At 40.9% G+C, this 68,820-nt stretch overlaps 8 protein-coding genes across 10 annotated transcripts in view; 3 read left to right on the forward strand and 5 right to left on the reverse strand.

Annotated features, from left to right (window-relative positions):
* The first annotated feature begins 443 nt into the window (after positions 1-443).
* LOC114867164 (MAM domain-containing protein 2-like) lies at positions 444-9,098 on the forward strand. The gene is made up of 14 exons (XM_029169594.3): positions 444-665; positions 799-909; positions 2,999-3,282; positions 4,471-4,555; positions 4,746-4,883; positions 5,143-5,411; positions 5,636-5,729; positions 5,894-6,040; positions 6,284-6,543; positions 6,805-6,901; positions 7,060-7,227; positions 7,817-8,070; positions 8,594-8,678; positions 8,802-9,098. The coding sequence occupies exons 1-14, from the start codon at positions 635-637 to the stop codon at positions 8,846-8,848; spliced, it is 2,070 nt and encodes a 689-aa protein (XP_029025427.1). The 5' UTR covers positions 444-634; the 3' UTR covers positions 8,849-9,098.
* A 307-nt stretch (positions 9,099-9,405) lies between these two features.
* Positions 9,406-15,199, reverse strand: slc30a5 (solute carrier family 30 member 5). The gene is made up of 16 exons (XM_029169593.3): positions 14,681-15,199; positions 14,247-14,369; positions 14,041-14,107; positions 13,868-13,953; positions 13,651-13,738; positions 13,479-13,566; positions 13,297-13,373; positions 13,010-13,180; positions 12,599-12,887; positions 12,052-12,260; positions 11,559-11,716; positions 11,337-11,466; positions 10,744-10,993; positions 10,443-10,669; positions 9,928-10,056; positions 9,406-9,666 (listed from the first exon to the last, which is right to left on the reverse strand). Exons 1-16 carry the CDS (start codon positions 14,749-14,751, stop codon positions 9,496-9,498), a joined length of 2,334 nt encoding a protein of 777 aa, XP_029025426.1. The 5' UTR covers positions 14,752-15,199; the 3' UTR covers positions 9,406-9,495.
* Positions 15,200-16,251: 1,052 nt separating this feature from the next.
* On the reverse strand, positions 16,252-20,274 carry LOC114867362 (annexin A1-like). The gene is made up of 11 exons (XM_029169981.3): positions 19,934-20,274; positions 19,630-19,738; positions 19,451-19,545; positions 19,127-19,240; positions 18,955-19,045; positions 18,608-18,744; positions 18,359-18,452; positions 17,810-17,905; positions 17,402-17,460; positions 16,770-16,892; positions 16,252-16,664 (listed from the first exon to the last, which is right to left on the reverse strand). Exons 1-11 carry the CDS (start codon positions 20,000-20,002, stop codon positions 16,608-16,610), a joined length of 1,044 nt encoding a protein of 347 aa, XP_029025814.1. The 5' UTR covers positions 20,003-20,274; the 3' UTR covers positions 16,252-16,607.
* Positions 20,275-20,541: 267 nt separating this feature from the next.
* On the reverse strand, positions 20,542-27,258 carry tmc2a (transmembrane channel-like 2a). The gene is made up of 19 exons (XM_029170052.3): positions 27,222-27,258; positions 26,723-26,761; positions 26,180-26,612; positions 25,858-26,104; positions 25,687-25,768; positions 25,506-25,612; positions 25,335-25,433; positions 25,101-25,243; positions 24,845-24,992; positions 24,412-24,600; positions 24,131-24,310; positions 23,877-24,035; positions 23,542-23,670; positions 23,076-23,143; positions 22,337-22,576; positions 22,116-22,241; positions 21,929-22,007; positions 21,552-21,672; positions 20,542-21,474 (listed from the first exon to the last, which is right to left on the reverse strand). The coding sequence occupies exons 1-19, from the start codon at positions 27,256-27,258 to the stop codon at positions 21,278-21,280; spliced, it is 2,823 nt and encodes a 940-aa protein (XP_029025885.1). The 3' UTR covers positions 20,542-21,277.
* An 8,276-nt stretch (positions 27,259-35,534) lies between these two features.
* On the reverse strand, positions 35,535-41,306 carry LOC114867067 (AN1-type zinc finger protein 5-like). Of its 2 annotated transcripts, none has more exons than XM_029169382.3 (6): positions 41,211-41,306; positions 38,919-39,103; positions 38,653-38,797; positions 38,307-38,410; positions 37,736-37,864; positions 35,535-36,975 (listed from the first exon to the last, which is right to left on the reverse strand). In XM_029169382.3, exons 1-6 carry the CDS (start codon positions 41,228-41,230, stop codon positions 36,827-36,829), a joined length of 732 nt encoding a protein of 243 aa, XP_029025215.1. In that variant the 5' UTR covers positions 41,231-41,306; the 3' UTR covers positions 35,535-36,826. The 2 variants fall into 2 exon arrangements, with proteins under 2 accessions (XP_029025215.1, XP_029025216.1); XM_029169383.3 differs by lacking the exon at positions 41,211-41,306 and adding an exon at positions 40,648-40,846 and having other exon boundaries at positions 38,919-39,105.
* A 556-nt stretch (positions 41,307-41,862) lies between these two features.
* Positions 41,863-44,819, forward strand: ccnb1 (cyclin B1). Its single transcript, XM_029169380.2, has 9 exons — positions 41,863-42,023; positions 42,250-42,372; positions 42,660-42,764; positions 42,843-43,031; positions 43,113-43,271; positions 43,347-43,583; positions 43,668-43,808; positions 43,917-44,027; positions 44,110-44,819. The coding sequence occupies exons 1-9, from the start codon at positions 41,865-41,867 to the stop codon at positions 44,212-44,214; spliced, it is 1,329 nt and encodes a 442-aa protein (XP_029025213.2). The 5' UTR covers positions 41,863-41,864; the 3' UTR covers positions 44,215-44,819.
* A 14,179-nt stretch (positions 44,820-58,998) lies between these two features.
* On the reverse strand, positions 58,999-59,643 carry pmchl (pro-melanin-concentrating hormone, like). The gene has a single exon (XM_029169138.3). It carries the CDS (start codon positions 59,565-59,567, stop codon positions 59,166-59,168), a length of 402 nt encoding a protein of 133 aa, XP_029024971.1. The 5' UTR covers positions 59,568-59,643; the 3' UTR covers positions 58,999-59,165.
* Positions 59,644-62,989: 3,346 nt separating this feature from the next.
* Positions 62,990-68,820, forward strand: part of spag8 (sperm associated antigen 8) — an 8,675-nt gene continuing 2,844 nt past the window's right edge. The window contains exon 1 of one of the 2 annotated variants that reach the window (XM_029169984.3): positions 62,990-63,115. Coding sequence is in view for 1 of the 2 variants with exons in the window: in XM_029169983.3 (XP_029025816.1) it covers positions 68,631-68,693 (63 nt within the window). In the remaining variant the exon portion in view is untranslated. Of the gene's footprint in view, positions 63,116-68,476; positions 68,694-68,820 lie in introns of those variants that run through there. The other variant, XM_029169983.3, reaches the window with a different exon arrangement.

Below are 68,820 nucleotides of genomic sequence, written 5' to 3' on the forward strand. Positions count from 1 at the left end.
GTACTTATTGCTTTTTGATCTCATAGCAAACACTCAGTACTTCAACTTGAATATGCGTGTCACCTCTGATTACACAACCATAGTGAGTAAGCAGCCTCCCTTCTGTTGGACCTACGCACATGCAGGCAAGTCAGGTCTTCCAACAGTCTTATTTACAGGACAGAAACAGAAAAGTCCCTTCAACAAACTGTTGGCTGTTGTTTTTAAAAGAGAACGTAATAGAATTTAATTGCATTAAAATTCTCATCTCTAAAACATGTCTTTGCAATATTTATGAAAAAGTTTAGGCAATTACAATAACATAACTCCTCAGCTCCCCTCTATTTGTCTTTGTTCACACTTTTATTGTACTGTGTTTCTTCTGACATGTCTCCTGTTTCAGCTCATCAATCACCACCTTTCTCCTCCTCCTCCTCCTCCTCTCTCTCTGTTGCTCTCGGACTTTCTCCACCTCCCCGCTCTGTTGTCCAGGCGCACTTCCCAGTGGAGAATCTGCAGTGTGCTGCCAGTTTGTGAGCTGGAGAGACACTGAGGCAGATCACATTGGAAGAGTTTTTAAAACAAGCAGCGTCTTGTACTTTTCAAACTTTGGGTGAGAAGTTTGCGCTTGCTTTCTCTGAGGTCCAGAGCTGCAATGCTTCCATTCTACCTCTTGACTCTTGCTGGTAAGTACAATCCTTCTTAGCACTTGTGCCAGTACTGGTGAATGAGGGCATGTTTCCATTAATGCCAGCTGCTATGATTCATTCTTGCCCTCGTTCTAACGTCTCCTCTCTTTTTCCCTCTCTGCATTCAAAGGCATCATCCAAGCGCACAATCAGATGTTGCCAGGTTCCTGCACCTTTGAGTCCAGCACCTGTGGATACACTTCAGATGCAGACTATACACGCTGGACTCTACATGAGGATGGTACTTGACACTGTTGATCTGAGCATAGATAGCAGTTTGACTCATTTGAAGGAAGGTATTACAGGTTTAGCACTGATGTTGTGGTCCTACACTGACAAAAAGATACTGTACCCATCTGGTCTGCATTGATGTCAGCATATTCATCTGAACATCTGGAGTCAGTGAAATAACACATTCAGGCATTCTCATTGGTTTGGTACTGTCGCTGATGTGGGTTGAGTGGTGCACAAACCAGTATCCAAGTTCTCCCCATGTCCATTCATGGCGAAGTCAGCAAAGGAATGAAGTTGGTCACTTAGTCTTTATTGCATGTCTAACACTCCTGTGCTGGGTGCGGTGATCTAATAAACAATTAAGAACACACAAAAGCTGAGTAAGTTTGACAGATGTGCTTACACTTAGCCAGGATTATGTGTGAACGTCCAGAAGGTGTCACTGTGTTCAGACCAGGGTTCTTCCCTGAGACAAGTCGCCGCTTAACCTGGATCATAATGTTGATATTGAGAAGAATGCACTTGTTGTACTATACAAGAAGAATAACCCATTATCTTAAACATAAACACCTTTAATCTAATACCTGTACTGAGTTAAATTGAATTGCCATATCTGAGCAATAAACAGAAATCAGAAGAGAAAGAATGTCCGATTTTCCACAGTAGTTACTGTTTCCATGCAGACCCCTAAACCGGGTTCTTGTCTGTAGCAACTTGTCTCACTGTCTCTTTTCCTTCTGAGATACGTCAACTACTTTTTATTTTCCTGTTTCTAGTCCTTGCTGGAGTTAGTGAGATCAGTGTAGCTGTTGCTGGTGTACTGGTGGTCTGTGCTCACAGCTGAAACTCTGACAAAAACAAAATCATGTCAAAAATATTTGTATTTTTGGACCATATTAGCAGAATTTCAACATTATTGATTTAAGAGCATTTTAGTGTGAATGTGTACCGCTCTGTGTACACACCATAAACGTTTGCAGGTGAGGTGAATCTGTGTGTGTTTGAATGAGAATGAGTCAGGCAATAACAGCCCTGAGGCAGCAGGACATTCCATAGGGACAAATAATAAATGACAGCCGGGGTGGAGAAGGCACAGGCCCTCGAAGCAGAACAGAAGCTGGGACTTACTGTCATGGTTGCATTTAACTGTATGTGGCACCAAATCAGAGGAATTTCATTCTGGCACAGAACCGGATGCAGTGTCTGACTTCATTCATTTTTAGTGGTCGAGCCAGAGGAGGACGCTTTGTTTTATAATTTATAACCAAGTATAATAAGTTAAAAAAAAAACACACAATGACAACGTAACTGAAGATTGTTCGCAATTAATCCCTTCTGTCTTGCCGTACATCGGTTTTATATATTTGACATTTCCCTGCTCTCCGGTTGTCTCTGCCTGGCCCTCCCTGAAACTGGCTTCTATCTGGCTCCCAAACCAAGGCCGAGGAGCTGTTTCCCTCTTTGTGTTTTGGCTTTCATTGCTCCTTCTAGCGTACAGATGGTAGTGGAAAACATTGTTATGGCTTCTGAGGTGACGTGGTGATATGCAATTTGATTGGACCAGAGTGAGACATTCCACCCTGTCAATAGAAAAGACAAAAGGTAGAAGCAGCTTGAGGATTGTGTGATCTCTTGACACCTTCATGGTGTATGTTCGGATCTCCGCAGCTGGGTTTGGTTTGTTGATGTGCATGATAAACATCAATCTTTTCATTTGCTCTCCCCATTATTATTTATTGGGAAATTTCTACAACAACAATCATTAGAGCTGCTCTTAAAGGTTTCCACTACCAGGACATGTTAAGTGTTCAGTAATGATTCACCAGTGGACAAAGCCTGGTCAAAATGATACTTTTCCTCTTCTATACAACCACATTTCCGAAAACTGACTTGTTTACTTCAACTATTCTCCAGTTAATAAATATTTGCTGCAAACATTGACAATTAGGATGAAATTAGGACCAAAGTTTTATACTGTATTAAATAAGTGAAAACCAATGGCTAAATATAAAAACAATTCAATAATTAGGTGAGTGAACCTAAACTTCTTTATTTGTTGTTCAGTATTTAAGTTTTCTAAATGACCTTTGTTTCAGGCCGATTTGTTATGGTGGAATCAGCATCAACCGATAACCAGACTGATGACATGCATGATGAGTCACAGAGAGAAGTCACAGGGGTTCTGCTGAGTTCAGTACTGGAGCAAAGTGAGTGGAGCTGCCTCAGGCTCGTCTATCAGATCACTGGGTCAGGAAGTTTGGACATCCTGCAGCGCACAGAGGCGAAGAGCGTCGACAAGCCACTGTGGAGCAGCCAAACACCCTCCGAAAGCTGGGTCATCTCAAGCATGGACCTGCCCAACAACACGGAGCCTTACAGGGTAAAATACCTTCTAAGAATGTACATATTTTTAAAATGTGTAGAACAGTTACATTAGGCTGGACAGAATAAATGATTTGGACCAATGCAGAATGAATTTATGGTAAATCAGAAACAGACCAAACAGAAACACAAACAAAGAAGATAACGTCACTAGGATTAACTACTTAAAATGTTTGCAGAAACAAAATGATATTGTTATGAGAGAAAAGAAAATGAATTAGCAAAATCATCAGAGACTTGGGAAGGTTTCATGGTGACCAAGACTGAATCCATAATTTCTTAATTATTGTAAACTTGTTTTGGTACTTTCTGTGAATTATGGTGCAGACAATTTGACTAATTTTACAAAGTAATCAAAGTTTATGAGTAGCTAATGCAGCTGCTGAGTCCAGTAGTTAAAAACAGCAGAGTTGCAGAAAACAGTCCATGCTGTTAATTAAAAGGGAGACGGATATAGGTTAAGAAGACACATAAAGATCTAAAACACACACACACACACGCACGCACGCACGCACGCACGCACGCACACACGCACGCACGCACGCATGCACGCACGCAGGCACACGCCACACATGCACCATACATACATGCACTGTGTAGGGGAGAGAGCAGAGTAGGCTTATATTTTGTACAGAGGCAGAATTGAGGCTGACAGAGCTGAGACCTACATGATACTGTAAGTCTGGTCTGTGCTCTGTCTGGGCCCCTCATCACATAAATGTTTAAGTCCAGACCAGGAAAGAAAAATAAATGAGGGTCGGGTAGGGAGGTATGGCTGCTCAGCTAATAATGCCTGATGTTTCAGTCCACTTTACCTCACCTCCCCACAATTAAACATAACATTAACATAACATAACATTAACAATAGCTGGAGAAGAACAAAAATATCTATAATATAGATATTATAAAATAAAAAAGCTGACCTAAGAATGACCTTTTAATTTCTGGTACTCCTTGTTCATAAAACATACAGACATCACACTAGTTCCAACACACACATACTGACACATTCAAACCCTGACCTCAAGTGTTTCTTCATCTGTACAGCACAGCTGCACAGAAAAGCTTTTCACTTTCATGCCTGCACTCAACCTGACCCTTCATTCGATCGCCTCCAGTGATGTCATCGTTTTGGCGCTTTAAAGCACTGATTGCGGGGTGTTACTGAACATGTGCTGTTGATTAGATTGTACTCGAAGGTAAACCTGGACGGAGGGCCGGGAGCAGTGTGGCCATTTTTGAGATCCACATCAGCCCTGGATACTGCCTTGGTGGGTGACTTCATGTGTATGTCATTCACACATCTACCTTATCACAGGGTAAAATTAATCCACACATGCACCCTTGGATGAAGAACATTAGGTGCTACATATTTTGTACATTACAAATTTACAAGTCTGCTCAATTGCACCCAAACCCACACTGGTGGGGCTTTAGCTGATCTCTAACTTCTGTGTCCAGAGTGTGATTTTGAGGAGTCGCACCTGTGTGCATACAGCAACCAGTGGAATGCCAATGTAAACTGGTACGTGGGGGGAGGAGGGCTCCAGTTCCTGCAGAACGACATAGTACATGATCACAGAGTCAGCAACAAGACTGGTGAGGGAGGATTTCTTCATAATATTACACAATAATGAGATTATATCCATACAAAAGCTTCTTTATCTGCTTCTTTATCTAGTCTCGTCGCTGTTGCCTACATTGTTTACTACCAGATAGAAGTAAACAGTTCATAGAGTTAACGAATATGACCTGCACCAAATCGGTGCTTGCTGAATCCAGACATAAAGACTAATCTGATTTCATAAAGCCAGTGTCACTGAACCACAGCCTGGCTCATATCTGAGCTCTCGCTCAGGTCACTTCATGTACGTGGACTCCATCTATGCCAGGACGTTCAAAGAGGTGGCCAAGTTGGTGTCTCCCATGACAACGGTACCCATATCCGGCTGCCTGAGTTTTCAGTACAAACGAAGTGAGGAAGAAGGGAACATGTTCACTGTTTTCGCTCGGGACAGTTTGGGTCAGTACCAGGAGCTGTGGAAGGCAGGCTCGGAAAGCCACAGTCAGACGCCCGCAGACTGGACACCTGTGCAGGTGGACCTGAAGGCACCATACTCTGTACAGGTTGGTGCGAACAACACAAGTCAGTATTGAATGGATCCTCTGTGCTGATGCTACTGTAATTTTAATTTACTTTTATCATCCGTCAATCACTTTCAATCATCACTTTGTGCAATGGAAAATATAAAGAGAATAATTTTAAAAAAAGTCTAAGTTTGTTTTTCTTTGTTTTTACATGAAGCTTTGCCAGGACAGGTCTGTTTGGTCTGTTGTCTGTTTCTTCGCAGGTTGTCTTTGAAGTGGCATTTAACAGTCAAAGAGGAGGACAAGTTGTCCTTGATGACATTTCGTTCTCTCCAGAGTTTTGCAGCAGAGACACGGGTGAGCTGCAGCTAGTCTTCCATTGTTTGTCTTAAAAAAAAAAACAGAAACTGAACTAAGACCTACAGTATTAACAGCTAAAACAGCCATCAAATTCAAAATCAACAACCTGACCTGAAAGTTTTTATTCACTTTAACCTCGTTTCCATATGCTTGTTTCTCAGAGCCGATCTTTGACCCCTCCATTGCCAACTGCGACTTTGAGTCAGGCCTCTGCCTCTACACTCAAGACCAGGTGACAGGCTCCTCATGGAGGAGAGTGTCTGTGAGGCCCAACATTTTCAGAAATGGAGACCACACCACAGGTTCAGGTGGGAATCTTTTTTTCTGCTAAAACATTCTTAAGACATAGAACATTAGATGATTCTGCATATTTCATCATGTTACACCCACTGTTTACTACCTGTCTAGCTCCAAAATGCACACTGAGAAAAGTCTGATAAGCCTTTAGCCAGAGCTAGCAGTGCACTGTTAAAATGTAGATTTTGCTGGTAGTGATGGATAATGGGGAGAAAAGCTTTTCCTAGAACCTTAAAGCTGCCTTGTGCCTACAGGATCTTTCCTGATGGCTAACTCTCAGCTGAGACCACACTCCGGCTACGTTAGTCGCCTGATCGGTCCAACTCTGTCTGGAAACATGAAGTACTGCCTGAGATTTTACTTCTCCTTGAGGGGTTTCAACCAGAAGGACCAGGCTCTGTCTGTGTATCTGCAGCAGAGCAGCAGCCAGGAGAAGATCTGGACTCAGGGGGAGAAGTCCAGAGGAATCTGGATTGCAGAAGACGTCACCTTTCAAACATCACAACCTGCCAAGGTCATAAAGGCTAAAGCACGATTATGAACGTCAGTGATCATCAGTGTTAGTGTGGAGGAAAAAAAGGTGGTATCAGTGGTCTCATTTGGTCTGTGTTTGTTGATCCAGATGCCAGGAGGTCCAGTCTTTCCTTACAGTGGACCTTTTTTTCTCACTTTACACATGAGCTAATTCAAAACAACCTTTCTCAGAATTTGACAGGCTCAGAAACAGTGGAACTGGTGAGGACGCTGCAGCTCACACTTCGCTTTTATTGTGCAGGTGGTTTTTGTCAGCAGCTGCAGGAGCTTCTGGGAATGTGGCTCTGTAGCTCTGGATGACATCACTGTGAACCTTGGAGACTGCCAGCTGACAGCAGGTAACAGCTTTTATTTGATAAATCTGTGAAATATATAAGGTTGAAACTCAACTGTCATGTGACAAGAGCATGTTATTAGATACAAAATGATTCAGTTAAAATGAAGTGGTGCTGATTCCAATTTAATTTTCGAGTCACAGACAGTATGTTTTTTTTAGCTGTTGCAGGTGTACTGTCATCATCTCTCTCGGGACACTGTGACTTTGAAACAGGCCTGTGTGGGTATATTCAGGACAAAGAGAGAGATGATGTAGACTGGGAAAGGAGGAGAGGACCCACCCCAACCTCCTACACAGGGCCCACAGGAGACCACACCATTGGACTTGGTGAGGGTCTCCCACTTCAGCACAAGGAAGTGTCCTTAATAAATACTCTGCTTGCATGTTTTGATGCACACCAGCATTTGAAAATTATTAAAATCCAGGTGCTTTTTAGGCAACATGTGAGAAGCCTACTCTACTTCCTCCTACTGTCCAAACACATGCAGTCAGATTCAATGGAGGCTCTAAATTGTCCATAGGTGTGAATATAAAAGTGTTACACAATGTAAAAGAGGAAGAAAGACAGCGGCTAATAATGTAAAAGACAAACACAAACAAGGTGAAACTAACAGTAGCTACGTAGGGAATGTAGAATAATATTAACAGACAAAAACACACTGCGGTGCAGGAATATGGCAGCAGGTGTAGGTGAAACCAGAAAGAAAACAAGGATGTGACATCACACAAAGCAGACAAGACAAACAGAAGGACAAAACTGCCACAGAAAGTGGTCTTTTGTTTGTATATGATCCTGTGAGGGACTGGTGACCTGTTCAGGGTGAACCCAACCTCTCACCTCATAGGACAGTGAGTGAGTATGGAAATGTGAATTTGACAGATGTGCACAGACAAACCTGATGACTTTGACTGACAGGCTACTACCTGCACATGGAAGCATCACCTCTGCTGCCCGGTCAGAGCATCCGGCTGCTGTCCCGCCCCCTGAGAGGCTCCAGGGGACCTCGGTGTCTGGGCTTCTACTACCACATGTACGGTTCAGGCACAGGCCAACTTAGCGTTCACCTCGACAAGGACAAAGAGGACACGTTGCTGTGGCAACAGAGTGGCGAGCAGAGCATCGCATGGCTAAGGGCCAGAGTGGAGTATCAGTGTGACAGCCAGCATCAGGCAAGAGCACAACTCAGACACTCAGACACAATCCTAGCTACTGGCCTATACCTCAGAGACAAGACAATGTAACTTTTATTGCTGCAAAACTGCAATTTATGGTTAATACTAATCTAAATATGAAAGTTCTTACCTTAGTCTCAGTAGAGACTGGCATTAAGACCTATACATGTAGGTCTTGCTCAGTTTAAGCACAAGACATGTAGGTCATATTCAAGAAACACTGCAAAAATGTATACACTGCACCCTCTAGTGCCACCTACAGATGAAACATAACACATACAGGTGTGTCTCAATAAATTAGCCAGCTTCTTTAGCATCTGTCTATCTTTGTGGCTTGCCCTCATCATGGAGGGTGTTATTGGTATTGTTGATATTCTAATTTAAGTAGATGCACCTGTATTCTAAAATTTATTAAAGCCAGTAGCAAATAATACGATCAAGATTATATCTTGTTTAAGCAAAATAACTTAACAAACAAGGTATTTTGCACCCATTATTTGTCTTTCTTTCACTGACCTAGATTGTGTTTAAAGCAACAAGGGGTTCATCCATAAGGAGTGACATAGCCATTGATGATATTACCCTGGAAAGTGGACAATGTCCAGGTGAACTATGAAATTAATTTAAAATGCATTCAGTTTTATCTGTGCGTATCCAACATACAGAGACACAAAGGACATTATAAATGTTTTTATATGCAACAGCTACCAATTTTGTTTCTTTCTCAGAAATGGAGATCAGGGCCACTGTGGGAACCTCCAACGAGATTGAGTAGAACACAAGAGCTGAGAACGATGCATGAAACTCAATTTTTGCACATTTTAGACGCTCAAACTGCTGTCAACTCTTGACTCCTGTATAGAGTAAAATATGTAGAAATGGGTAAAGTTCCCATGGAGCATTGCATATCCTTTATAGTAAGCACTTCTCTCAGCTCTGTAGCACCAGAGATAAACTGTTTTTCTTTGTTTATATGCATTAGATTAATGCTCATTTCTTAAATAAAGCAAGATTATTTAGAGTAATTGCTTTGTTTATTTCCCATCCTAACATTTCAATACCTCGAGGTAACAATAATGCAAAAGTTTGAGACTGACAGAATGAACTGCCATGAATCTTACTTGGGCCACCTCAGACATTCCAGAGTTCCAGCCACACTCTCCTGACACTCTTTTGTAAAGGACTTCACAGTAGTAGGCGACTTTTTCTTTTAAGTTGTCCTTCCTGCTTAAAGTCCCACCAGGCTGGTGCCCTCACTTCCATAATTCAGTATAAAAAAGAAAAACCTTTGTTTTGTTCTGCCCAAAAGCCAAAACATTAAAAAAGGCCATGAAACAATATATTCAGATTTATTCAAACCACATAGTGTGCATTTCAATTAAAAACAATTACTGAAGTTACGTGGTATCCCACCAGTGGGCGTTACATGATACATGTCCCGTCGTTCAGATATTTCATTGACTCCATTTGTTGCGTCATGGCTAAAACTTCATTAAATCCGGTGCTGAGTCCAGACATGTGCTGGAAGTACGCTTCCTTCTCCACTTGGACTGACAGATTATTCACCCCGGCATCTTTCAAAATGGACGTTACCTACAAATTAGAGGAATAATAGTCACTCACTAATAGAAAATGTCTGTTTGTGCAGCAAAGCTGAAATTGAGAATACAATAAGTTTGTTTATTGATGGCTGTTTCGTAAAATGCCAGTGCAATCTCTGACTTTTAAATTTTGTAGATTAGAAAACCTGCTATTGAACAGAATTTTATGTCTGTTATGAATATATATACTTGTTGTCAGCTGGTAAAATCATGTTAAGTCCAGAGATACAGACCCTGCAGTAAAAGTACAAACCTGCTGTATAATCCTCTGCTCCACCATATCAGACATAATCTGAAGATGGATCGTCCCTGCAATCATGTTGGCTGAATGTCTCCAGAAATGAGGATCTCGATAGGACAACACTCCCTCAATCTTCTCAATCTGAAACAAAAATTATACTAGATAAAAACTAGTTTTTAACCATGCAACAATAGTGACAGTAAATGCTGCAACAGACATTAAGGTAACATCAGTTTTTTGATTGTTTTAAGAGATTTGACTGTCATGTGAAGTGAAATATAATTGGAAAAAGACCTGCAAAACTGTTAAAACATCCAATAGCAAATCTGCAAAAAAAACTACAAAGGTATTTTTTGAGTGATCTTGCAAAGAGGCTAATCTGAATTAAAAATAATTTCCATGGTGGATGTAAAATGCATCACATACTGAAATGAAAGCTGTAAATGTGTATTTAACAAATTGTACACAATCATAGATATGGAACCCAGATTTTCTAGTGGCTCTTCATTGCCAAGTGGCCATCTAACCTTCTCCAGGGCTCTGTTCAGGTTCTTTTCATGTTCTGGGGGAGTCCGTAGCAGAAGCACCTCACAGGCATCCTTCAGCAAAGGGATGACGCTGAGAAAAATGAGTGTAGCAATAAAAAGGGAGCAAATGGGGTCAGCAATCAACCAGCCGAACTGACGAATGAGGATAGTGGAAATGATCACGCCTACGCTGCCCAACGTGTCAGCCAGGACATGGAGGAAAACACCTGGAAGGGAAACAGAGACATGAGCATATATTGCTACCAGTTCCTTTTTACTCTGTATTTCCCCAACCACGCACCTCTCATGTTAGCGTTCATGCCGCCACCCCCTGAGCTGTGGGAGTGCCCGTGAGAGCTATGCCCATGTCCTCCATGTGCATGACTCCCGTGGGAGTGGCCATGACCTCCGTGGCTGTGCTCGCTGTGAGAATGGCCATGATGTGAGTGGCCATGATCATGTGATGAGCAGCTTTTGCCACCATGTGAGTGTGCGTGACTAAAAGCACAGATACCCACCAGGTTGACCAGTAATCCTCCCACAGACACCGGCTGGAACACAAGGAAGACAAAATGTGGAGTTCATATGAACATATATCTAGGCAGTGGATAAATAATCTTTAAATAAAATATGAGTTTTCTAAAAATTAAAAAGGAAATGTTATTATTTAGACATTTAAAAAAAATATATTAGTTCAGTTTGACTCTGGCTTTAACACATTTAAGTGCTGTGCGTCATAAGGCAATTTGTGTCTAATATGCTACTTTCAAGAATCTATTTTCACTTTGTACAAATGTCTTCACATCATAATTTTTATTGCTAAATCAAACCAAGATGGGGCAAATTCACTTTCAGTATCACAACCTCCAAAAATGGAAGAAGCAGTTTACTCACAGTCAGCATGTCTGTGTTTATGTTAGGAGGATCTACCAGACGGGTGACCGACTCCACAAAGACAAAGAACGCTATCACCATTAAGAACAGGCCATTGATGAATCCAGAAAGTATTTCAACACGGCCAAACCTGCAAAAAAAAAAAAAATCTAAATTTCTAAATCTATTTAATGCCAGTAATTCAGACTAGTATTTTAAAAAGTATTTTATTAGACACTCTACCCGTATGAAAAGATCCTGGTTGCTTTCCAGCGAGTCATGAGGGCAGCAAACAGGCCAAGGACTAAAGCAGAGCAGTCAAACAGCATGTGGAACCCGTCAGAGATCAGACCAAGACTGTTGGTCCAAACCCCATAAAACAACTCCACAAAGGTAAAAGCCTAAAACAAGAACAAAAAAAAACTTCTTACAAAACAAACAAAATATGCTGTTCTTCAATCTAACTAACAAACTAGATACAACTAGCAGTTTCAAAACCTCCTCCTCACAATGTTGTAGCCTGCACTATGTTTAAACCTGTGCTCGACTGCCCAGTCAGGTTCTTTCTCTGCATGCTTCCTAGTTCACATGCTTACTCTGAAATAATAACTTTAGTCTGTACAAAGTCTGTACAAAGAAAAGAAACATTAGGTATTGTTCTTTCACTGAGCTAGTCCCTAAATTAAATTCATTACCTTGAGTAGTTTTGTTTTTTGATTACTCGCATAGGACTTACCAGATTAAGACACAGAAAATAGAAGATTTGTCTGGAGTCATATTCCTCAAGAATCTGTTTTAGCGATTCTTTAATGAACCGTGGGAGTGACTGTGACGTGTGCTGCAGGGCATCCCCCATGAAGTTGTAAAGAGGAGTCCCTTCAGGTGAGTAGCCAACCAAAGTACCCTTCTGACCTTTCTTTAAGGGAGACGAAAGAATACTGGACGCTACAAAGGGAGAAAGAGTAGAGAAACCATGAGAAATCAGTGATAAAAAATAAATGCCTTTGAGTTAACCTAATGAGGTTTAATTAATTGTTACTAAGGCTAATATCATGGTTTAATTTCTTCAAATGTTGTATACTACAATAGCAAACTTACAACATACAATAGCATTTTTTCATCTCTTTCTGGTTTTTGGTTAAATACTAACTCGCACTGGACCCAAATCCCAGTGTAATAATGTGCATGTGTTTATGTGATTACCTCATCCAAACCTTTTTTTTATTTTAGTTTGATAGTGCATTCACATTTAACTTCTCCTGTGTCTTCCATCTTTTACTTACACATCATAAAGAAGACAGCACTGACTAGCACCCCTCCAGAGAGCACGTGCTCCGTGCTGACCTGCTGGGGCGGTTTGCTCATGGAGCGCAGCTGGTCAGTCAGTGGATGTGTCCAGAAGTTAGCCAGCAGCAGGGCGCTGAGGAAGAGAGCAATGGCTCCATACCAGGCACACCTTGGTGCCTCCATCTTTGTGGTACATATGGCGTCAACATAAAATTCCAGGATCATCACAGAAAAGATGATCATTCCAAAAGGAAGGATGAGTGATGACCAAGATTCAACTTTGCTCTGGTGTGGAGACAGATAAAACAGAAGTCAGCAAAGAGGTTGTGGAGAGTTACACAAAAAAATTAGCACAACACTTGTAATTGTACTGTACATTTTCATTGTTACATGATGTAGGCACTTACTTCTGTGGTTGCAGACAACACTATGACCCAGGGCAGAAGTACTACAGCAGAAACCAAGTTGTCAAGGGCATACAGGCGTTTAGCACCACCAATTTCAACTGATAACTTTCTGGAGGCTGTGTGAAAGCCAACTTTCAGACAAAGGGAGGCCACGAGCAATACCACGCCACCCTGAAAAGAAGAATGTAAAATGGCAAGTGCTCAAAAGTACTTGGAAAACAAACAGGTGGTTCACAGTGCTTTATTTAAGGCAAATATAAACACAAGAGGTTACAGAATCTACTTACTTTGTGGTCTGCAACTCCTAAAAATGCAATGGTAGTGTGAATACAATGAGTAAGGGCACTGTCATGATGTCCCTCAGCTGGTAAGAAGTCAAGGAAATAACAAGTAAACAGACAAACAGATACTATGAGGAAAATCAAACATTGAAAACAAAAGTGCTGTTCTATAATGGAATTAAGGATACGGTGCTCTGCCATCTTTGCCATTAGATCATCGTTGTCAAATAGGAGCAAGCAGATCACAGCAATGATAAAGAATGCAGCCCCTCTGGTCTGTGCAGAGAATAAAAAAAATCAAAACACAGGACACAGAAGTGCCAGACTTTAAAGTAATTATGTGAATGACTGGCCTCTTACCTTAGAGGGCCCCCCGCCTGAACTCGTGAACAGGACACCAAGGAGAGCAATGACCACCATATCACTGTGTTCAAAAAGCAACAACGTCCTGTGAAAGACACAAGGGAATTCTTAATTATACGCTGCTCAGAACACTGCAACCTACACAGATTTACAAATACCCACACTTAATTCATAGGACTAACTTACTAAGTGATTAATAACAAACTTGGATTACCTGAGAGGCCCACAGAGAGTAAGACCAAAAAAACCCAGAAGTGATATGACACAGCTGAAAGCAGCATGCTTTAGTAACTTTATCCACTGCAAAAACAAAAACAAATGACAAATTATTCTTAAGGCAGTGACACTTGATGAACTACTTACAAACTGAAAAAAACTCCAACAAACCTGTCTTTTTGAGATGACTTTGCCAGAGGAAAAAGGCTTTTGAAAGAAAAGTAGAATCACTGCACTCCTAAAAGACAAATAATCTTTAGCATGTTCTTGCCCTCAACATAAACAAATATTGAAAGTTATAATGACACATACATTGGAAAGTTCAACATTATGTTTGCAATTAAACCTCAGCAAATAAGAAGATGAATGGAACTCACCCAAATTTTAATATGAAGATAAACTGAACAATGTGAACAACTTTTAGGATATCGTATGATTCAAAGATCCCCAGAGCCTTCAGGATTTTTGAGATGACCAGAAAAACTATGTATCTGGTTAACCTAAAGGAAAAAAAGACAATGAACAATATCTTAGAACTCAAGGAGGGTACAGAAACAAGTCTAACACCAACAATACAATTTACACATCCTTTGGTAGTTTTTGCATTTGTTGTTTTGTCTAACTAAACAACAATGCAAACTAACTATCACAATAATAAAGCTGCTATTGCATTAGATTAAGACAAAGCACAAATTAATTCTGTTCTCCTGTGATCTTAATAAAATACTTTGTAGCTGTGACCTGTCTGGATTGAGTAAACCGAAATCATGGCAAAATATAAACAACAATAAGCTAAACAACAAAACCTCACCTGGAATTGGGCACTTCGACCATGCCCAGCTGTCTCCCTGAGAGGACGTTGCTGCTGTATTTATCTTCCATTTTTAAGACTTGAATGTGACCAGTTAGAGTCCAGTTATACTACTTATGTGTCCCATGACTCCGACATCAATGCTGCTGTATGTAGAAATTAAACTGTAGACCATTCACCACCGAATGGTTTGAACAGATTTCATTTGAGCCTTAGTCATTTTTCTTTCATATAGACAAACTGTAAACGTATAGACCTACATACACAAGGCAAACTGGTTAGCCTGTTAGCTAGCTAGCATTCTACATAGTATTTTTTTTCCAGTTTCTAGCTGCGACACGTCCTTCGTTTAGGTTATACGACAAAAAGTACACGTATTTGTGTCGTTAAAGCTACATTATTAACGTTATTTTGCTAAAGCTGTAGAAAAATAACAACAAGACCCTTTAGAGGAAAGGTAACCTAAACCAAGATTCACAAAAAAGCCACAGTACTTCCGGACACGATAAATATTCCACGTCACGTGCGTGTATTCGTGAGTATTGCTGCTGCGCAGAGGAAAGTTCTGCGCAGCCCACGACAATTGCTAGGAAACTTCGCAAAGGTTTTCTAATATACAGCCGCATTGTGAACACGTTCTGCAAATAAGAAAGCATAAATAAAGGCTACTATAACTATATGTGTAATATAGGAATCACAGAATATCTTAATATAAACCCTATGTGTAGTGTCATTACTTAAGTTACTACAGATGACGTGACTCTAGTCAGTGAATCTAGACTGTAATCATTTTAATTACTATGTGCAAAAAAAAAAAAAATTCAAACTTGTTTATTATTCAAATTTATCTCTGTCCCCCCCAGGCATCCATTAAAAAATAAGTGATATATTTCTCACTAAGTCTTAAGTGAATGTGGAATAATAATGCTCTAGAAATGTTTTGTGTACTGCAAAAAATAGACTCACTGAACCAAGTCTGGCAGTTTCATTTGAACAAATAAAATATGATTTAATAATGTGGCATTCTATGTATATATGTATATATGTATATACGTTCGTATATACAGTACAGACCAAAAGTCTGGACACACCATCTTATTCAAAGAGTTGTTTTTTTTATTTTTATGACTATGAAAATTGTTCAAGAGGTTCAAGAGAATGCCAAGAGTGTGCAAAGCAGTAATCAAAGCAAAAGGGGGCTAGAATTTGACATATTTTCAATTGTTTCACACTTTTGTTATGTATTTAATTCTACGTGTGTTAATTCATAATCTTGGTGCCCTCAGTGTGAATCTACAATTTTCATAATCATTAAAATAAAGAAAAAATGTGTCCAAACTTTTGGTCTGTACTGCATGTTCTCAATAGAAGATAAAGTGCATTACTAGGAGAGACGACAACTAGCATCTCAGTCAATAACCACACAGTAAGACAAAACTAATTACCGGTAGTGATGAATTAGTAAATATGATTCAATTATAAAGAGAAAAGGGTAAGAGGATGGACCCTGGGAATTGGATGAATGGCAGGTTTGAAACAGAGGCTGGTGAAGAAGACAAAGCTTAGAGACCTTGTATGGAGGAGAGTTGTTTATTAGCACAAGGTGAAAAGCAGAAGTCAATCAATGACAATCCCATGAATTACTGGAGTTAACTGATGGCTTAAATATAAATGGGAGAAAGTGGCACAGGTAAAAAAAAAACACAGGAAAACAATGTCCAAATATAGGGGCAAAGACAAATAGAAAATTAACTTTTCAAAATAAAATGCCCAAATCGAAACTCAAACTACAAATGTGACACAATAAAGACACAAATCAAAGAATAAGGGTTTTGAGGTATAGTCTATATTCTCCCTTTATCTTTTTGTCCTTAAGCCTAATGCCTGTATATCTTTTAAACTTTTGCCAAAAAATCTCCAAAGAATTTCAGTTGCTTCCAAGCAGTGCAAGCAGAATCTTCCCATAATGTCCACTAGTCTCTTTCTGTAAAACAAGATGAAGTTGTGATTTGCTGTAATTCAGTTTTGGATTTCTAGGCAGGTAGTGAAAAACATATACTACTGGAAAACACAAGCCTTGTCATCTTACCTTTATGTGATCATGCAGGCTAATACTAAACATGCCTTGATATTCGTCTATGATTTTCTTCAGGTCGACCTCTGAGCGGCTCACCAACACTCTGGTCAGTGTGTCCTCATTTGTTCCCAGACGCTGGCAGGTTAGAAGAAATAAACACTATAAATATAAATACCCATTGACACTATAAAAAATAGTGTCAATGGGTTTTTTTGTTTGTATAACGAACTCGTCATCCAGAGTCTTTCTAAACTCAACCATGTCTTAAAAGTATTAAGTAAAGTGTTTATATATGTACACTTTAAAAGTGTCACTAGATGTACAGTAGATATTTTCTGTGAGGAAATTGGTATAAAAAATAATTTTTGAGTATGGATGTGAATAAATATTGTTACAATATTACAAAATTAATATTATACAGTAAAATATTTATTGTGTTGTTGCTCAGGTCACCATTTGTAATGAATTGCATGTACAGATTTAGGGGAGACAGGGGATCATTTTCAAACCTAGACTGCTAGACAGCACTATAAAATGCAAATCTTTAAAATATTTAAACATTCCGGTTAATGATTAAGTTATAGCCAAGTTATTTAAGGACAATGAAAAATGATTTTAGAGTGGTAGAAGTAAAAGCTCGTCACCTTCATGGCATGGTGGAGCTTTTCAGCAAAGAAGGCTGGTGTATTCCAGGCACATTTCACTGAACATGGAAGAAACAAACGCACAAGCATAATAAAAAATGTAAACATCAGGCAGAGTCCAGATGCTCTTGTCTTGTATTCATGTTGTAGAATGGTTTGCCAACAAAACTATAGTTATGTAAGTAAAACAAACTTTCAGCATTATAGACTTAAACATTGTTTTCTAAAATATTTCATATTCACGAGTTGAAATGTTATAAAAAACTGTAAATAATCTAATCTAGATCAATTTTATTCACATGATTTAAACTTGATGATTGCATTTACTGTACTCCAAATATGCAAAGAACTCTGTTTCACTGCTTCATAGAAATCATACTATAGTTTATGAGGTGACATCACTCTTACCAATGTCAATGAGACAATCTTCAATATCGCCCTTCAGCTCCAGTTGCAAGGCTTTAGGTAACGTGTTGTTTCCTATCCTGGCATATTCCTGGAATGCTAGTAGGCAGGCAGACAGCAGTATTTAAAGGTAAATATGATGTTATAGTTTTAACACAAACCCTTAGAAGAACAAAAAAACTCTTGTATGTTGCAAAAGGAACTTTTGCAACAACCATAATTTGTAAGTAGCTGAGCTTAAAGTCAGCCGCTTTATCAAGACAACATGAGTAAAAATAAATTTAAATATATATAGTGGATGCTGTTTCACACATTTTGTAAGGTTGTTAGTACATGTGCTTTTTTTATTTATATATAGATATTAGCTTACAATGAGCAGATCATTGGTGCAACTTTCCTTTAAGTCACTCCTACATTGTTGTGTGTTCCACACCTGACAAATGTATGTAGTACCTGTTTGTCCACTTTAAAATACAGGTTTTGGCTGTTTTGGGTTAGATGAGTCAAACCCACTGTAACAACATGAAAAATTTCCACTTTTTAATCACTCACTCTTAGACAGCTGAGGCTTGCTCCGTGTAGTCAGGATGTCGATGAAGGCTTCCACGTTCGTTCCTTTGCAATGCTCCCCTGCCTCAAACAGAGTCTACAGAGAGACAATATAGGAGCACTATGTTAACAGTATATAAGCTGCATTGCTCAGATGTCAAACCTGATGTTTTGTTTCTGATTTGGTGACAATAATAAACATATGAATAGATTTAAGTTTCAGTTTTTACGAGTTAATTCTCCTGCATTGACCTTTGCGTCCTTTTGAGCCAGAGCCATGTCAACATCAGTGCTCTCATCTCTGTTTGCTTTCAACATGGCTAGAAGAGCTTTGGTGAAGTCACCACTGGTCTCACTTTTGATAACATCCTCCAGGTCCTTTTTGTATTCTGAGGGAGCGAGGAAGAGAAGAATAGCTCACGGGAGTGTAAAGAAAGAATGAATGACTGCAGTGGCTGTACAGCAGTTGGGTGACTACAATACAAACTAGTGGTTATGCTGCTTAGCTGGAGATCAATCAGTGTCAGCTACATACAGTACTTTAGCTTTTAAGGAAGTCAGAACAAGCAAAAGAACAACTGCACTGAAACAGGCCCAACCTTCTTTGAAAACCCTTTTCATTTCTTGAATCTCCTGGTTTGATCTGGTGGCCAAAATCTCCACCAGGATATGCTCATGTGTGCCCAAACCCTGGGGAAAGGGATTGGTTCATCAGGTGGTACAACAAAGGATGAAACCTGCGCTGACGTTTGGATACTTAGTGATATTTACATGTGTAGCTTTCCTGAACAGGTGGGCATCGAACTGAGCTGGTGTCATGAGCAGACCTAGACAGATGTCTTCATAGTGGGACTTGAGAGCTTTCTTTAGAGCTGCCTCTAGTGTCTGCAACACAAAAAGTCAGACTGGTTACTGTTGATCTATATAGTGAGCAGTAAATAATGAGGCACTGGATGATCATTGTCATATTGAGACATCAATGATAACTATCTGGGAAGTGCAACAGTAATTTTTCTTATGTCAAAAATGGCAAGCAGTGCATTGTGGGAGTGTTAGAAGACAATAAGAGAAAATGGACCTTTTTTAAATACTCACCTTCCCAGCTGATGCTTCATAAACCACTTTGATCTTCTGCCTCTGATCATTGCTCCTCTTCACCAGGATGGCGCTGATCACGTCCTCGTCCACTCCTGCGACAGATAACCAGCAGATTACTAGACATGCGACTTTTCCATAACAAATGTATGAAGATGGTGAGTTTTAAGCAGACACACCTTTACTTTCAATCGCACTCTTAAGAACAGATGCATCACTGCTGGCATTGAAGTTTGGATATGGAGTAACTGTTCCATAATATGGAGGCTTCTGCTTCACAACCGTAACCTGTGATTACACATGTCAACAGACGTTGGCTTCTGACAATCAAACCACGAGGACTGTAGACAGTTTTCTTTTTAATAATTTGACACTTGGAGTGACAGGAAGTAGAGCTGCCAGGATCCACACAGAGGTGAACTCTGAAAACCAAAACACAGCAGCCTACAGTGTGACTGACTCCACAGGTTACTTGGTACTCACTTGGGGGGTGTCATCTTTGGCATCTCTGTTACGGATGATGTTGTTGAAGAACTTTCCAAAGAAAGACATTTTCACACAGATGGAAAAAAATAACGTCAGAAATAAAATTGAGAAACTGGAAAAAGGTAAAAAAAAAAGAAAAAGTTTAAAAAGAAAAAAAAAATCTAAGTTTAAAAACCCACAGCAGACAGAACTCACACCCAGTCTGTGTCTATGGCTGAGCTGGTATTTAACTCACTGTGCAGAGCCTCCACCCATTTGATTCTACAGAGGATCAGCCAATTGTGCACCATCTCTCCAAACGACATTCCTGCAAGGACCCAGTGAGGTTTTTTTTCTAACTGGATTGGTGAGTTAAGACTTGCAACACACCTAACTACTCACCTGAAACAATGTGTGGTTGTTTTATTTCACTTCCAGCTCGAGCTGATATTCCACACGTTGCTTTGAGTCATCTACATATCAACATCAAATTTAAAATATGCTGCAGCTATTAATAAACTTTTTTCATGGTACGTGTTTTCTATCTTCTAGTTTAATTACATTACATTACATTTAACTACATTACAATTACAAAATTACATTTCACACTCTTTTTAGGGGCTGTGTGAGGATTTATACATTTCCCTAAGGGACATCAGGTTACTGAATGTTTGGAGCTGCAGAAAGATTTAAAAATGAGTGAAATCTTGTCAAGATGTGTTTAGAACAAAGGCTTTTACTTTCTTTTCTACATTCAGAAGTATAGATAATAGAGGAAACAAACAGGCAGGTTCCATAAATACAGTAGGCAATTTTTGTTTAACAGCATTAAAATGTTGCTTATCTGACATTTTAATGTTGACATTACTTTTAAAACAATCTCCTCGTGCCTTTAACTGGCAGTGTGTCATGTCAGTGAGTCAGCCACAGTCAGAACAGCTAGGTATTGTAGAACAGTTTATATGGGTGGTAAAGCTGTGATATGAGGTTTGGCAGGTTAGCTGTGGCTAAGTAGGTGGGTATTAACGAAGTTCTAGTCCAGGGGTGTCCAACCCTGGTCCTCGAGAATCCAACTCTCCCTGCCCCAGCTAATACTGAGTGATTACATTGACCAGGTGTGTTCAGCCAATCAGCTGACTAACACACCTGATCAAGGTAATCAGCAGGGAGAGTTGGAAAACCAGTAGGACTGTAGCTCTCAAGGACCAGGGTTGGCCACTCCTGGTCTGGTCAGTTTTCTCCTGTTGAATCACCTATTTGAAAAGCTAAAGATGTACGTCACTTCATTCTTAATAGTGCATAGCTTGATTTTGATTTAAATGCTGTTTATGTTTCAGTGGTGAAAATAATCCAGCAACAATGTCATCTAGAAGGGGGACCTCTCCCACGGCCTCGACCTGGACCCGGTCCAGGTCCTCTTGGCCCCGGGGGACGGTTCACAGGTCCGCGAGCGTTAGGATTGGACGATGCCAATGACACATCCCTCTCCAGGTTAACGCCTTTACCAGCTGACCCTGGTTTCACCTTGGCTGCCTTTGTCTCCTGCTCTGGTCTTTTTTCTGTGTAGACATGAAATGCAAGTTCCACAACACGTTTACAGCATCACTCAATCAGTAATACATCAATAATGATGTACCAGGTTCTGGTGGAGGAGCGGCGGGGATGAGGGATTTGTTTGGCAGCAGATCCTCAAGGTCTTGCATGACCTGGTTGGTACTATTTGCATTGTTCCTTCGGTTTTTCTCTTCATCCCGAGCCTAAAAACAGTCATAGAGAGAGGCAGCACACAGATAAAGACAGTGAGAAAGGTGAGAAACAAATTCACAGAGAATCAGGAAGCAGGAGTGAGCATAACCACATAACAAATGGTGTAATTTATTCTAAGGGTTTTTTTGTCTGTTGTGACTGTTCTGACTCCTAAAACAGCTCCACACTGGAGTAGTGCCAGTGTTTAATAGGAGGTTGTTTGGCACAGTCTACAGTACATTACTTTTGTTTGCATGCTCCACATACCATCTGCATCTTCTTCTTAAGTTCCATGTTGGAATTCTTGTATGCCTCAGATACTGAGTTCAGATAGTAGATGGCCAACCTGTGAAGGAGCGATGGTGCAAATCAACAATGTGATTGGCACATAAATGGCCAAAGCCACTGGTTAACATAACAGTACTGACAAGAAGCTAAGGTGATCCACACTCACACCATGAGCAGAACAGCTGGTATAATGAGGCCTGGGTTGGCTGCATAGCTGAAGAGTGTGCCCATAAATGCTGGCAGGTCCAGGTCAATCGTCTCCATGATCACATCAAACATCTTTGCCTTCCCGCTGCAATAAGCAGAACGTATGTGGGAGGAAATACAACATAGCTGAGCTGCTCTTTTACCGATGCTCGTTTAGGTTTTCCTTTTATGAGTTGTTACCTGAAGGGTCCACAGTCAAAGGAAGGAGGCAGGGTCATGATGGTGTACACAACCGGCAGCAGACTCAGGAAGAGAATGAGGAGCAGCAGGCCCATGTAGAAGTTATTGGACTTGGAGGCCTTGAAAACTCTCTCGTGGGGGACATTGGTCGCCATCACAGCCCAACACTGATAGTACATGGAGCTGAGAAGGCGAAGCACGTTGATGCCGACCAGCCCAGGCGCATAAAATGCTCCCATCCTAATGACATGTAACAATATATATCATCATCAAGATCATACAATCCCATGTAGCTTTATTTACTGGTCTAAAACGACATCCAAAATCTATTTTAATTGGGTTTGTGATGTTAGCAAACAAAGAATACAGATAATGTTTCATTGTATTGACTCTCAAAACTTAATAACTTATTAACACAGTGTCACTGTTCAAATACTAGCTGACAGTATCCACATAACGTGCAACCCCACGTAACACATAGCCGGTGAGAGACGTTTCTATTTACAGCTGATGCTGATGGGTCATGCAGAGCAGCTCCTCTGTAACGTGAAGCCCAAACACTGGCACCATCATGGATATTAGCTTTTCAGTCAGGGACACAAGATACTGGAAACATGTGGCAACACACTTCATGCATGTAAACTTTACCACTCTCTCTTCGTCACACACACACACACACACACACACACTCACACTCACCTACACTAGTGTAATGTGTGTATGAAGGTTAGACTTATACCAGATCATCCCTTGATTGAAGACCAAGCCAAGCACGTTACCGCTGATGTCAAATTCTCCATATGACGGCTAAACATGAACACAGTATAATATATATATTTTTTTAATTATTAGATATATAGCTAAAGCAAATAAGAATACACATACTTAAAACACATTTATTTACTTTTCATCTCGAGTGTTATATTGTGTTCAATCACCAAACCTTGAACACTTGACATAGACAATCAGACATAAATAATACACCAAACAGCTCTATTCAGCGGCTCAGTGTCAGGGTCTTGGATTTGTGCTAAGTCATTGTTACATTGTCACAGTTTACTGTGACACTGAGACGCGGTGAAACCATAACACAATTATTTGAACTTAGTGCTATGTACTGTAGAACTGGGATAAAGATTGTTTACTGCCCTCTTAACCTTTCAGTATTTTTAGATACAAACAGTTGAGGTTAATTTTGAACTTACAAATCCAGCCTCCAAGTCCCAGCACCAGCAGTAGTTGAGAAACCGGACAATCACAGCCCTGGCAAAGTCTCCGATGAGAATAGTCAGATAAGACACCTGGATGTCTGACACAGTCAGCTTTACAAACTCCTAGGACACGGACAACATAAAATAACATTTTAAAATCAGATTAGGCTTAAATAAACAGACAATATAATTAAATGTGGAATTTAAAACAGTTAAAAACAAACTGTCAAATAAGATTATGTTAGACAGACGTTTATGTTGATAAAATTGTCTTGTGCCAGAATTTATTGCAAATTGTTCAGTGTAGAAGATATTAAATTTGTTATTACTATTCCCACTGCAGTTTCCCAGCAAGGTCCTCTGATGACATCAGAGGGGTCCATGGGGGGCGGGGTAGCCTCAGAGTCGTTGAGCATGCGTGAGTAGTTGGCGTAGTACTCCTTTAAAGCCCACATGGAGGCGTTTTTAATAGACTCCTCTTCTTCCAGCTGTTCACAATAATGTAGTCAGTCAATCAACAGGTTTCAATTCAGTGTCTGCCTGAATAAAATGTGAGGTTACAACAGTGTCACAGTTCCTGTACCTTGCTGTTGACCTCGTCGAATAGGGCAAACAAAAACGTGTACAGGTTTCCCAGGAACAGGGCAAAGATGCGTCCCAGCTGCCACTTCAGCGCAATTCTAGGATGGTAATCCTCCAACTCGGCGATGGTCTCAAACAGAGGAGGACACACCAGACCCAGCAGAGACATGATGATCTCCAACTGCAACAAAACAGTCATGATCACAACGCAGTTGCACCGTTGTGCTGTGAAACCATCAGCAGACACACCAGGCTGATCTGGAGCCACTAAACCCTCATTACCTCATTCTTCTCATACCAGCTGAGGTCGTCCCTGTTGGCAAACTCCTGAGAGCGCTTCACCACGAAGTAGATGAGGTATCCACTGCCCCCAAGGCTGCAGGTGATCAGGAAGTTAGCCAGGACCCGCAGGAAGCGCCGCAGGTGAATGTTCTCATCCTTCTGGTTCTCCTGCTCATCTACAATGGACTCCTGTTCTTGGCAAAATAAGTGAGGCACTGACAGTAGTAGTAGTAGAATTAATCTGGAGTCAGGAGTCAGTCAAGATGCAGGTTTTCTACATTTCAAACTGCACTGTAAAAATTAAAATTCAACTTTGTATATTTGTTAATAAAACAGAAACATATGTACACCTTAATATTGTCATACAATCTAATTGTATGTGGCCTATTAATATATTTTACCATCTGATGATCTGCATGGTTGCTATGGTTACCTTGAAGCTGGTCGTGATGGAAGCATACTTGTTGTCCGCAGTCTCTGCATTACCAATGAGATAATCCCAGCTGGTGAACATCTTCCAGGCGAAGGTGAACTCTCCCTCATCCCCGTCTCCGCCACCAACATCAGCATTCTTAGCCATTCTGAAGAACAATACAATATTTCTTGTTGTGGGCATATAGATTGGTTCATTTAGACATTATCCCTTATGTGATAAATAAAAGCGTCAGCTCATTATGCAGCAAACTCACGTGCGGATCACGACCATCAGACTGTAACCAAAGGTGCCGATGCCGACCATGAGGTATGATAGAGGCAGCCTGAACTTCAGCAGGCCGATGGTCCTCTGGTCGTTGTAATAGCCATAGAACAGGACAGAATATTTGCAGTATCCCTAACAAAGGTGGAGATGCTGCATTAATGTTTTACATTGTTTATCGTTCACTTTGTTTCTTGTCTCGATCGACATCCAAGATAAGACTCACATTGAAATCCATGAGGACTGAGTAGTCCATGGCGTTTGCCTGCTCTGGTCTGGGTACAGTTTTCCTGGGGATAGAGCCATAGGGAAGGCCCATCAGAACCTAGAGAGAGACTGGTTACAGTTTGTATATATTAATATTAAATATAAAAGTACCTATATTAACACGCTTCACCTCGGGGATGACCACCAGTCCAAATGTAAACCCAAACAGAACCAGGTTCATGCCATACATCCAGCGCAGGAAGATGAAGTAAGACGCCACAGATGAGCCGAAGTGACCTGAGGAGATAGAGAAGATTATTTTGGTAGATACATTGTTGCTGTGCTGCTGAAGTGCAATAAACAAATCTTACTTTCCACCTCTTTGATCCTGCTCTCCCAGGGAATACAGGCTGTTTTAAAGTTCTCAAAATCCCTTTGAAACTTGATCCATTTCTGAGATTACAAAAGTAAAAAATTACCCAAAAACCACAGAAAGAATCAGACAACCCCCCACATACAGTAAATAATGTGCCTTCGTGTACCTTCGTCATCATCACTTTGTAGGCGTACCACTTCCTGCCTTTGCCTTTTCCCAAAGCTCCTTCAAATTTATCCACAAACTCTTGAGCCTCTTTGAGAAGCGTGAGCCTCCGTTTCATCCTCCACGGCTTGTTCCTGATGGTGGCGATCAGCTTCTTCTTCTCCTCCACCTGCTCCATCAACTGGGCCATCTCGCCCTCCGACATGGATTCCTCCTCCTCATCTGAATCTGAGTTGGAGTCAGAGGAACTGAAGGCCAGAAGGAGAGGAATGTGAAGGCTAAATATGACAGCACTACACTGACTCTTCATTCTTGTGGCCTACCTGTCACCCTTCTTCTTTTTCTTCTTGTCGTTGTCTTTCCCCTTGTCCTTTCCTTTGGTGTCACCCTTTTTGCCCTTTGTGTCCGGCTCCTCCTTCCCTCCCTTCTTTCCACCTCCCTTCTTTCCATTCTTCCCTTTTCCTACGTCGCTGTTCTCCTCATCGCTGTCCTGGGCTTTACCTCCCTTCTTCTTGTTGGCCGCTCCTCCTCGTTTTCTTTTGGGAGCTTCGTCCTCACTCTCGTCCTCATCGTCATCACCACCGCCACGTTTCTTGGCGGGCTGCCTTTTGTTCGCCCCCCTGCGGCCCCTAGGAGCTTTGTCCTCATCCTCATCATCTTCGTCCTCACTAGCTGGTGGTTTTCCTCTGCCCCTTGCCCTTGCACCCCCTCTTCCGGCTGCCTGACGCCTGTTCCCTTTTCTTTTAGCCACATCGTCTAAGTTTAGATCAAATAAAGGGCAGAAATATTTATGATCATTGCTGTATGAATAATACAGTATGTTGCAATTTTCACAAATTTTGGCCCATGTCGTTTTGCTCACGTACCATCACTGTCACTCACATCTCCATCTATCTCTATGCCAACTGAGAAAGACCACAAACAACAACAGTTATAATCAATAACAGCTAAGCTTTTAGTTTTATGAAGTCTCAGGTTTAAACTCTGATCACTGACTTGTGTCATTCTGAGCATGTCATGTGTTTAAATACAGACTGTACATATTACAATTACAGTAAAAAGGTAACTTCTTTTCAGCTTCATCCCATCAGAGGCCACAGTGAGTGATTCGCTTGGCAAGATTTGGCAAGTTTATACACTGAATACCCTTTCTGATGCAACAACTATCTGAGGGGATTGAACCCACAACCTCGGCGACAGGAGCACAACGTACGCCACATATTACAGTAAATGCTAATAATTGCTGTTACATATGTCTTTAGTTGCAAACAGTAAGGACTTCTCAAAATCCCTAACTGAGTCTCAAATATCCATGCAATGTAAATTTAAAAAATGAACCATTCATTCATTTGATCTTGAACTCACCCTCTTCCATTGCAGCTACATCACGTTTTCTTGGCATGATGGCATGAAAAGTAGAAAGCTTCTGTCCTGTGTGTCCTCTGCAGCGTTTTACCAGGCTCAGGTATCTGAACGGACCATCACTATGACGACTGCTGCATGTGACCTGCTCTCCACAGGTGATTCAGTATGTATGCAGTGCATATATCACCTCTGGTGATTTAGTATATATGCAGTAAACAGTGGAAACCAAGCACACAGACTTATTCTTAGGGTGCAAATGAAAAGTTTTGTTTTTAGGCAGATCAGTTCAGGTGTTGATGTCACACCATTGATTCATATCAGGACTGCGTTGATAAGAGGTGTGGCAGTATTTACTGCAGCTCTGGAGGGCTTTTACTTGTCCTGCTTTTGTGTCTTAAGTGGCCAGTAGACCGTTTTATCTAAACTATATAGACACACTTTCATCCGTCTTGTTATTGGAAACCACACGCACAGGAGATCAGACAGCTTAAAGATTTAATGAAGGTATAGGTTTCCTTCTGTGAGGCTCATTAAACAAGTAATTACCTCGAGACGACCTTGACGCTGCTTTATTTTACTTTCTGAAGAAACAGAGCAGGCTGGAGAGTTGGAGCTAACCTGCTAACACCCAGAGACTGACAGCAGGTACCTGTGTGCACAGGACTAGAAACATTAATCAGCAGAGCACCCAACATGAATTCATTATGCGGTTGTCTGTTCCCATGGCTCAGACATGTTGCGCTCTTTTAGACCTGAGCAGTTGTGCGTGAACTTAACTCTCACCTAATGGGAAAGAAAATACAGTTCTTCCAGTTGATCGTATTTAGATGTCCACTGTTAGATAAGATAAGATATATATATATATATATATATATATATATACACACTCTATTCTCACCCTCCGCGGGTGGTCTCATCCACTTTCCAAGCTCGGGTCCTCTACCAGAGGCCAGGGAGCTTGAGGGTTCTGCGCAGTATCCTTGCTGTTCCTAGGACTGCACCTTTCTAGACTGGGATTTCGGATGTTTTTCCAGGAATCTGTCGTAGCCACTCCTCCAGTTTGGGGGTCACAGCCCCTAGTGCTCCGATCACCACAGGCACCACTGTGGCCTTCACCTTCCAAGCCTTCTCCAGTTCTTCTCTGAGCCCTTGGTATTTCTCTAGTTTCTCATGTTCCTTTTTCCTGATGTTGCCATCGCTTGGTATTGCCACATCCACCACTACGGCTTTCCTCTGCTCTTTATCCACCACCACAATGTCTGGTTGGTTCGCCATTACCATTCTGTCAGTCTGGATCTGGAAGTCCCACAGGATCTTGGCTCGCTCGTTCTCTACCACCTTGGGAGGTGTTTCCCACTTTGACCTTGGGGTTTCCAGTCCATACTCCGCGCAGATGTTCCTGTATACTATGCCAGCCACTTGGTTATGGCGTTCCATGTATGCTTTGCCTGCCAGCATCTTACACCCTGCAGTTATATGCTGGACCGTCTCTGGGGCCTCTTTGCACAGTCTACACCTTGGGTCTTGTCTGGTGTGGTAGATCTGGGCCTCTATGGCTCTGGTGCTCAGGGCCTGCTCCTGTGCAGCCAGGATGAGTGCCTCTGTGCTGTCCTTCAGCCCAGCCCTTTCAAGCCATTGGTAGGATTTGTTGAGATCAGCCACTTCAGTTATGTTCCGGTGGTACATCCCGTGCAAGGGCTTGTCCTCCCATGATGGTCCCTCTTCCAGCATCTCATCCTTTGTTCTCCACTGCCTGAGACATTCACTCAGCACGTCATCTGTTGGGGCCTTATCCTTGATGTACTTATGGATCTTGGATGTTTCATCCTGGATAGTGGCTCTCACGCTCACTAGTCCTCGGCCTCCTTCCTTGCGGCTAGCGTACAGTCTCAGGGTGCTGGATTTGGGGTGGAACCCTCCATGCATGGTGAGGAGCTTTTGTGTCTTAACATCTGTGGTCTGTATCTCTTCCTTTGGCCACCTTATTATTCCTGCAGGGTATCTGATCACTGGCAGAGCGTAGCTGTTTATTGCCCGGGATTTGTTCTTGCCATTGAGCTGGCTTCTTAGGACTTGCCTTACTCGTTGGAGGTATTTGGCTGTTGCCGCATTCCTTGTTGCCTGTTCAAGGTTGCCGTTTGCCTGTGGTATTCCAAGGTACTTGTAATTGTCCTCAATGTCTGCTATTCTTCCTTCTGGGAGTGAGACCCCTTCTGTGTGGATTACCTTGCCTCTCTTTGTCACCATCCTCCCACATTTCTCGAGTCCGAATGACATCCCGATGTCCGAGCTGTAGATCCTGGTGGTGTGGATCAGCGAGTCGATGTCTCGCTCACTCTTGGCGTACAGCTTGATGTCATCCATGTAGAGGAGGTGACTTATGGTGGCCCCGTTCCGGAGTCGGTATCATTAGCCAGTCTTGTTTATTATTTGGCTGAGGGGGTTCAGACCTATGCAGAACAGCAGTGGGGACAGTGCATCTCCTTGGTATATGCCACATTTGATGGATACTTGGGCAAGTGGCTTCCCATTGGCTTCAAGGGTGGTTCTCCACAACCTCATCGAGTTTGCAATGAAGGCCCTTAGAGTTCTGTTGATGTTGTACAGCTCCAAGCATTCAGTGATCCATGTGTGTGGCATTGAGTCATAGGCTTTCTTGTAGTCGATCCAGGCTGTGCACAGGTTGGTGTGTCGCATTCTGCAGTCTTGGGCGACTGTTCTGTCTACCAGGAGTTGGTGTTTGGCTCCTCTGGTATCCTTACCAATGCCCTTCTGTGCTTCGCTCATGTATTGACTCATGTGCCCACTTATCTTAGCTGCGATGATGCCTGACATGAGCTTCCATGTTGTGGAGAGACAGGTTATTGGCCGGTAGTTGGATGGGACTGTGCCCTTTGAGGGATCTTTCATTATCAGGATCGTTCGCCCTTCGGTTAGCCATTCAGGGTGAGTCCCATCCCTTAGCAGCTGGTTCATTTGTGCTGCCAGGCGCTCATGGATTGCAGTGAGCTTCTTTAGCCAGTAGGCGTGGATCATGTCAGGGCCAGGTGCTGTCCAGTTTTTCATACCTGAGACTCTTTGTTGGATGTCTGCCACTGTGATAGTCACTGGATTCTCTTCAGCGAGGTTGCTGTGGTCTTCCCTCAGATCCACCAGCCACTGTGCATCACTGTTGTGTGATGCCTCCCTTTCCCATATACCCTTCCAGTACTGTTCAGTTTCCAGCCTTGGTGGGTCTGCTCTGTTGTTATTACCCTGCCATTGAGAGTACACTTTCGCAGGTTGTGTTGCGAACAGCCGGTTTATTCGTCTGGCTTTGTTATCTTTGGTGTATCTCTTTAGGCGGCTGGCCAAGGCTTGTAGCCTTTGCTTGGCAGTTTCGAGTGCTTCAGGTATGGGCATCTGACTGTACCTCTTGGGCATCGGTCTTTTCATTGCACCTCTATGGGCCTCTGTCATTTGGCTCACTTCCCTCCGAGCTGCCTTGATTTTTGCCTCCAACCTTCGTTTCCATGGTGGGTATTGTTTCTCATGGCTCCCATGGTTGCTCTTATAGCCAAGCACCTCTAGGATCACTGATGCTGAAGCGTATATCAGCTCATTGGTTTCTGTGATTGTTGTGGTAGGGATCGCTCTCAATGCTGCATTCACATCTTCCATGAGACTTTCTGATGGTACTTCACTTAGCCGTTGTAGTGTGGTTCGGGGTTGCCTGTTCAATCTCGCCATGATCTTATCTTTCAGGTCAGTCGCTGCCTCGCTCAGCGTATCTGTGCTTATTGGGGCTTCGTACCCAATTTCCGGTTGGGGAGATGGTGAAACCTCCCCTCTGAACTGGCGTCCTGGCTCCCCCTTGCCGTAGCATTTGTGTTGTATCTCATCAATCTCAAGTTGTGATAGCAGTTGCCGTTTGTGGATGTTGGAACACTGAGCTACTAGTTTCTTCGCCGTCAGCCTTGAATGTGGGTTTCTCCGTTCCCATTCACCGCACATTCTTTGCATATAGCCCCTCTGACTAGGGTTACTTGAGTAGTAGCATTCCAACAGAGCCTTGTTCTCGCATCTCAGCCATTTCTTTCTTGTTCCAGTAGCCCACTTCTCGCCAAGGTGCTCTGGTTCCCCAACACCTGACGCAGACTTTGTTAGACCGGGCGACGTCTGAGCCAGTATCTCATGTGGTTCATTCTCTTTCATGATATGAGGTAGGCGGTAGCTTGAAGGGTCTTGCCCAAGGACCCACACTGGATGCCTATTCGCCCTAACGGGGATTCGAACATATATATGTTCGAATCCCCGAATATATATATATATATATATATATATATATATATATATATATATATATATATATATATATATATATATATATATATATATATATATATATATATATATATATATATATATATATATATATATATATATATGGGAAGCCACTTGCCCAAGTATCCATCAAATGTGGAATATACCAAGGAGATGCACTGTCCCCACTGCTGTTCTGCATAGGTCTGAACCCCCTCTGCCAAATAATAAACAAGACTGGCTATGGATACCGACTCCGGAACGGGGCCACCATAAGTCACCTCCTCTACATGGATGACATCAAGCTGTACGCCAAGAGTGAGCGAGACATCGACTCGCTGATCCACACCACCAGGATCTACAGCTCGGACATCGGGATGTCATTCGGACTCGAGAAATGTGGGAGGATGGTGACAAAGAGAGGCAAGGTAATCCACACAGAAGGGGTCTCACTCCCAGAAGGAAGAATAGCAGACATTGAGGACAATTACAAGTACCTTGGAATACCACAGGCTAACGGCAACCTTGAACAGGCAACAAGGAATGCGGCAACAGCCAAATACCTCCAACGAGTAAGGCAAGTCCTAAGAAGCCAGCTCAATGGCAAGAACAAATCCCGGGCAATAAACAGCTACGCTCTGCCAGTGATCAGATACCCTGCGGGATTAATAAGGTGGCCAAAGGAAGAGATACAGACCACAGATGTTAAGACACGAAAGCTCCTCACCATGCATGGAGGGTTCCACCCCAAATCCAGCACCCTGAGACTGTACGCTAGCCGCAAGGAAGGGGGCCGAGGACTAGTGAGCGTGAGAGCCACTATCCAGGATGAAACATCCAAGATCCATAAGTACATCAAGGATAAGGCCCCAACAGATGACGTGCTGAGTGAATGTCTCAGGCAGTGGAGAACAGAGGATGAGATGCTGGAAGAGGGACCATCATGGGAGGACAAGCCCTTGCACGGGATGTACCACCGGAACATAACTGAAGTGGCTGATCTCAACAAATCCTACCAATGGCTTGAAAGGGCTGGGCTGAAGGACAGCACAGAGGCACTCATCCTGGCTGCACAGGAGCAGGCCCTGAGCACCAGAGCCATAGAGGCCCAGATCTACCACACCAGACAAGACTCAAGGAAGCAACTTGCCAAAGTTAAAGGCATAGCAATTCACAGACTATTCACAATGGCTCCCAGCTTCACTGTCATTTGATCAGTAGTGGTTGTGTAAAATATAAGATACAGCCGGTTTAGGTGCATTTTTGGTATCAACTGATGGCTATTAGCTTTGTTTGAGTTGTGGATTGTTTGCTCCACATGTCAGTAAATGCACCAGGCCCATCATTATAAGCACTTGCACAATATTGTGTATTTGCCCTCCTTTGATGCCATAACAGTCCTGATGTATCTGGCATTGAGTCCTCTGTGTGCTGTGGTATCTGGGACCAGCAGTCCATAGTCCTGTAAGTTGGGAGGTGGGGGGGTTGGGGGGCACCTTTGTCAACATTCTCAGTGTTTAAAATTCTAAATAAATAAATAAATAAATAAATAAATAAATAAATAAATAAATAAATAAATAAATAAATAAATAAATAAATAAATAAATAAATAAATAAATAAATAATAAAATTCAGAAGCCATTTAATGGTTTAATTTGTACATCGGTACTAAAGAGTTTCATAATCTCATACTAACAGTATAATACATTAAGCTGTGTCAACTTAAGTAAAGTTACTGTAAATGTCATTGGATATAACTTTTATGCCATCTAGTGGGGCGGCACGGTGGTGCGGTGGGTAGCACTGTCGCCTCACAGCAAAGGTTCGATTCCCGGAGGCTTTCAGTGTTTGCGTGGGTTCTCTCCGGGTTCTCCGGCTTCCTCCCACAGTCCAAAGACGTGCATTAGGTTGATTGGCTTCTCTCCATTGCCCGTAGGTGTGAGTGTGTGAGTGAAACCTCTGCCCTCCCGGTCATCAGCTACCCTGCTGGCATAATAAGCTGGTCAAAAGAGGAGATGGAAGCCACTGACATCAAGACAAGGAAGCGCCTTACAATGCAGGGAGGGTTTCACCCGAAATCCGGCACCCTGAGACTGTACGCTAAGCAGAAGTTAATGGGGCCAAGGATTAATGAGCGTCAAAGCCACTATCCAGGATGAAACAACTAAGCTCCATTTATACATCAGGAAGATGCCCCCCCAACTGATGATGTGCTCAGTGAATACCTCAGGCAGCAGAAACCAGAGGAGGAGGGTAAGGAAGAGGAGGAACCCTCATGGAAGGACAAACCCCTGCACGGTTATGAACCACTGACAGATAGAAGAAGTGATATTAACAAATCCTACCAGTGGATGGACTAAGCTGGAGTGAAAGACAGCACGGAGGCACTGATCCTACTGTAGCAGCACAGGAGCAGGCTCTGAGTACCAGATCAAGGTTAGGATCTACCACACCAGGCAGGACCCCAGGCGCAGGCTGTGCAAAGATGCCCCTGAAACAATCCAGCACATAACAGTGGGATGCAAGATGCTAGCAGGAAGGAAATACATGGAACGCCATAACCAAGTGTGCGGCGTAGTGTACAGGAACATCTGTGCTGAGTACTGGCTGGAAGTTCCAAAGTCCAAATGGGACACTGTGAAAAGGTCACCTCATCCATTTACATCACACCCGCATCCCTCACACGTGTGTGTGTGTGTGTGTGTGTGTGTGTGTGTGTGTGTTGTATTTATTTTTTTTTTGGCCCGTTTGTTTATTCATGTTAAAAGCCTCTAGGGTTGTTTTCCACTTTCCCATTGAGTTCTGGATGAAGGTTAGAGTCTTGTTTTATAGTTCCAAGCATTCCATGATCCATGTGTGAGGTATTGAGTCATAGGCTTTCCCTGTAGTCAATCCAGGCAGTGCTTAAGTTTATATGTCTGGTTTTACGGTCTCGAATGACTGCTTTGTCTACCAGTAGCTGGTGTTTTGCTCCCCTGGTGTTCCTACCAATTCCTTTCTGGGCACTGCTCATGTATTGATCCGTGTGCCTGCTCATCTTGGCTGCTATGATGCCTGATAGGAGCTTCCATGTTGTGCAGAGGCAGGTTATTGGGCAGTAGTTGGGTGGGACTGCTCCCTTCTGGGGGTCCTTCAGGATCAGGACTGTTCGGCCTTCCGTTAACCATTCAGGGTTAGCTTCTTCAGCCAGTAGGCATGGATCATGTCAGAGCCTGGTGCCGTCCAGTTCTTTATACCTAAGACCTCCTCTTGGATGTCTGTCATTGTGATGGTTACTAGATCTTGTTCAAGAAGGTTTCTGTGGTCTGCTCTCAACTCCTCCAGCCACTTCGCATTGCTGTTATGTGATGCCGCCTTTCCAGTATTCTTCAGTCTCCAGCCTTGATGGGTCTGCTTTCATGTTATTACCCTGCCACTGTGAGTACACCTTGGATGGCTCAGTGGAGAACATCCAGTTTATTCTACTGGTTTCAACTTCTCTGGTGTATCTCTTCAACCTGGACCTAACAATATTCAAATAAAAGTATACAGAAAGCCCAACAAATCCCACCTGAGCAACATAAGACATATTCCAGTCCCATTGCAGTTTCACAGAGGTGTTGTGGTGGCTTGTATTCATACGATTAAGAATAAACCAACCTGAATTAATTGAGGAACTGTTTGAGCAAACAAACCCTTGTAGTTTTTCGTTGCTTGAGTGTCCTCCAGTTTGGCTCCACATGTGTTTCCTATGTGTTCACCCTTTCAGGAATGTAAGCAGCACTCAGTTTTTCCAATGCATTTCACTATTGCAACAGAAAACGTTTGGAACAGAATTTGGAACTTTATTGAAGTTCAAAGAAAGAAAAGTGTTATATCATAATGTTTTTTGATTTTCACCAAAAAGATATGAAACCCCCCCTAGCATTTTTTTTAAATATAAAGTTAGTTTTAGTTAGTAATACAACACAAAATAACCTCCATGCAGAGACAGACTCCTGCAATATTGAAGGTAAAAATGACAGCGCTAGATTTTAAATTTGTGAACATAATTTATTTACATACAATTTATTCTGTATTATTGGAAGAATACGCACACTGCAGTATATAAATAAAGAGGTTTGTACAAACTTGCATAACTAAAGAGTAAAAAAAAAATAAAGTACACACTCTCCCACAAACACACACTCACACTAAAAATTAAACTGGAAAATAATCAATAACCTACAACCACAGGACTCGCCAAGTCACCCCAGCGCATAAGCACTTGGCCTCAAACGATGCTCACACAGGCCTCCCACATCTACTCCCACAAGAACACGTGTGCTTGATACGGTTTGCAAGACAAACACTCCCAACAATGTGAATTAATCAACTCAAAAAAAAAACAAACAAAAAAAACATTCAATAAAGAAGTAAAAGATCCAAATATTAGTGGAGCTAACCCCTTTTTAAAAAGATAGAAATTAATACAACTGTAGGCTACGTGTTTTACAAAGATCACACATTTTCTGGATAACAAAAAATAAAGTTGAACGGCAAGTCTAGTGGCATACGATCATGTGACTTTAGTCTCTCCTATAAATCCTGGCCACAGAGCAAGTCACAGCACTCAGCCCAAGACTAGTGCACACACACGCGCGCGCACACACACACAGGGAACGAAGATGAGCCAGCAAAAAAGGCTTTCAACCACGTCCACCCCGAACCCCCACCCACCCCTTCGATTCTGGGGGCACAGAAGCATTTCAGATTGACACTCGCCAGGTTGCAAAAATGTAATGATTCAGGCAGGTTTAGCACTGACCTCACGGAGTGGAGGCTGAACAATGAAAAACAAAAACAAAACAACTCCATTTGCTACTCAAGCCAGCAGAGAGCAAGCACGGTGGAGGCGGCACCCGTGGCCAACAGCAGTAACAGTCTGACAGTCCAAACAGGTCCCAAGAGGCAGAGCTCCAAGCTGAGGACAAGTGATCTCAGGAGGATCACAACACACTGGGAAGCCATCAACAGCATTTACTACACGGGCAATTCCTTATTTTTTTCCTTCAGTAGTCTCAGCTCACTCAGTTTAAAACCCCACTCCCTCCCTCGTTCGTCTTCACATATAAAGTTTGTTCAATACAACCCTTCGAAAGTCTTCAGCTCACATCCAATTAAGAACACAGCTTAAAATATACAGGGCCTTTCATGCACTGGGGCTAAATGTCCTTAATGTGTAACAAACCAGGAACAGATCCTTCAGAGAGAACATTGGGCTCAAGTCTAGATTGTTGAAAGCCGACCACCCTAGGGTGTCAAAGTCAAACAAGGGGTCCACTTCATATTCTCTGGATCTTATCTGCAACCACCACAGGGTTTTCTTTGCGAATCTTGGCAGCAGCTTCAGCTTTATAGTCGTAAGGACAGTTGTGTTTGTCAGAGTAACGGTGGAGTCCGCAGAAGAGGTTCCCACAGCGGCAGTCAAAACCTAGAATACCAAGACAGAGGCAAATGAATAGGAAATTCTCAAAAGAATAAGGGGAAATGTTTTAACTTTAGATAGGTTTTTGGTTTTAAGTAGTAAGTTTTAGGTAATAATTACATTTTGCTATTATTTATGCATTTGCTTATGCACACACACATCTGTCAACGTCCTACTTCAGCTTTTTAGAGGAGTTTATGGTTGACTCAGTGATTGGTCCTAATGAACAAGCTCAAATCATCACTTTCCCTCAGTGTTTTTGCTGATACACTGGCTCTTAACATAACCCAGGAGACTTCTGTAACAATGAGGGCAAAGTTTAATGGGAAAGAACGTTTTATTCCCCCCACCAAAGGCTCTCTCACTCACTACACTTAAACAATTTGCATTCATGCCTTTTGTGTAAAGGCTGAGTTGTAATATGAGTGAGATTTTTGCATTTAAGCATTGAATGGGACTGGCCTTGGACTGAAAGCGGTACTTTATTACTCCTTCCTGTTACATAAGCTTTTGCTTTGCAAAAAAACAACTGGTAGAGGATTATATCAAGTAAAAAAATATTGCATTTATTTAGAAAAATAAATGATATAAATAAATTAGTGACATCAACATAAAAATAGAAACTTCAGATGAACTGGAAAACAAAAAAAATTCACTTCAAGTAAAACAGCTTAGTTTTCCCACCTTGACAGTAAAGTTTGTTGGTACTGCGGTTTACAGTTATAGATACTCTCCTGAAGCCACGGCTGTCCATGTCATTTCTTACCTGTAAGGCCGACCTTTTTGCGGCACATAAAGCAGCGGTTCTTCTTGGGTTTTGGCAGCTCTGGGTTTTTGGATTCCTCACTGCCAGCAGTGGAGGGATGGGAGGCTGAGAGCGTAGGTTGACTCACCACTGGACACAGAGAAAAACAACACATCAGCGGAGCATCTCCTGTAGTGCTGCAATACATTAATCTTAGAAGAACAACAATTAACGCAACCCACTTTTGTACGTAAACAAATATTTAACTTAAAGACAAATGCTTGAACTTTATTTAGATCATATTTGTATTACACCGAACATTATGGGATGGCTAGAGGATTCAAATTTAGGTAACCAAGGATTACAAGAAGACAAAGTGAGTATCTTATGCCTGCTGACTGATTTAGTGTAAGGTTCCCTGAGGAGAGGACCAGGGTTAGAAAAGTATAATATCAAACTGCTCAGGTTTAAATGAACAGTAAGAATTAAAGAAATACAAATAAGAATGTATTTGTCATAATGCAGCTTTATCCTGTATTATAGTAAGATATCAAATTGTTATTCTTTAGGTAACACTATTTTTGTTACCCACCTGGCTCTGTAATCTCTATTACACTCCCCGATGCTCCTTTCTCTTCAGAGGACAGACTCATCTCTGTCATTTGTTTTGTTACAGAAACGGCAGCTGAAACACCACTGTGAACAATGATGGACATAATTAAATAAAAAAAAAAAACCCTGATGTTTGCCATAACAATGTCCCCAAGTGGGCCTGTGCTCATCAGAGTCCATATGATTGACTCGCCATGATATGTCCATAGGGACTTTATTTTTTGGTGTTCGAAAAAATATAAAATACTATTAAACGAGCACAGTGTGCACTAATAAATTAAACATCTTAAATGACAAATATATTTATTTCTGAAGTGCTAACTCACCCAAGAGCCTCATTGGACTCCATTGAGGCGGCGGCCTCAGCTGCTACCTCTGCAGCGGCTACAGCAGCAGCTGCAGCATTATTCAAGGTAGCCTCCAACCTCTGGATGGCGGAAGCCTCAGCGGATGGACTACTGCTGCTGCTGCCTGCGGAAGAAAATCATCACATTAAAATCAGAAGGTGTTGCTACACTGGTGCATGTTGGGTGTTTTTTTCCCCTTGTGTTCAAGTCATAACCAAAAAACAGATCAGCATAGCAGGTCTTACCAACAGTATTTAGAGAACTGACTCCTCCATTGTTCTGTCTTGACAGGTGCTCCTTGTGGCAGACTGAGCACATGCCATTAGTCCTAGGGTTACCATAAAATCCACATCCAGTGGCACAGAGCAAAGGGGCTGGACTTTGATTGGTCTCCTGGGCCATAGCGATGTTTACTGCCTTGTGAGATGACCTATAGACACAAGGAAAGAGAAACATTGGATTGATGAGTGCACCTAACACAGGACGTCTGACCTCAGAAAACAATCTGAAGATTGAATTAGGATTCAGCACACAAATATATATATATATCTTTAAATTAATGAATATGCCAGCCAACTATTTTTTTGTTTAAACAAAACCACAGTCAGAAAATGCATGCTATTTTATTTAACCGGAAGTTGTCATTACCATCAACCAACTTCAGCTTCCAGGTAAATTGCATCGCATTCTTCATCTTCTGCCTAAAACAGTAACTTCACCACCACTGACATTAATGTCGCGTCCACACACTCACCGATTTCCTCGATATCTTAGGACTGTGAAAAATATCTATTTTTAGATCACCTTGAGAGTTCTGTGAGCAGCGCCGGTGTAATGCCAGGATGTGTAACCTCGTCAGGGCAACTTTCTCCATTAGCTTTTGCATTGATAAGAGACAACATTGTACAAACAAAAGGACGGATATGTATGTAGTCCAAATGTACAATTTTTCGTACAACACGTTTAAATCGCAGTAAAATAATTCATTGACGTATAGATTAGTTACCAAGAAAATGCTAACATTAAGCTTTTAACCTGAATAATAAGTATCGATACTATACATAGTATTTTCTAAGTCGGCATGTTTAAGCAATTTAAATAATTTGTCCCGACTTCTCTCCTCCGCTGCCTTCGACAAACAACGGGCCACAGCCGTATTACAGCAAATCCACTGAGTCATGCTAGCAAGCTAATAGCTAGTGCTAATATAGCTCTTTCAAAAACTACCAGAGCCTTATTACACAATACAAATCAATACAAACTATTACACATCATCTTTATAATTCAAAGCCACAACTAACGTCTAGTTTTAGTTGACAAAAAGAGGTTTAGTCCAGTGGTTCATGTGTAAATACTCGTGATTTCCCTAATGCTAGCATGCTAAAAGTTAGCTACAAGGAAAAATGTTAGCAGTGTTGCTGCCTTTGCTTTGTGTTCTTTGTTTTTGTTTCCACCACAGACGAGCTGTGCATTTTGACATAAACGTGTCCAAAATTATTAAATAGATATCAATATCATCACTAAGTTTGGTAAATAAAACTTGAAAGAAAACCTTGAAGTTTTGATTTTGCCTTTAGAGACTTATTTAACTTCAAATTCTGAAGATGGTACCGAAGCTAACATGTTAACATTAGCAGTATTACAACCATGATGTCTTTACTTTTAGTCCACGGTGAAATAATCTTAGCTAGATCTGACTTCAAGTGGCAGAGGATGTTAGCCTTGCCTTTAGTTAATTTTAACCAACGTCGCAGTTGGTTTTACATTTTCGACACGTGTCAATCGCAACATTTCTCTATTCCCTAGTAAATTAGCAGACGAAGCCAGTTGGATTAACATAGACGGTAATCAGTATATGGACATTTAGAACTGTTTTTGTTAAAAGATACGTACAGTCCACTTTAGAAACTTGCTAAACATACAGTCAATTAGCTAAACTAGCAGTCCACGCTTTAACAATTTAGCAAACTTACCTTTTTACGTAAAAGATTGTTTTGATTGTATGTGGAAAGTTATTGGAGCAACGAAACTAATCTTTCATTGAAACAGAGTTGATAAATTGTGGTGAATGTTTTTCTTCTTCCCACACAGCCACAGACTTAACTCCACCTGGGAGTACTGCTGGCTAACTAAATTCGTTGATGTCCTATGCTACTGAGCTTCGCCTTCTTCCTCGTGAGGAGCTGTATGAAATAGGCCTATAGCGCCATCGACTGTAAGGGAGTGTGTAGATCTACGACGTCGAAATTCCCAAGAGTTAAAAAACTATTTAAAAAAAAAGTTAGTATTACCCTGTATCATTGACTTGTGCCCTATAAAATTTAAAAACACAATTCTGCAAACTGTAGATTTATTTTTGTATGTCCCACACTATGATTTGAAGGATTTGTTCAATAAAGCACGTAGTTCAATCTGTATTCTCGTACTTCCTCCGCTAGGACATTCATGAATAAACGTCTTTATTGCTGATCAGAAAGCTTTGTGCAGGCACTTCTGGTTCCTAGAATGCAGCTACATGAGAGGTACAGCTTCCTCACCTGTTTGTGTGTACATCCATCTGTGACAGCCATCAAAGTGTGCAAAATAATTTCCCTCTGCGATTAATAAAGTTTTTTGAATCTTGAATCTGTTGTCCCGTTTCATTTTCTGGAGGCAGCTACACTCTACGTTTTAAAAATTAGGCATATAATAGGTAATATATAAGGTAGGTATATATTAATATAATAATATAAAAGGTCATACCTCACTGAGAATGCAATTAAGCAGCTATATAGTTAGATGCTGGGGGATCTCATTGTTACACTTTGTAAAGCTGCTTGAGATTACTTATTTCTGGACTGTCCTGTAAATGTCCTGTAAAGTTAATTATTTCTGTAGAAAACTGAAATAGAAGTGAAATCTGTGTGAGTGCACACCAACTACAACATATCCATTATACGGATTTTGAGAACCTTTTAAAAAAACGCCGTCATAATATAAACACAAAAAATACTTTGGTCACTAATTTGTGGTGGCATCTGTTTCAGAAAATTGTGATCCCCTAACCGAATTCATGAATTAATATTGTTATTAAGTAAGTATAAAATGGACATTTAAAACTATAAAAAATACATAGCAGGAAACGGATATGACGAGTTATGTCGCACCGCCTGCCGTCGTAGACACGAATTCGAAACAGATGTGCCCGACCAATGAGATGCTCGCAGAACGAAAGACACAGCCAATCAGCTCGCAGTACACGAGGATTTAAACCAAGCCGACGAGTTTACACACTTCATCGCATCATTCTCCATTACGAGCTGTTTGGCGAAGCAACTTACCTTCTGGAAATGGCTTTTCGAGTGACCCGAGTAAGTAGTAACCAATTTCGTTGTTTTCCTTTTTAAAAAAAGTCTTTTTGTAATTATCGCGCTTCCTTAGTGTTATTGTATTATTAGTTAAATGTTTTCGTTTTCTTTCCATGGTGAACTCCCATGCAGGTTCTATCGTATTAATTCCACTAAATATTCTTCATGTTTAGCTCTTCGAAGATAACAAAAGCTAACTTAACTCGTTTTGCTTTTTTGCTGCTTGTAGAACCGCCTGGCCTCTACCAGGGCTGACCTCGGAGCGAAGGCCTGCTCGGCGGCTGTGGTAAAGCCACGAGCGGCGCTCGGAGAAATTGGAAACATAGCAGTGACTAAAGAAGCGCAGGCAAAGGTAGGAACCAGACTTGATTAACGCTATTTGCTTCAAACCGATGTCCGAAGTAAAATTGCATTTCCAAATAGATCCATTGCCTCTTAAACTACCGCCCTACAGCCATGTTGGGCCTTTTGCCAGTTAACTCTAGTGAAGCTTCTAGCAGCTCTACATCAGTCCTTGATTGTAGAGCTGCTAGCAGCACAAGGTTTGATTAACGAATAATCTTTCTATGCCCCACCATCAAAAGGGTTAAAATAAAAACTGTCACCTTTACGTTTAATTGATTATTTCTGACACTGTAGAATGTGAAAACGGTGGCCGTGAAGAAGACAAAGGTCCCTACAAAAGTGGCTAAGGCACCAGCTGAACAACCAAGAAATGTTGTTCCTGTTAAGCCTGTGGTACAGGTGAGTTTTCAAACAGTGCTGCAGATCGAAGTGCTGTGGTGCCTTCTCAAACTACTGTTATCATTTCAACTGATCCAGGTTCAGCCTGAACCAGCATCCCCTACGCCAATGGAGACTTCTGGCTGTGAGCCTGGTGACCTGTGTCAGGCATTTTCAGATGTCATGCTTCATACTGCTATCAGGGACGTGGATGCAGATGACTATGACAACCCCATGCTCTGCAGTGAATATGTAAAGGACATTTACAAATACCTCAGACAGCTTGAGGTATGAAACTGAATACTAATAATTCAGGATTTCATACTTTGATTTTTTTCTTCTAGTTTTAATGTGAATCATCTTACTCAGGTTGAGCAGAATGTTAAGCCCAGCTACCTCCAGGGTCAGGAGGTGACTAGCAACATGCGTGCTATTCTCATTGACTGGCTTGTGCAAGTGAGCCTTAAATTTCGACTGCTTCAGGAAACTATGTACATGACTGTGGGAATCATAGACCGCTTTCTTCAGGTAAGTTGGTGAACTGTGAAGGTGGGGCTGAGGTCATGTGACATTTCTAAACTCTGCATGTGGCGTCTCTAACAGGACCACCCAGTCCCCAAGAAGCAGCTCCAGCTGGTTGGAGTTACTGCCATGTTCCTTGCTTCCAAATATGAAGAGATGTACCCCCCAGAGATCTCAGACTTCGCATATGTGACGGACAGAGCCTACACCACAGCCCAGATCAGGGATATGGAGATGACAATCTTGCGAGTTCTTAAGTTCCAGCTCGGGCGTCCTCTTCCCCTGCAGTTCCTCAGGAGGGCCTCGAAGATATGCGAGGTTTGTAGTGGCAATGTGAGGCCTGTAATCGTTCCCTAGCATTGCTACCAGTTGAATAATGCCTATCTTGCCTTTTGCTCTTAGGTAACTGCTGATCAGCACACCTTGGCTAAATACCTCCTGGAGCTCACAATGGTCGATTATGACATGGTTCATTTCCCACCATCAATCGTGGCAAGTGCTGCTTTGGCTCTCACCCTGAAGATCTTGGATGCTGGAGAGTGGGTGAGTGCACACATTTAATGGCCTTTTGGACCCATCAAACTACCCTAACCTGATACAGTCTTGTCTCAAGCTTAATGTTGACTTGACTAATGTGTATGGGTATTTCAGGATGCAACACTGCAGCACTATATGGACTACACGGCAGAGAGTTTGATTCCTGTAATGGCACACATTGCTAAAAATGTTGTAAAGGTGAACGATGGCTTGACAAAGCACATGGTAGGTGGTTTTAATCCTTGAAACAGTGCGCGATGACCTCTGGTGACAGTTGTTTTAATTCCATTAAATTTTGCTTTTGCAGGCAATTAAGAGCAAGTATTCTACTTCAAAGCAGTTGAGGATTGCCACGATTCCACAGCTCAAGGCTTCAGTGGTGAAAGATCTTGCTAAGCAGGTCACCCAGTGAGACAGCCACCGATCAGTGCGCTGATTTGCATGGCTATAACTTGGACTTTTATTGACTGACTGAAAAGTCACTGCACTCAAACCATGTCAGTGGTTTGCATGCTTAATCAAATGCAATTTGGGACAGTTTCTGACTATCCTAAAGCATGCTGCAAGTTTTAACAGGCCCGAAATGACCAATCAGGCCTGAGCTCTTCAAATTGTACTGGAGTGGGCAGAACATGCCTGTCTGGATGTTTCCTCTATCGGACTGAGTCACCTGCTAGGTACTCCTTTTTTGTTAAAATCTCTTTACATAGTCTTTCACTAGCCTGTTGGCAGAAAGCTTTCAAATGTGTTAAACATAAAGTGATCTGCACTCAAATGTTGCCAAACACTAGAGTCTCGGCATGTTCTGCTCAGCATTTGAGATGTCCAAACAGCTCACAATCTAAACCTTGTTGCATGCTTTTAGAATAGTTGCATCTTTGTAGGAGTCTTGTGTAAGGATTTTATAGAAAACTTTTAATGTATGTGTGGAAATAAGTGAAACATGTACAGCAATACTTTTAAATGCTTTTACTCAATGTCCTGTTATTAAACTTTTATTAAATTCTTTTGACTAAACCTTTGAGGCCTTTGTCTTTGCCACTAGAGGGTGCTGTTGATCCCTCATGTTCAGTTGGGTGTGTGTGGACAGAATACAGGGTCAACAGTATAATCTTAATCTCTTGACTAGGTAATATGGTCCAAACTTGTGTGTGTGGAGTTTAATACAGTACACGTCTGTTTACAAAACCACTGTTGTAAGTTGACTGCAAATGCTGAATTGTATGTTAGCTGATTATAGTGACTATAGGCATTTTGTTTTGCTCACCGTTGAGCACATTACATCTAATTTGCTACTATCCAGGTGAATGCCCCATCAGAAGATTTCAGGCAGCACTGCTGGGTTCTGAAATTATCTTATCTTATAAGCCCTTTTTCTATTGATGCACATTGTTTTTAATCCTCTAGTTTGTAATTTCTTTAATCCTCAAAGTTGAAAACCTTTTCTAAATTTGGTACAGCCATTCTCTTGGATGATTAAAAAAAAAGCCTTGAAAAAGCAGTACAGATTGAAAGTACTTCAGTGTTGGAAGGTAGTTCTTCCACAATAGCAATCGATGCAAAGACCTATTCAGTTGTCATAGGAGAATCATGTGTTACTACTACTTTCAAAATATGAAGGCCTTAATGTATTCAATCTTCTCACAGCTTTGATTATAAAATCTAGCACGAACCTAATGGGGTGAGCTATTATGTCTTTAACCCATTTACAGCTGTGACCCTGGAGGACCCCAGACCTCTCCCATCCAAACTCGCGGTCCCAGGGGAATGACCAGAGAGCTCTGCTGTACAGGACCACCTGCCATCTGGATGTCATGAGTCAATGCGTGCAGGAGCATAAGGCTGTCCTCCTAAAGGCCTACATGGTTAAGAGCTGGACTACATCTGTTGCTGAGAAAGAAAAAAACCTTCTCATTGGAGGTTCGGGTTTATTGAAGTTCTTGCAGTGAATGATGAGTAGGCACCACATAAAAGATCAGCGATTTCACTGTCTTGAGATAACTATTTTCTGCTATGCATATGTATTAGAACCCACAAATAATGCTAATTGTTTTGAGTGTCAGTTTTGTTTTGGCCTCCTGTCCTTTAACAAGTGACATTCAAATGCATTTCATTGCCTTGTGATTACCTGTGATTTAGCATAGTTAAAAACAAGAATATCCACACCATAAAGGGTTGACTGTTTGCTACAACACCGATGGGATGTTCTACACTGGGCATCTGTTACCAGTCATTGTGAAACTGCCGGAGCGCATCCCCTCATCCATTCCATGCTGAGACCTCTGTCCTGTCCACAGAGAGACATGACCATTAGTGTTATCGTGGAAAGACGGACTTTAGAACCCACAGATCATACTGAGGATTCATGCTTGGAGGCTGAGGTCATGGCTGGGCAGCCGTATCAGTTTACGAGACAGATTCCTCCTGTGCAGGGCTCCAAACCATACACTTGCAGCTGCCTGAGATACAATTTGGCAGTTCTGACAGAGATTCAGCTGTGTGACATTTATTATGATGGAAAAATTGAACGCAGTGAACGTACAGTTCATGACGAGCACAGTGAAGCGCGTTTGCTAGGAACCTTAAAATGCTTTAAAGGTCAGTTCACCAAAATTACAAAACAGAACATATTTCATCAATCATTCTTTGTGGTATTTAGCTGTACAAATTCTTTTGGTTTGTGCCGAGTTAAAGAACAGCCTCTGTGACTTCTGCCTGAGCTTCAGCGAAACCAGCATAAATGGGATTATGTTTGCATTGCAAAAACTATTTCACTAAAGCCATTTACTCTGAAGCTTTTTCTGTTTCTAATTCTGCACCGTATAAACATGTTTACCCCAACACTGCTGAGCAAGGCCAGCATAAAGTTTTGTTCATGCGGATGCCTGTTACAAACTCAAAAAAAGGTCGCAGGGTGTTCACAAGTTGCTTATGTAAAGCGGCAAACAATCCTGTTTTGGTCACACTGGAATTTCATGGTTTTTGTCGTGAGGTTTACCGAAGAGGAGCATTGTTAGGGCTAGTGTGTTGTAGGCCACTAATACTGAATGAAAGAAATTACTATTACAGACTGTTATACTCACCTGATGGCCCCATGAGTGGGTAATGAGTGACATTTAGTAACATCAGTCAGAGAATGGTTGTTATATTTCAGTGTCCTTTTCTATGTTTGTTCAAGCCTCTCCCCATTAAGTGAATCCGCTAGTCAGCACTGAGGTCCAGAAAGAATGCACAACTTGGCCTTACTCTCACTATTTCAGCAACTCGGATCTCACCCACAGGAGGACCGCTCGACGCAAGCGGAGCGTTAGGAACACCTCCTCAGTCTAAACATCATCCAGGACGACCAGAGATTTAACAAGTGCACCCTTCACAATGAGTTAATGCTCACTCCCACCTCCAGTACCCCAAAGCTTCATGTCTCAATTTATTAATGACAAAGTCAAACAAACAGCCGGCTGGTGGCAGCACTGTTAGGGTTTCGGTGGGGTGCTAATAGCTTGGCAGCTGGGATGCAAAATGAGACCGCCAGGCTAAAGAGCGGAATGAACACCAATAAACACGGGGGCATTTGTTTTCACAATTTATAGATTGTCAAATTAAAAAAACACGCACTTCCTGAACTTCACTGACCTTTGACGCTCAGTGTCATACAGACTGAAAAAAGGCCCCCATTGTGTCCCGGACGGGGGCGTGTTTAAAGTGTCTGAATGAGTAGTGAATACATTTACAAAACTATTTCTAGTCAAGCTTCATTGAGCTTTTTTCATAACTTCAGCAGTGTTGTTAGTGTATGTTAACTAAAGATAGCTCATAACAAGGTAAGAAACAGAAAAGGCAAGTCCTATATTAGAGAGTGGGAATATTTTAGAATTAAAGGGAGTCTTATGTCTGAAAAATGTCTTAAAGCCAACATTACCCTTCTCACTCCTTGTCACAGGTTTACGTTACATCATACTGACTGACGCACTCTCTGGATATGGCTGTTTTCCCTGTATTTGGTCCCAGGCTCTCTGTTAAGGTAATGTTGCCATGTACTGTGGCTATCAGAGGTTGCGTCAGACTGCATCACTCAAAGCGAGCTGTGCCAGTGTTTGTGTTTTGAGTTACGAGTCATTAAGGCTGCCAGGAAATTTAATGCTTGGTGCTGCGTTTGGGCCTCTGCTGGTAGATTATTCCTTTCTTATGTTATGACCCATGGAAGTTTTGCTTAATTGATTTTGGATGCAGTTTTAAAACTGAATTGCCATCAAATAAAAAAAAAAGAGTTTATACAACAAAATGTATACAAAGACTTTCATTGTTTTCTTACTGCCCAGTTTCAAGGTGTCTTCCTTTACATATAATGTAAATACTGAGGAAGACTGTGCTTTAAAGATGCCTCCTGGCATACACAGTGCATTGTAATCTGACCTGTTTGGTGAGTCAGGCTGTTACTGTAGAAATCCTTGGTGGGCTGGGGGAGGGGAGACACTGCTGCTCCTGCTGACACATTGTAAATCAACTCTGGGGTCACTTGGCCATCTCCTTTGTTGTCTGCATGTGACAGAGACTGACAGAGGCTGTCCTATACTGGATTCTGACCAGTCCAGATTCAGACACATTGAGATTCACTCTCAATGTGTCACCCCATGGGTGAACTCAAATATTAAACATGTGTTGTGTGTTTTAATAACTGCATTGTACGATTTCAATATGAAGCTTTATGAATGGACCTAAAGTCTATACTATCACCGGGGTCAGAGGTCGCAGGTCCATCCCCTCCTCAAACAGACAGACTCAAGCCTGAAGTGATTTATATACTGCTGTACAGTTAAACCATGCCTCCAACTGTAGCTGTTAACAAATTACAAATGCTTGCGACTATAAATATGCAGATTCTTGTGCTTTTATTATCAGCCACAGTGATGAGTATGTGTACTTACCTAAATTGAAGAGGAGAATTTTTTCCCCTGGGCCTGAGTGAGGATTTCAAGGACTCCCTCATCTTCCTCAAAAAAACACTGAATTCATTTCAATTGTATTGATCTTCATTTGCAAATAAAGTGCAATTAGGCTTTTCTTTGCATTACTGTTTATTATAGTTAGTGTGGCAATGCTCACTTAACAATGTTAGGAAAGAAATAACACATCTCTGTAGTTATTTATTATCTGTTTTGGTAACAAACCTATTTTGCCTATTTTGTTCCCCTGAGCTTCATTGTGGTTCGGTCCATCATCCCACACACATCCTTGTACTTACATGGAAGTGAGGACCTGCATTGACATATAGCCTTTCCTAGCCCTTTACCCTGACCCTAACCATTGCAACTAAAGGCAGACGTCTAACCCTTGCTCTAATCCGAACCAAAACTCAATTCTAACCCAGGCTCTCCCAAGGAGGGAGGACCGGCCAAAATGTCCTCACTTTGTCAAAATGTCTTCACTTTGGTAGGCTTTGATTCTCACTTTGATGCAAGTACAAGTACACACACACACACACACACACACACACACACACACACACACACACACACACACACACACACACACACACACACACACACACACACACACACAGAGGAACCTCCAGGGACTCAGCAGCGAACAGAAGCACAGTTATTGATTATATTAGTCAATAGAGGCTAGTTTCAGCCCTGACTATTATACTAATGCACTTAGGGTGAATGTCCCGGCTAGCCTTGCAGGCCAGGTTATAAAGTGCACCAGAGCTCCTAAATTATTCACAAGGCCCCTTTACCAGCTCCAGGCCTCCATTAGGAACAGCAGGGGAAGAAGGGAGATGATGTCACCCGGCCCTATGGAGCCAGACAAGGACACCAGGGACTGAGTGATGGAGTCTGCTGTGGAGGACCACAGATGTGCCGGAAGAATCTGTCTGATGAGACGAGTGCTCTACCTCCACAGGTCACTTCACCAACAGCCCCTGGTGGTCAAGTGGGAATGCTGTAAATGTGCTTGTGTCTGTGAGCACCAGCTTATGTAACCATGGCTCATAATGACTGATGATGGCTGAGTGAGAACAGAAGTTGTTGCAGAAACGGAGAGATGTATATTATAACAAACACACTCCTCTATTTATTATGGTAAAGAGCTATATAAATATATGTATTTGGGTATTTAACATAATAATACAAAATGTACCTGTAAACTCTCCTTTGTGCCGAGTAGAATCATCTATGAACCTCAAAATCCACTAATTTACCTAACTAACACTGTTCAATGCAATTAAATTCAATTTTATTTATATAGCGTCAAATCACAATAAAGTCATCTCAAGGCGCTTTACAAGGTAAGCTTTAAGACCTTACACAACTAAACCCAACAGATCCCACATACAGCAAGCCTTTAATTACAGCAACAAAAGAGAGGAAAAACTTCCTCTTTAACGATGAAGAAACCTCCAGCAGAACCAGGCTGGATGTGGGCGGCCATCTGGCTCGACCGGTTGGAGTGAGGGGATAGAGAGAGAGAAAAGCACAGCAACAACAACAAGCAACAACAGAGCACAGGCAGGATGGTTGGAGCAGAGACTGGACACAGGCAGGATGGTTGAATCTGCAGCTGCCCATCACAGACACATTGCTCTGAGTCCGATGATACCTGTAGGTGAGGTCAGAATGGGGGAGAGAGAGAGAGAGAGAGAGCGAGAGAGAGAGAGAGGAAGAAGAAGCACAACTACTGGAGAGAAAGAGACAAGGTTAGTTGAACATAGAACAATGATGGGAGGTTATTGGACAGAAGAGGTAAAAGGAAACAGAGGAGCTCAGTGTATAAATTAAGTCCCCATGCAGTTTATATCGATTGCAGCTTAACTAAGAGATGGTTCCTGTGACTAACAATCAGTGACCTGAACCATCTTTAACTATACGCTTTATCAAAAAGGAAGGTTTTAAGCCTAATCTTAAAGGTGGAGAGTGTGTCAGCTTCTGGAACCTGAAGAGGGAGCTGGTTCCAGAGGAGAGGAGCTTGGTACAGTAGCTAAAAGCTCTGCCTCCCGTTCTACATTTAAACACTCTAGGAACCACAAGTAGCCCAGCGCTCTGAGAAAGAAGTGTTCTGCTGGAAGCATGAGGAACTATGAGGTCTTTAAGATAAGAAAGAGTTTTATCATTAAGTGCTTTTTAGGTGAGTAGGAGAATTTAAACTTTTATCCTACATTTTACAGGCAGCCAGTGCAGAGAAGCTGGAAAGCTGTAGGAGAAATGTGATCTCTCTTTCTAAATCCTGTCAGAACTCTGGCTGCAGCATTTTGAATGAGCTGTAGGCTTTTTAAGGAGCTGTTAGGACATCCTATGAGTAAGGAGTTACAGTAGTCCAGCCTAGAGGTAACAAATGCATAGATCAGTTTCTCTGCATTGCTCTGAGAGAGGATGCTTCTGATTTTAGCTATATCTCTAAGGTGAAAGTAGGCGGTTCTGGAGATTAGTTTAATGTATGATGTAAAAGAGATCCTGGTCAAAGATGACACCAAGGTTCCTTACAGTAGAATCTGAAGTTAATGTTATGCCATCCAGGGACTGAGTCCTGTCTCGATAGTGTCTCCTTAATCCTTATTTCAGTTCTGCAGTTCATTCTTTGGGGGTCCAACTCTGTGCTTGTTGGTACGAGTTGATCGTAAACAAATAGTGTCTATCAATGACAGCTTCGGTGTGCAACATGGCTACATCAGCATATGTGCATCTTCACAATCACCAAAATGTTTTGATATGATTTCACAAGACATTTCAGCAACATGAGTCCAAATGTGTAGAACCAAATGGGAAACCCAGATTGAAGTGACCCAGAGTTAACTCGTTCAGCCACTTTTGCTGTGTGACTGCAAGATGTCAACATGAGGTGGAGAAAAAGAAAAATGCAGTCATTCTGTTCCGTTCTGCTCACTTGTATCAATGAGGAACAGCCTCCTCCTAGTAGGATTCCCACTTCTCCGTGTCACATATACCTGAAACTCGAGAAGCCCAGAAAGTGGAGAACAAAATAAGGTGAATTTACTGTAACTTGGGATGTCAATCTACAGGCACTGCCAAACTTAAAAGCTAATGCAACTTTACAACCCAGTGTAAGTTATTTGTACTCTCCTGCTGCTTTGCTCCTGTCTCATTTCTGGGAAGTCCACCTTGTAATATACGCAGCAAAAACATTAAGACAGAGCGTAAGATCAACACAGTCAGCAACAAAGACATCCTTCCTTCTTTCTCCTTCTGTCTCCCAGTCATTGCCTCTGCCTCTGGGCATAGGGCCCCACAAAGGTATTTAAATCACTGACTCAGACAAACACCTGGTGTGTCACTGTGGGATATGTCAACAGTAAATGGAGAATTGGCCCCTTTGATAAAATCACAGAAAATCGGCTGGTAAATGTACTGATTGGGTCAGAGTTAAAAAAATCATAAAATGATGTGAGATAAATCTGAAAAGTTTTCAAGAATTCTGGCTTAGTGAGAAAACTAAGTCAACAATGTCTATCTTTGTGACATAGTGCAGCTCCTACTGATTATGGTGACAAAAGAATCGAGAACTTTATCTCATAACACTTAGTAAAATAGGAGCTCAGACACAGCAATATCAGCATCTTTGTGAAGTTATGTCCATATCTCAGACCTTGATAACTGTAGTACGACTGGAAGAACTACTCCATTAAAAAATGGATCATTGTCCTGAACATCTGATGTTCCTCTATCTGTAATTCTGTAAATCCATCGGAGGTGCAGTTAACATTTCGACTAGAGTCTCTGCTGGCCTGTGACCCAGTCAGGCCTGAACACGCTGAGCTGCTATGCTCATTATTTAAACTGACTGGAAGGAATTCAATTAGGATTGGCCATTTGAGAGCCTTTGGTGCCACATGTCATAGTTGACCAAACTTTAGACTGATCTCATTAAGGAGCAGCAAGTCAAATTAGATTATAATATCAGGTTCCGTTCAGGTAGAGGCAGCTATAGTCACTGCCCTTAACAGCTTTTGACAAAACTTACAGCAGATGATTACTTCAACGATAGATTTAACTTTTGCATTATCTGTATTAGAGACAGTTAACATTGGGAATTACTTAAAAGAGTGTAGCATAGAATATAGGCCCTCATTTATTTCCACTAACACATGGCTGGGATGGAACCAAAGTGAAATCTGCATGATTTCAATGTTAGCAAGTAAACTGGTAGCTGGTTAGAGGTCATCCTCTAAAGGATCAGGTTCTACGTGAGGTTACATTTGTTAAAGTCTGTCTATAAATGTTTTCCATTTTATCTGTGTTTATCTGCTTAAATCTACTCACTGTGGTGCCGTCACAAAACTACAGAATGGAATGAAAATCTGTTTTCAAGGCATGTGCAGCACTTTCCACTCCCTTGAGTTTGAACTATTTAGATTATATTATATATGTAGTGAGTGAGCAACTCCAGACACTGTAGCTTATTGTATCTCAAGTATCATTCCTTTTTACATTCAGCTCCAAAATAGTGCCTGTTGAGAACCGGGCCTTTGCTGCGATGCATTGCTTGTTCTATTATAATGTGCTTCTGATGCTGCTTACTGTTAATAAACAATTCTAAACTTCTTCACTACTTAACACATTGTATTGATTTATTTACTTCCACCACCCAGATTTTTCACATCTTCTTTAAGTTCTTCAAGTGACGTGTGTAACTCTTTCATTGCAGATCGTTTTTTGATTACTCAATGTGTTGAATTCTGGAAAGGAGAAGCCGTTGTTGGAGTGATGGAGTTTTTCTGTGAATATGTACAATTGTTGGACTCATGTGACCTCATGTGTGACCTGTAACTGACAAATGGTTTTATGTCTCATTCCTAATTTTTAAAGAGGTAAAATTACAATTATTTTCCACACACTTAATGCGTGACATATCTGATCAATCTGAATGAGATTAAGTCTGAGAAAAACTGTTATGTGAGCTGGTCCTGGCAGACGATGGGCTGTGTTCTTTATAGGCATATACACTCTAATTCAACTTCACAACTACAGCTAAGCTAGACACTCAGGGGCATACATAAACAAAAATGCTGCTGTTGTAATTTGGTGAAACAATGCGCTTATTTTTATCTTGACAGCCCAGACAGAATAATCACTTTGCCAAAAATGGCTTCCAGATGTTCATTTTCTTCCAAGGTACCCCATTGAGGGTGAAAGCCATTTGCTGTAAACGGTGCAAAGCGAATGCTATTGAACAAACAAAAAAAATCTTGTGAAATCATACACAGATGACTCCTTTCCTGCAGCACCAGCCGTCATGTCAGCTGTTTTATTTTAGGACCTAACTAGTCCTTCACGCTTTGAGCTATAGATGCCATTCAAATTTCAAAATGTTCAGCTACTTCAGGAATAGTGCGGATGTATCCAACTTTTTCATATCTCTTACAGTTTTTGAAATATTAAGCTGTTCAACTTTTTTTGCCCAATTAGAATGAATAGAGAAATGTGCAGTGGCTTAATGCACCCTAACAGTGTGTGAAGGAGTTATTCTTGCAATGATTGATACATGATTTTGCAATACAAGCTTTGTTACATTTACATCAGAGCTGTAGCTTTCAAGGAGTTGCAACATTCAGCTTTTTGTTTAGTTATTAGTTTCTTGATTATGTTAATACTATTAAACAATTGCACAAATTACATTCTAATCCAGAAAAGTCACTTTGCCATTTTACTTGTATAGATACAGCCAGGTGTTGCCTTTTGTATCAATCACTTTCAGCTATTCTTGAAATTGTTAAATTGTTGTTTCTTGAGAAATAAAGACAACACCAAATCATTCAGCATTACATGCAAATGAGGATTGCAATGAATTATGGTAAGTGTATTCTGAATAATTGTGGCACCCTAACAGAAACCTGTGTGAGAATGAGTGACCCTTTCATTGATTGATGTTGAACTTTTGATGTCTTTACAAGTCCACATTTGTAGGTGGTAACTTGTGATAACCGCTTTTTCATATTGTTATGTGAGAATATGGCGATGTTTTTTGATCAGTCTTTTGTTTTTTTGTCTAATAAACGTGCATAGTTGCTTATAAGCTTTGTCCTTAAAGTTGTTTAACTTTGTTTATTTGTTGAATCAAACTCTAAAGCTATACCTTAGATGTATTTATCATTTTCAGCTATTCATTTCCTTGAGGAATAAATTCAATATTACAGCATTCAGCATTATTTCAAATTTAAAGTGCAATGTCTTATGGGTAATGCACCCTAACAGAAACTGCTGTGAAAAGGAGTGACCCCTGTAATATTCAATATACGATTTTCATTAGCATACACAGTTTTACACTAGATGTGCAGCTTTGAAATGTTAATTGTTGAGCTTTTTGTGTAATTAATCACATTTTGTAAAATGTTAATACACTCACTTTTTTGCCACCCTGTTTACTACTCCAGCATACTTTGAGCTACAGACACCATTTAAACTACAAAACAATCTTCAACTATTCAACTTTAATCTGTTGATCAGCTTTTTAATATCTTTAATACTTTCTGATCTATAGCAGTTTAAATGGTGGTTTTTGAGGAATTTTTAGCTTTTCAATTAGTGTGTATTGAGTCAGCTAGAGTGCGTGATGTCACAGCTAGAGTGCGGGGACACATTTTTTTTAAGCCAGAACTTCTGTCTTTAACTCGTCACTACAGCCAAAATTGTTTCACTCACCAATCCAGATCTTTAGCTAAAAATACAATATTTCTGGTTTCAACTAGTTTATTATGAGTAGTTAATGAGACTATTTTACAATTTAACAATTACTTACACATCCTTCTTCCATATGCTTTCAAAATACAATGTAAAAGCACCAATTTAATTTATAAGCTTTTTTAGTCATTTTTATGCCTCTGGGTTGGGCAATGGCTGTTTAACAGTTTAGCAATTGTCCGCACACGTTTTCCAAATACTTTCAAAATAAAAAGTTTCAAATTTTGGTTTTGTCTGGTTAATGAGACTACTTTATAGTTTAGAAAATTCCCTGCACGTTTCATCCATATCCTTTCAAAATAACACCACCAATTTAAATCTTTAGCTAAATATAGCAATATTTCAGCTTTTAACTGGTGTATTGTAAGTATTTAATAAGTCTATTATACAATTTAGTAATTACCCACACTGTCTTCTTCCATATACTTTCAAAATAAAAGCACCAATCCAAATCCTTAGCTAATAAAGCAGTACTTCTGCTTTCATCTTGTTTATTATGACTAGTTAAGACTTTTACTGTTTAGCAATTACCTGCACACGTTTCCTCCAAAGGTCCAACTTTTCCCTCTGCAGCTACTTTCAGATGTAATAACATTTTCCATAACTTTAAGGTATTCTTTCTTTTATCTCATCAGGAATACATTCAGCATGGCAGCATTCACTGTGCATTTTCCCTTTCTGTGTTCTCTGTTGGTGCAGAAAAACATATTGGTGACATATTAGTCTACGGAGTGTGTGTTCTCTTTGTGTTTGTCTGGCTTATCTCAAGGTTCACAAAACATGCACTTAGGTTACAGTTAATGAGTGAGTGAGGCTGATCGTAGGCGTAAATGTGCGAATCTCTGAATGTCTGTTCTGCGATAAACTGGTGACCTGTCCAAGGTGAAGCCTGTTTTTCATCTAGTGACACCTAGAACATGCTCCAGAACTCCCACAGCTCTTAGCAGGATACACAGTCAGGATCCATGAGTGTTTCTTTTTTGTTGTTGTCTGTTGTTTGTTTAGGGATCACAAACAAGGAGATGTGAATCTAATTTCCTGCAGAGGGGTTTGAATGAGAGATATTACAATTAGACATTATTAGAATTAAATGATAAAATAGTTTGTATAATGTATATTGTAATATAATTACAAAAATGTTAATGCAATATTTAAACTAAAAAAATCTTGCAAACCCTTCCTATATCCCAGTCCTTTAAATACTTTTGAAACTATTTACTTTTACATGCATTGTCAAATATGACATAGTTTGGCATGACATTGGAAATGTGCAAACTGGGCCCATGTAGCTTTAAACCCCTTGTCTATACGAGTGCTGAAGTGTTTAGATATTAATCCCAGTGCAAACCAGTTGAAATCAACAGGATCCATCCTCCATTAAGGGGAGGCCTTGGGAAATGTTCTGGGTTCCATCATGTCAACACTCTGTTCAGGTTGTTAGGTGCCATGTGATTAGTCGCGTGATACTGAGTATGACTCACTCGAACTGTGCCTGTGTTCAATCACAGCATTTTCACGTTTTAATGACATGACATTATATCTGCATCCATACTGTAGCACTGTAACCCTGTTTGTTGCAAAAACATATGAGCCCATATGTACTTTATTCTACATATATTTCTGTAGCCCTGAAAGCCCCAGCATTGTACTGGTTTAGACAGAATAAGTCCCACTTATTTAATCTCCATTCACTGAGGTCAGCTTTCTGGAGACCCAGAGACTTTCTAAAAGCCTGAATGAAACAGGTCTGTGAATGTTTGCAGACTTCCTGCAATCAATTAACTGTTGCATTTTAGTACATTTTTTTCAAGTATTGGAAAGTGCTGCATTATAGAGCTTATAAAAAAACTTTCAGTCAAAAAGGGCAACACAGAAACAAGAACCATGAAGTTGACCCCGTTCTGCAAGGCCTTTCCTGTTCAAACTGTGCATTGCAGCTAGTTCTATTAGCCATCAAGTAAGAGAAAGCAAATATCTCTTAAGATGTCTCAGTCTACACAGGAGACTCTCTATAGCCTTAAACATACTGCTCTAAGACAGAGCTATCTACCAAGAAATAATTAAAGGAGAATTAAAAGAATAGGTTATTTAAAATAGAATAGAGTTTAAACAACATATAACCAAATACTAAATATATAAATGCTTACCATAATATAAATATAGATATGTCGCTAAAATAATGTGTACCATCAGTCTGTCATCAGAAACTAATCAGTTTGAAATTTGAATATGCATAATTTTTTAGGAGAAAAGGAGAAAATGTTCTAAAATCTGCCTTTGCTTCATATAAACTGTTCTCATGCTGTCATCTTTAGTTGGAGCAGGCATTACACTTTTCATATGCTGTTCTTCAGCTTAATTGTTTTCCAAACCAGCAGCTGATTCCCAACAACCAGAAAGGTGGAGACATTCCCAGAAACAATCTCACACCTCTTCTTGCTGACTCACTACTCTGACTATAGTTTTGTGTGGAATTCTGTGCAGTTGTGGCTCAGCTACTGTGACTGACCCATGAAGCTTGTTTTCTCCTGCCAGCAACTGCCGGTAACAAGTGACTAGTGGACCACACAGGGACACGTGGCTGCACACACATGCTGATGTGCTTTACTCAATTTATGTTCTGAGCATGGTGGTGTTTAGCCCTCTTCACTCACAGCAAGACCTTGGGTTGGATTCTAGGGTCGCCTGAGTGTTTGCATGTTCTCTTTGCATCTGCATGTCCTTAGGTGTGAGAGTGGACCTTACAAAACCTCATTGTGCATATGAGAAATAATGACAGGATCAACCAGAGCCCCTTTTCCTCCACACGTAAATAGTTAGTTAATATATAAACCTGTCAGAAAAAATATCAGTGCTTGAAATTAATAAGACGTGAAGAGTATATTAAACCTGCCTTACTGAAAAGAAAATCACATAAAGAGCTTGGTATTTGATTCAGCAGAGTAGACACATTTGGCAACAGAACCTAAAGCAGCTTGAGTTTAACTATTTGTAATTGATGTTTATTGAACATCAGGAAGCTTCTACCCTGACTAGTTGAAAGGCCAATTTATGTACACTTCTCACCCTGCTAGGTGAGGGCAGATGTGCAGGACACATCTGCAAAGCTCAGGAAATCACTTACCTTAATACTCTGGCATTATTGTGTTGCATGCACGCTTCCGTTCTTGGGGATTATGTGCCACCGTCGCAAATGCTCTCCTATGAACCTGGCTCTGCTCCGTAGAAAGGAAGCCACCAACACACAGTATGTAGGATCGGATGTAACAAACTCTTATGTGATAATGTGTCAGCAGTTTCACAAGGCAGTAAAGTTGCTGAAGTTATTTAAATGACTCAGATGCCTTAAAAATCACTAGATCTGCAATCAATCAGAAGAATCCTTACAGTCATTCCAAGAATTAGCTGACACCCAGGAATCGGGTATTGTGTGTGTATAAGACATTCATGCAAATACCTATTATATCAACATCTCAGTTTGAGTAGGAAGATAATAAATATGCATGAATCTACAGATTTTTATTCTCGGGTCTGCAGTAAATCAAATATACATACATACATAGATTTTGGAGATTATGTATAGATTATGTTATAAATCAGGGTGAGGCAGAAAGGAATGCAGTGGTGGTCCACCATTTTGGCAACTTGACGAGCTAATGAAAGTGTCTCAGACTTCCCAGCATGGCCTGTAAACTCGACCAACCATGCATCTCATAGTGTCCCTCCTCAGGATGGGGATGTTCAGGTCCAGGTCGGCATCTCTGGTCTCGATGACTGGGCTGTTGTCGGCGGCTCTGCGCTTGTAGAAGGATAGTCCATTGTGCAGTGCACGAAGGTCGTTCCACAGGCTCGGTTCAGCGACAACGATTAGCCTCAGTCCTCTGGCTCTGCCCACAGTGGTCAGATCTGCATCACTGAGCCTGTGTCTTATTGCCTCGCTACTCAGCAGTGAGGCTAGTGTATCCTGCTCCAAGGGTCCATCTTCGGTCTTGCCCATTGGCAATGCCACAGACTGTACATAGCACTTGAAAAGAAGGGCCGCAGCAAAGACGACAGACAAGGTCTTCATGGCGAAGATCTTTCAGAGAGGAAAGCGTCTGGCTTCGAACTTGAACTTTGTTCCCAAACTCTAGCTTTACTGCTCAGGCTGCGATGCCCTTTTATACCACTATGGACTGGCCAACCCGGATTGGCCACGTTGAATTGTTTTTTAGCAAAGCTTCCCCCGTTGTGTTCAGGAAATTAGCCAAAAGCATCAAGAGACGGTTGGGTAGAAGTCTTACAGTGTTGAAGTGTTGCTGTGTTTGTAAAGTTAATTAAAATCATTTCCCAAGTAGCGGCTGATATTACTTTTTTGACAATGAAACAGTGGGAATTTTTTGAAGAGGTGACACAAAGTCCACATTAATCTGAAAGTACTGCCCTTTAAAACAAGAAGAATGGATTAGCCACCTGTGACGTCCTTTGTGGTGTCAGATACTTCTTGACAAAACCTGTACTCTCTAACAATGGATGTAAACCAGGATTAGCACAAGAAAAAAAAAGCACAAATTATTCCTGAAGTGTTTGTTGCTGCAGGTGACGGATGATGAAGGAACAGCTTCTTCAGTTGATATCCTCTGAAAGCCCTGAAGCTGACAGTCTCTTTCTTGACTGCATTATAACTACAAATCTGTCTAATTACAGTTGTCAGATGGGTTTTGAAGTATATGAAGTAAGATTCACAGGAAATGTTATATGTTATATGTGTATATATATATATATATACGATATGTGTAAGATCTCACAGGAAAAAGGACAGTTGCTGAAAGCAAACAAGTCAATGAAGCAAAACAATAGGCACAAATTAAATAAATTAGGATGTACCTTTTGCAGACACATTCACAACTACTGTAAATAACTGCTGTACCATAGTTAACTGTAAAATTAATATTAATACTAATAATAGTGTTAAGGTACAGTATGTGCATACACTCATACATACATACATATAACACATACATACACATATGCATTATTTTACATACTCACTAATACTAATTAATTAACTAATTAACAATAGTATACATACAGCATCCATAATCACACATTATTGATAGTAAAAATAAGTAACAGTAGTACTAACAATTAAGTTTAGGAAGCCTGTTCATCAGCTCAGGTGTTGAGTGTCCCACTACAAGGTTAGTAAAGCTGTAGCTTAGCATTGTTCACCCAAAGGTGTTGCGACCCAAGCCGCCCACACAGAGCCCCCCAGGCAGAGCTGCAGCAGCCACCGAGACAGCACCCGAGGTCAGAGTGGGCCACTGTGGATCAACACTGTCTGCGCCATGAGAACCATGGGCAAACACTCTTCCCGGTGGGAGGGTCTGCCTGAAAGAGTGGAGCCCGCTAGGAGATGCCCCCCACCCCAGAGTGGGGGCCACCTCCAGTCCACCTACCCCATCGGCCCGACCATATCTCCTGGCACCACATCTGGCCCGCAGCACAAGGCTGGCAATTAGTACAGGCTGGCAGAAGAGACCCCCCAGGCAGCAGATCCAGGTACCCTGTGCACGAAATGGACCCCCCACACACCAACTGCATCACACACACACACCATCATCGTGGGCTTCACTTCCATGTCTGCAGAGAGCATGCCCTTGCAGGTACTACAGCACACACACACACACACACACACACACACACACACACACACACACACACACACACACACACACACACACACACACACACACACACACAAACTGGCCCGCTGCCCGTGTGGTCCACAGCACCTTTCGAGCCCCAGTGAAAGGAAGGAGTTCTGAGTTGCACCCATGAGCAGAACTGAAAATTTTAAAAGAGAATAGATTTGGGATTCAGCACATTACACAGTGTGGTATCGTTTATTGCAATTAAACTTTTGTTTTAGTCACTGGTAATGTTTAGGTACACCCGGTCTGTGGTTCTAAAAAATCGTCCATTGTCTTCATTCTGTTTTATACAGTGTGAAGGTTCTGTGTTTTTTTTTACGAATGTTTCTTTTAAAACTTTTTAATTTTTAGATGACAAGTATCTGTGTTTTGTTGATGGAAGGGTGGAGCCGTTTATGGTGCAGAAAAGAACATTATCAAAAGAAAACCAAATGGATCTGTAAAATACAGGTGTTCAAGAAATTAAATTTCCAACAGCACTTTAAAACCACAGTGTAAACCTGCCAGTAACAGGTCTAATGAGGAATCTGGTCTCTGATCTTAGTATTTCTTGTACAGTGCACTCCACCATCATCTCATTCTGTCCTCAGTGTATCTTCATATACATTTAAGTGCTGCCAAGACTATAAAAAGTCAACGCAAGGACCCAATAGGTTAAGAAATAAATTCAGATTCAATCTGAGGTGCAGATTGAAGAAATGCAATTTAACAATGTTTTAGTCATGACAAAAATATGTCTGATTTGATTTGGTTAAGTTTCAATCAGAGTCTGAGTGAGTTGATCCATGTGGCTCTTGGACAACAGCTACACACTATGTTTCCATTACAAGGCTTGTGTTAATATGAATTTTACAATGTCCCAAGAAAGAAATATGTGCATGAAAGCAACTTCTTTCACACTTTGTTCCATGTGTGTTAATAAAACAACCATTATCTTTACATTCCTGTAGAACTGAGAGGTTGAGGCAGGAAATAGTTTCCATGTTTGCCTTCTGGTGTGGCTGGAGCAGCCATTCACTAAGGATGTCTGTCTGCCATAGACAGTTCTTCACCTTTAAAAGAAAAAAGAGTGTCGGCCAACTGATTGGTGCCAAACAAAACACAAGGCCCGTCTTTGCCCAGGAGTTTAAAAGCAGCTAAGTAAGTTGGTGGGTTTGACACCACTCAGGCTCTTCTCTTTATTACGATACGATGTAGACCCAAGTGTTATTACAGCTAGGAAAATACAGGCCAATGGCTTAGGAGTGAGTGTGAAAGTATTAACATACATAAATTCAATTATATTGTTGAAATTCCAACCCAGTCAATCTGCCATCCCTTTCTGAGGTCTGACCAGTTGGTCTGATCAGGGACTTTAAACCACACCATATGTAGGGCTATGTTTATAGAGGCAGAACATTCAAGTTGAAAGCATTTCTGCTTATACAACAGGACAGAGGTGGAAGGTAACAAGAACATTGAATTTCTGAAGAAGGTATTTGAAAAAGCCAAAATGTTGCTGAAAAAAGACAACTCACATAATCAAGTTTTTTCATCGAAATATGCAGGTGAATAGAAAAAGGAAAGACATGTGGAGTCCAATTCTAAAATCCCAAACAACAGATCAGTACTAGGAGTAAGGAGGGATGATAAAAGAAGCAGTTGCTAAATGCTCCATGCTGTGAGCTGAAAAAAAGAATAACCCCACCCATGCGAGAAAAGCTCAGCTTCATGCAAATATGTTGCTATAGAGTTGATAAATAGGACAAATCAAATTAGGATCAAATCACTAACGTTGCACAGTCTGCTGATAGAGCAAACAAAGTGCCAAAGAATTTGATTCTTGGGCCAGGGTGAAGACACAAGCACTGAAGGAGGAACAAGATGGGGCTGAGGAGAAACAAGGAGGGAGTAGTGAACACGGACAGAAACATCTGTAATTAAGGTTAGTAGTATTAACAGAACTAACAACATAGTGTTGTGGTAACAGGGGAGGACAGATGTGTTGGATTGGACAACGGACTTGGTAACACAACCAGGTCAAAGTAAACAAAAAGACTTGTGTGTATGCTTGCTCAATTTTAATGGAACAGAGTTGACATCTGATGAAAACAAAATAAGAAATGAAATGAAAGCTACACAAACGCAATCTCTATATAATATGCATTACTCAGTACTGAGTAGCAAGTTGTCCATATTCAGACATTTCCTAATCATCTTCCTTTTCTGTTTGAGTGACCGATGTTCTTATGTTGAGCAAGCACTGGATAGTGGGATTTTTTTTCTCCCACTGTAAAAGCATTGAGTGAATTCAATAATGAATAGTGCAACATCTGGACACCAATCCAAATGACAAGCGCTCTATACTTTACAGCCTAGACACATTGACACAGCCTGTGTAGACTTGTGCAACATCAACCTGTGGTGTCCCAGTGGATATACAATGTATATACAGGATGAATAACAAAAGGTTTTTATGAGGATGCTCAAGGAGCAGACATTTTATTTAGCAACAATATTGGCAAACATTTCCACAGTCTGTCCTGCCCTTCACACTTTGATTATAAAGCTTGCCACATTTATTATAGCTCATGCTGTGTTATGATTTGCCCTAGACACAGAAATCTACTGCAATATTTTATATAACACATATACATATGTACACACATTTGTTTTGCTGTATTGTACATATACATCACATATACAGCACAGATAACAGTAATAAAGTTCACGGCAGAGCAGAATAGAGCTCGTTATGTCAGAAAGGATTCTGCCTAAATGTTCCACATGTGTTTCACACTAAACCCAGAAGGAAGAATTCTAATATGAAGGCCATGCACTGTTATGATTTATTTGACACTCACACTGAAAATGATAGAGGGTGTTATCTGAACATGGGGTGATGATTTGACTAAAAGGGAAGATGAAACTACAGAGCAGAAAAGTGATGCTGGATCTGGAGCAATGTCTCACACTAATTTAAAAACACAAAGAATCACACACAAAGTGACGTCTCCAAAGTACAGGCCCATTTGAGTTGCCAGACATGAATTACAGGGTTTTCATTAGAAAAGAACACAGCCTTAAACACGTTCATAAATCAGTGTATCTGCAGAGATGGTGGTAGTCATGGAGATTGGCCAGGCAACATGTAATTACAAAGCCATACAAAAATAGAAACATCAGCACTCTGTGTGTTGGTCAATAGACAGACAGCTTTTCCATAAAACGATGATGCCGTGTTATGGAGAAGAATCTTCTCTGAATCCAGTTTACATTTGTCTTAGTTACATGAGCCACATTGTCAGGAAATGAGATTCAGATATTTCTGAAAATGCTCTAATAGAAGAAATCATAAGGAATATATTTTAACGATTGTTCCATATATTCAGTTATATATTTCATATACAGTAGTTCTTTACACATCATTTAAATTGATATAGGTATTTTTCACAAAATAGGGAGTTTTGCCTGCTCAGAGAATTTAGCTCAGTCATCCTTACAGCCGTCTATATCTCTCCACAGACTGACAAATCACAAGCTTTAGATGAGCTGTATAGGATTATCAATAAACTTGAAAACGGGCATCCAGATGCTACATTTATTGTCTTTGGGGACTTTAACAGAGCCAAGATGAAGAAGGTCCTGCTAAGATACTATCGGCACATCTCACACCATATTTAGCTGATCCTGACATCAACTCTTATACTTGTTTGCTCAAAGTCTACATCAGAAAGTGCATCAATGATGTGGTGCCTAAAATCTCCATCTGCACTTATCCAAACTATAATAGGATAGGACCAGAGATTTGGGCCAAACTAAATGCAAGAACTACAGCATTCAATTCAAAAGACCACAAGGCTTACAAAATAGTCAAGTACAACCTGAGGAAATCTGTCAGATATGCCAAGAGGGACTACAGGAACAAGTGGGAGTCTAATTACCACAGTTATGATTCGAGACGGTTGTGGAATGCATTACGCATAAGAGCAGGAACAGGCAGGTGGAAATTACCATCTTATATGCCCGGGTCGATGCAATGAACACTCCAAACGTGGAAAAAGATGACTCTATACTCATTCTAGACACTGCTGTAGTGCGACAGTCTTTCAAGAGAGTAAACCCCCATAATGCACCTGGGCTGATGGTATTCCAGGCCGGGCCTTGAAAGTATGTGCTGACAGACTTGCCGGGGTGTTCACCAACATTTTCAACCTCTCTGTAAGTCAATCCACGGTCCCTGACTCTTTTAAAAGTTCGACCATCATTCCTGTTGCATAGACAGTGATAAACAGTGATCTCCAGCCTTAATGACTATCGGCCAGTAGCACTTACATCAGTTATTATGAAGTGCTTCGAGCGGATGGTCAAGTCCCACATCTGTGCCTCCCTTCCTGCCACACTGGACCCTTTACAATTAGCTTATAGAGCTAACAGGGCAACAGAAGACACTGTTTCTCTATAGCAGCACATACGACTCTCAACCACTTGAACAAAAGGAATACATATGTTCGAATTTTCTTCATTGATTAGCATTTAACACTATAATTCACTCTAAGTTGATCCTTAAGTTAAAAGATCTAGGTATGAATAACTCCATCTGCAGCAAGATATTTGACTTGCTTACCAACAGGCCAGAGGTGGTGAAAATTGGCCCTTGCACCTTTTCCACACTGATCCTCAATACTGGGACACCACAGGGCTGCGTCCTTAGCCCCCTCCCCTGTTTACATATGTAAAAAAGACCAAGGAGGTCATAGTGGAGATTCAAACACAGTCAAGTAGCATTGTAAAGGATCCCAGTCACCAAGCACACAAACTATCAAATTGTTACCATCTGGCAGACGTTACAGGAGCCTGAATGCACGCACAAAAAAACTGAAAGGCAGTTTTTACCATCAGGCTGTCAGGCTTCTTAATTCACCTAATTCACCGCAATCACCATAACTCAGTATTACATCCGTATCTGCATCTGTGCAATATGTGTGTATATACATATACAATATATTAGAGACTGTGCCCTTATTCTGTTATCAAACATGTACAAGTGTGTATATGCAACAGGTTCTCACCCTGTTTTTTGCCTTACTTTTAAAAATTGTTTTAAAAAGTTTGAAATTTTATTTTAGATTTTACACTCTACCTATTTACTGTATTACATTTCTCTTTTGAGAGTTAATGTGTGATTTTCCAGAAATAATAATAACAATAAGTTATTTGTTGTTCAGGCCAACAATCTATGATCCTGGTCCAGAGGACAAATCCCAGTGTTGATGATGGTGGCAATTCTTTGATACAGTCACCAACAAATCAAAGTTCTTATTAATTCTTTAAAAACTATTGCTGCAAAGTGTGGTGGGAATTTTCCCATAAAAAGGCTGATGAGAAAGTTGCCGTTTGTGTAATTTATTGTAATAAAAGAAAATAAAAATAATGGGGAAAGCAAGTCAAAAACAAGGATGGTGAGGGTGGGATGTCTGTCTAGCCCAATCAAATTACATGCACCATCTCATCCCTGTTGTTGTGTGTGTGGAGATGTTTACATTCTCACAACTGCATCACTGACGTCTGACTATCAGAGAGGACAGAGCACTAATTCTCAACAGACAGAGAGACACAACTCCCTGGCCTTGGGTTTGGGAGCTAGAGTCCAGAGTCTTTCAGGCAGAGAAAACAATATAAGTAAAATGTTGAAGATATAAAACAGATTCAAGACAAAACATAAGATATTAATTGCAGAACATAAGTCATAAAACAGATGACAACCGCATAGAATAAGGATGAAACTATTTTTGCAGTTTGGGATTACGTGTCATACATAACACTAAATCTTTAGTGAGCTTTTAGGTAGAAGATGAATGTGAGAGCATCTTCCTTTCCTTTTTTCTTTTTCTATTGTCTGTTGTGCCCCTGTCAAAACTGAAAATCAATATTTTGTGTGTAAGCAACTGAGAACACATTTATATTTTTCTTATAGTTATATATTGTAGTTCAAAGGCTATTCTTAACAGTATTTGTTTGCTTACCATAGGGAGACACAGTTTGACAGTGTAGTATCTATAAAACATTGATTCGATTTCTGACTGCACTTTGTGCTAAAGTGGTAGACTATACTAGACTCTGGCAGTCTGACAGCTGAACTCCTCTGCTGTTTCTCAGCAACAGACTCTTCGGTTTGTCTCTGTCTCATATTCATTGTAACTAGCAACGGGTGTTAAATTTAGCAGGGTTTGCACTGATAGGAATAAATGGCTTAGGATTCTCAATGAACAGTTGATACAACAAGGTTACGGCGCAAATAAATAATTTCTCAATCTGAAATATGTCTTTGCTTGAAAGGGATGTTCTTTCTGATTTGGCAGCACAACTGTATTCACCTTCACTACATAACAAGAAACTCTAGAACATACTTAGAGTAAATGTGCAAAAAGGATTTCTTTTAGACACAGACTGAAGGCTGTGGGTGAAGGGAAAACATAGTACACGCCAATGCCACAGAATGCCAAACAACTTAAAAACACTTATATAGTTGAATCTAAATGTTATTGTTAATAAAAAGAATTAAAAACATACTAAGCTCAAAATCAATTTGCACATTTTTATCTTTCAATTACAGTGTTGAATTAGTTTAGCCTGCTTAGTCTCTATACTGTATATGTTACATTTGAACAAAAAGTAATAGCTGACTTTGATGTACATGGCTGTATAATATACATATTATGTTATGTTTCCAGTTTCACTGTTCACATTTCGACTTCATATATATTACATATTTAAAATGACAAATAAGGAATGTTGGTGCATCTGCCTAATCAGTATAGCACAGTCTTCATTCAGAAGGATAAACCCTAATGTTATACTACACTGGACGATGGAATAATTTCTTGTACTCATTCTCAAAAGCGTTTAAAAAAATGGAAAATCTGACGACAGAGAACATGTTAATTTTGTTTTGAAGCTAGAAGAATATAATTGTGAACAGTATAAATACAAACTATATAATTTAATACTGGACTATAAGACTAACTACCTACGGTTTAAACTGAATGCAAGTTATTGACATTGAAGTCACTTTAAACAACCAGTGCTCATCAACAAGCTCAACTAATGTTTCCAGTTTAAAGTCTGCAATTGTATTTTCTATATTTCTAAATATCTTTGATATCTTTGTTTTTTGAAAGAACATATACATTATTAGTAATCTGAACCTTATGAATGAATTAACATTTCACGCATAAGCAAAATAATAATAATTTCGCTGTTCCAGCAACATTTTAACTCAATAAAATGAGACGTCTACACGTGTTGGGACTTCCGGGTTGGGACTTCTGTGGGGGATGTTGTCATGGCGACACTTCTGTCAACTGAACCTTGTCAGCCTCGATTAAGGAGGTAGAGTAGAGTAAAGTAATCCGAGTCAATTACTTTTAGTTTTTTCACTTTTTAGTCATTTTGTCACAATGGCGGAACAGACCGAAGATAAAGTAACAAAAAATGCAACCTACAACAAGACGGTGGATGAGGTTAGTAACGTTAGCCTTGCTAATGTTTAGTGTTGTGTAACATAAGCTACTCGCACCTTCTTCAAGACAGAGGTATTGTGTATGTGTGTGTGTGTGGGGTGTGTGTGTGTGTGTGTGTGTGGGGGGG

Source organism: Betta splendens, chromosome 12 (assembly GCF_900634795.4).
Source record: "Betta splendens chromosome 12, fBetSpl5.4, whole genome shotgun sequence".
In the NCBI taxonomy this organism is placed as follows: domain Eukaryota; kingdom Metazoa; phylum Chordata; class Actinopteri; order Anabantiformes; family Osphronemidae; genus Betta; species Betta splendens.

Excerpts from the sequence above, each read along its gene's own strand:
- ccnb1 (XM_029169380.2), top strand. The coding sequence starts at position 41,865 with ATGAGATGCTCGCAGAACGAAAGACACAGCCAATCAGCTCGCAGTACA. Across the intron at positions 42,024-42,249 it reads TGGCTTTTCGAGTGACCCGA|AACCGCCTGGCCTCTACCAG; the intron begins GTAAGTAGTAAC and ends TGCTGCTTGTAG. Across the intron at positions 43,032-43,112 it reads AATACCTCAGACAGCTTGAG|GTTGAGCAGAATGTTAAGCC; the intron begins GTATGAAACTGA and ends CATCTTACTCAG.
- LOC114867164 (XM_029169594.3), top strand. The coding sequence starts at position 635 with ATGCTTCCATTCTACCTCTTGACTCTTGCTG. Across the intron at positions 666-798 it reads CTACCTCTTGACTCTTGCTG|GCATCATCCAAGCGCACAAT; the intron begins GTAAGTACAATC and ends CTGCATTCAAAG. Across the intron at positions 910-2,998 it reads CTGGACTCTACATGAGGATG|GCCGATTTGTTATGGTGGAA; the intron begins GTACTTGACACT and ends CCTTTGTTTCAG.
- slc30a5 (XM_029169593.3), bottom strand. The coding sequence starts at position 14,751 with ATGGAAGATAAATACAGCAGCAACGTCCTCTCAGGGAGACAGCTGGGC. Across the intron at positions 13,567-13,650 it reads CAGGCGGGGGGCCCTCTAAG|ACCAGAGGGGCTGCATTCTT; the intron begins GTAAGAGGCCAG and ends TTCTCTGCACAG. Across the intron at positions 12,888-13,009 it reads TGTTGTCTGCAACCACAGAA|AGCAAAGTTGAATCTTGGTC; the intron begins GTAAGTGCCTAC and ends TCTCCACACCAG.
- LOC114867362 (XM_029169981.3), bottom strand. The coding sequence starts at position 20,002 with ATGTCTTTCTTTGGAAAGTTCTTCAACAACATCATCCGTAACAGAGAT. Across the intron at positions 19,739-19,933 it reads CCAAAGATGACACCCCCCAA|GTTACGGTTGTGAAGCAGAA; the intron begins GTGAGTACCAAG and ends GTGTAATCACAG. Across the intron at positions 16,665-16,769 it reads GCCTGCATGATCACATAAAG|AAAGAGACTAGTGGACATTA; the intron begins GTAAGATGACAA and ends CTTGTTTTACAG.
- tmc2a (XM_029170052.3), bottom strand. The coding sequence starts at position 27,258 with ATGCCAAGAAAACGTGATGTAGCTGCAATGGAAGAGG. Across the intron at positions 26,762-27,221 it reads TGTAGCTGCAATGGAAGAGG|TTGGCATAGAGATAGATGGA; the intron begins GTGAGTTCAAGA and ends GGTCTTTCTCAG. Across the intron at positions 26,105-26,179 it reads AAAAAGAAGAAGGGTGACAG|TTCCTCTGACTCCAACTCAG; the intron begins GTAGGCCACAAG and ends TCTGGCCTTCAG.
- LOC114867067 (XM_029169382.3), bottom strand. The coding sequence starts at position 41,230 with ATGGATGTACACACAAACAG. Across the intron at positions 38,798-38,918 it reads CAGTTCTCTAAATACTGTTG|GCAGCAGCAGCAGTAGTCCA; the intron begins GTAAGACCTGCT and ends TTTCTTCCGCAG. Across the intron at positions 36,976-37,735 it reads CAAAAAGGTCGGCCTTACAG|GTTTTGACTGCCGCTGTGGG; the intron begins GTAAGAAATGAC and ends TTGGTATTCTAG.
- pmchl (XM_029169138.3), bottom strand. The coding sequence starts at position 59,567 with ATGAAGACCTTGTCTGTCGTCTTTGCTGCGGCCCTTCTTTTCAAGTGC.